Genomic DNA, 72,089 nt, shown 5'->3' with positions numbered 1-72,089 from the left:
TGCTAAGGTTTTTTTTAGATTGAAATTGAAGCTCGTAGGACCTTGGAACTGTAGAGGATTTACGAAAATAACCTTCTTTTAATATTTCCATAAAACATCGGTTTAATTATTAAAGCTAACTAAAAGTTCATAAAATTTCTAATCCAGATAATTCATGAGACAACGATGAGTGCTAGAAGAGGTGCAAGAGGCTGTGGCCGAGGCTGCGAAAGTGTTAGGGCTAAATCGTCAGCATCATGCCATATGCTCAATGTTGGAGTAGAAGAGGCTCTGGCCTCACCCATGAGTGGGAATGGACCGTATGATCGGGACGCGAGGGAAGATGCATTGGCGTAGGCAATGCTGAGGATTTTAGAAAGGGTCGAATGTCCCAATAATAGCACAGGAAATCGGGGGTCCATTCTGGAGCGACTTCGATCAAATGGGGCTGAGATCTTTAAAGGCGTGGCTGGTGTGGCTCCTAACGTGGTGGAATACTGGTTGGAGGCCACTGAAATAAAATAGAGGACTTGGACTGATCTCCTAAACAGAAGTTTAAAGGGGCAGTGTCACTGCTTAGGGAAGAAGTTTACTAGTTGTGGCTGACAGTGAAAGAGGGCACCCAACCTGAGCAGGTCACTTGAGAGTTTTTCAAAACTCCGTTCCAAGGGAAGTATGTGGGTGCGAGTTATGTGGATGCTAAAAGGAAGGAGTTCCTGAACTTGACCTAGGGAAACAAATCTGTGGTGGAGTATGAGGCGAAATTTTTACGCCTTAGTAGGTATGCAAGAGTTATGGTGGCAACGGACTATGAGCGTTGCATTAGGTTTGAGGATGGTCTTAGGGATAGCCTCAGAGTATTGATAGCTCCACAAAGGGAGCGAGTCTTCTCGGAGTTGGTAGAGAAAGCAAAGATAGCGGAGGAGGTGAAGCACATTGAGTGCTTAAATTGATAAAAAGAAAAGGGTGGGAATAAAAGGGAGGCTGAGACTCCTAGTGTTGGACAGAGGCCAAGGGCTAGGGCCAGAGATAATTGGCTAGTTAGAGCAGGGCCCCTACTATGAATCAAGGTGTGCCACCTTTTGCTGATTATAGGAAAGGTCATGTAGAGAGTGTTGGAAGAGGATGAGAGCTTTTCTAGCTTGTGGATCTATGGAGCATAGGATTAGGAATTGCCCTGGGATTCCAGTTCAGGTGCTAGGCATGGGTAGAGGTGATGTATAGCCACCGAGGGGTGGTCAACAGCCGCCTAGAGGCCATGGTCAGGCCAGGAGTGGAAACGACTTGGGCCGTGGAGCACCGGGTAGAGGTGCTGGTCATGCTGAGGCGAGACAGCCAGTGTTGGTCTATGCAGCACGTCATCGAGAGGATGGAGACGCTACAGAGGCGAATATTAGTACATATGTTAACCACAATATGCTATTTATTTAGTTTGGAATTAGAGTGCGCAGCGGGAGCGTGGTGTGGAAGTCTATGATATGCAGTTGTACTAATAGTTGGGAATTTCGAGGACGGAATTTCTTTTAGGGGGTAGAGTTGTAATGCTCCAAAAATCCTGAAATCCTGAACTTTCTTTTTTTTCAGTTTCGAAAGAAATTGTGCTTAATATTCCTAGTCAAGTGTTAATTATGTGATAGTAGGTCTTGGTTAGGGTTTGAGTTCGAACTTAGGGGTGAAGGAAATTATGGTTTAATTATTAAAAGAATCTTGTTGGCAAGTAGGTTGGCTTTTAAATAAATGAAGAATTACACAGAAAAAAGCCTTGTGGTGGAATGGCAAGTGGCGTCACATGCATGACAAGGAGGTCCGGGGTTCGAATCCCTCCTTGCTCAAAAGAAGGATTTATTTTTGCTTAAAGGATGGATAGTGGTGGCGTTGGATATGAACACTATGGGGAGTGATAAGAGGAGAAATTTGAGGAGGAGATTAGGGAGTTATCAGGGAGAAAAATTAGAAGATAAGGAGTGAAGAAGAGGTGGAGCCGAATTGGGAATTTGGGCATAGGAAATTCAACCATAGAGGCTATATATAGGTGCTGAATGTGAGGTTTCTAGGCTAATGCCGAATTCTCCCTCACTTTATTGCCAGAAAGCACCTTTTTTTTCTCCAAAGATCTAAAAGCTGAAAATCCATTATTCTTCCTTCTTTTTCTTTATGTCGATTCTCCATTCTTGCCTTACTCAAGTTCTCTTTTTGATTCACCTCTAGTTTTAAACGATTTCTACTTTTCTTTGTGCCGAATAACCTTTTTCACTATACCAGTTTCAAGAGTCGAATATCCTCTGTGCCGCCACTACCCTTTCCACTCGGTCAATTCTAGCGTAAGTGCTTTGTTCTCTCAATCAGTTTTGCTAGTATAGATCACTCTGTCCCTCACTTCTTTTAATCAGTTTTGGTAGGATTACTATCGAATCCCAGTCTTTTGGATCCCTGCCAATTTGCTCCTTAGGTGTGATATATTGGTGAGTGTTCTTTACTTCGGTAAAGGTTGGCCGAATAGGCTTTAGTAGTAAAGGGTGACATATGATGGATACAAGTCAACCAATATGTTTTTAACGATAAAGGTTAATACAGATCTGGGAAGTACTCGTGAGTGAGTGATCAAGGAAAAGCTATTAAGACTTGGCGTTTCAGGTAAGGTTAAGGTGAGACTTCGGCTTTTGGTAAAGTATTCGATAAGTATATGCTTTATTACCAGGTGTGTACATACACTGCACACACTCAAGTAGATCGGCAAATCCCGAAATGCTGAAAAGCTGAAAGTTTGGCTATGATAGTCTTACGAGTGCGCGAACACTCATAAGGGGGAACCAATAGGTTATCTGAAGCCCCATGGGCGATTCCATGGACTTGGGCCGTGTTTTTGCAACCAGGCCAGAATGGGCTAAGTGGGCCCGATGGGCTGTTAGGCCCATAATAGGCAAAATTGGCAACTTGATGTTAAGTGATGGAAATTATATGAAAGCATGAATATGAATGTGATTTGGGCCTAATGGGCCATATGAATGTGATTTGGGCCTAATGGGCCATACGAATATGATTTGGGCCTAATAGGCCATATGAATGAGATTGGGCCTAGTGGGCCATATGCATGTATGTAGACTTGTTTGGGCTTTGTAAGGGGTTTTGGGCCTAGTATCTGATAACTGTTTAATTGACATAAAAATTAAATAATTAATTGCGACCGTGGATGAATCATAAGGTTAAGGTGTGGTAATGGGTATATGCATGTCTAGGATTGGATCTAGGGATAGCTTGGTACTTAAGCGGTCTTAATGGCTCACCTCCTCTTCTCTGGAATCCTACCTGGTGTATAGTATCTATTCACTTTAACCAACGGGGACTTGTTAATGGGCCAAGGTAACCAACAAACTCATAACAAGAGAAATTACCGAAATACCCCTAAGGGTGGAAATGACTAAAATACCCCTATGTGTTGAAGGTAAGATTTACGAAGGTTACATGTATCTCTACTGCATTCATATGATATTCTATTTAGGTTGCATAAGGGTTGGAAATTATGGAATGGAGGAAGTACATGAGGATTGCATGGTTGCTTGACGACCATGGATCCACCGATGGCTATTAAGCCCAATTATTGATTAGCAACTTGCTACTACGAAGGTAGTACTGAAACCGGGCTACCATTGATGTGTATTAGATGGGTGGGTCGATATTTATATCCCCATATAATGTGTATCGGGGGACGAAGTTGATGTGTAACGGTTGGATTATATGGGTGGGTTGCACTGGATCACATTGCATGTATGATTTTATGGTGATTGATGAATGCTTATTACTCGTTGAGGGTTGTATAGACTAAGTTTTCATAGACTCAGCCCCTCTTTTATTTTTCTCAGGTGATGCTCAGTAGAAGGTTCAATGTTTGGAGGGACTCGGAGGTGGCCAGCTAGCAAGACGACTTGGGCTTATTTTTTTATAAAGAAAGCATATAGTTTCTAGCTTATTAAGTAATTTCAGACTGGAATGTAATAAGGCCTTCCCTTTTATTATTATTTGGATTGTTATCTTTATGCATTGTAATTATGAGAAGGTGAACATGGGTTTCCTAAATCATAGATTATTTTTCTACGTTTCCGCAACTATATTTTAAGATGACAGGCTTTCATAAACATATGTTTTAAACAAGCTTTCACGATTGAAAGGGAGTTTTTATAAGTTAATGAAGGTTTCTCATTTTAAGAATGGTTTTCAAGAAAAAAAGGTTTTCGCTAAAAAATTTTAATGTGATGCACTAGATTTGGCCATAACGTCCGGGCTGGGTTTGGGGTGTTAGATTTTTAGTGACTACTGTAACACCCCTTACCCGTGTTCGACACTGGAACAAGGTATGAGGCATTACCAAACATAAACACATGCAATCGTATAAAACCGGGTCATGAATTTGCGTTCAAATTTAAAACTTTTCACATGTCATCTTAAAGTCCCTAATATGGGCCTACAAAGCCCAAATCATGCTTTGGAAACCGTTCGAGACCAAACCAAGAACTTTAGAAAACTTTGAAAAATTTCATGAAAAACAAGGGCACACTCCCGTGTGATATCAAGACATGGCCGTGTGGCTCGCATGGCCATGTCCCTAGCCCATGCACTGATCTGACTTGCCATTGTGAACAAATTTATGTCACACATAGATATCACCACTCATTCATCCACGTATGTAAGCATACACATCCTTGAAATGCATCATCATGGACTTATAATATAGCCAATATACCAACATCAAATGGCCTTGCACAACAATGAACTTTCAAATAGCAGAGGCCAACATTTTTGGCTAAAAACATTATGAAACATACAAAATAACCAGGTCCCCTATACATGCCATGACCTTAAGTATAAGAATTATCAATACCCAATTTGTTAGTTTGATAGTGTGATAGGTTCTCCGGCGACTTCCAACCCGAGCTAACCTGAGGACATTATAAACATAGAAAATAAATGGAGTAAGCTATATAGCCTAGTAAGTTGGTAAGTAAATAATAAGAAATTTATTAACATGCTTTTACCAGTTCTTACAATATGTTCTCAAGGTAATACAATCATAATTGCACATAGTTCCACTATTTACTCTTGTCCATCACAAGCTGTCTACTCAAGTCATAGCCACTGAATTATTTATATCTTGAGCTAAAGAACTCCAAATTAAGATCTACTAATTTTCCATAAAACTATACTCACATATATTCTTACCATAAAATTTTCAGAATTTTTGGTCTAGCCAATAAGTACAGTTTATTCTTTAAATTCTCCCATGTTTCGTTATTTGACAATTTCGATGCCTCTTCACTAAAAATTAATTATCTCCTCATACAAAACTCAGATGATGTTCTTGTTTATTTATTTTGAAAATAAACTCATTAAGGATTTTAATAATATAAATTATAACCCATAATTATTTTTATACAATTTTTAATGATTTTCCCAAATCAGAATAGGGGATTTCGAAATCATTCTGACCTTGTCTCACAAAAATTCAAATATCTCATAATATGAAATTCTTTTTCTTACACCGTTTCTTTTATGTGAAGATAGACTTAATAAGATTTAATTTCATATCTTATTCAATCTCTAATTATATTTCGACCATTTTTGATGATTTTTGAAAGTCACACAACTGCTGCTGTCCAAAACTATTTTATTGCTAATTTTACTCTCTCACGTTTTCTTTGTATTAACTTTCATTCAACATTCACATAGATTTCGTACGTACTTGTATCATTTAAATCAGTTATAATTTCATTTTTTTATCTTGGCTATGTCATTTGATACACTTAAACCTCAACGAAAATACATTATTTCAATTCAACATCAAATAATATTATTGGTTCATAGTTCTTTCACATTTAATCATCACATAGTCATATTTGTTTACACTTAGTCATTTCCTGTTGAACACATTGAATAATAAAGGATACATGGTGGCCTTCACATAGTACCACCCTTGTAGCCAAAGCTATTTTATTCACAATGTGGCCTTCACATAGTACTACACTTGTGTCCAAAGCTATTATATTCACAAAGTGACCTTCACATAGTACCACACTTGTGTCCATAGCTATTTTATTCCTAAGGTTCAACTGGAAATTTCTCACTTAGCCTAATGCCATGGACTTATTTCACTTAGATGCCGTGGTCTTATTTCACTTAGCACAATGTCATATCCTAGATATGGTCTTACATGCGAATCACTTATTTCACTTAGCACATTGCCATGGTCTAACCATGGTCTTTTACCGTCAATTCATTTTTCACTACGCAACAATCGTGATCGATCCTGCATCTTTACTCAATTCGAAAATTTACTTTAATTTTCATAATTTAATCAAATATATAATAATATTTCATGATTAACACAAATCAATAACGTTTATTAACATATGAACTTACCTTGACCAAAAATAGTGAAAAGGACCAAATCATCCAATACTCGTTTTTCTCCTGTTCTAAGTCCAAACTTCGTTTTTCTTGATCTATAATATCACATTCGACTTGTTAAATTACTATACTATTCAAATCAGTCCAAAAATCATATCATGGAAAATTACATTTTTTCCCTAAAGTTTCACATATTTACAAACTTGCCCCTAGGCTCGTAAAATGAAATGTATCCATTTTTCTCAATACCCAAGCCTAGTCGATTCATATTCCCTCTTATAGTAGCCCACAGTTTTCACTAAATCACATTTCCTACACATATTTTAGAACTTTTACAAGTAGGTCATTTTATGAAATTTCATCAAAAATCACTTAGTAAAAGTTGTTTATCACACTCCAAACTTTTATATTCTTCCATAAAAAATCAAAACACATGTATGTGATCCATTAGTAAATTTTAAACACAAACTCTAGCTCAAAATAATGGTAGAAATAGCTAAACCGAGTTACGAGGATCTCAAAAATGTAAAAATCATTAAAAACGAGGCTAGAACGGACTTACAATCGAGCTTGGAAGCTTGGAAAACTCTAGCCATGGTTTCCCCTTGGAAAATTCGGCCATGGGGTTAAAGATGGACAAAAATTGGCTTTTAATTTTTTTTAATTCATTTTAATTACTAAATGACCAAAATGCCCCTAACTTAAAAATATTCTATTTCACCTATTTCATGTCCATTTTTGTCCAAAAAAATTAACCAATGGTCTAATTACCATTTAAGGACCTCCAATTTAAAATTTCATTACAATTGGACACCTTTAACATGTAGAACTCAACTTTTGCACTTTTTACAAGTTAGTCTTTTTAACTAAATTGAGTGCCCAAATGTCGAAATTTTCACAAAATCATTCTGTGAAACCTTAGACCATAAAAATATAATAAAAATTAGTTTTTTCCTCTTCAGATTTGTGTTCCCGAAACCACTGTTCCGGGCTATTACAACTACTCAATGTGTAACAGGTCGATTTTGGGCCTAGTCGAAACAGTGGTGGATAAATTATTTTTAATTTTATTTTATGTGTTATAGCATGATTATATGAGTGGATGAAAATTTTGGTGAAATAATTTTAGCGATTGCTTGCTTAATTTTGAAAAAGGACCAAATCACATAAAGTGTAAAAGTTTCGTTCTACTAGCTAAAAGTGTCAAATAGCTATAGAACATTAAATTAGGGATATTTATTAAGTAAATAGACCATAAATATGTTAGTGGTTGATGAAGGAGACAAAAATATTGTAGGGTCAAAATTAGGTGAAATGTTGGTAACTAATTTGACTAGTAATATAATAAAATAAAGAAAAAAAGTTATCATCTTTCATCTTCCTTCTTCCCCACTGAAAATGCTAGTAAATGGGGAGTTTTGAAAGCTAAAAAATATCTGCAACTTATATCCCTTACAAGTAAGTGATTTTGATGGCCTTTCTTTATAATTTTTGTAATTTTGGGAACCTTGTAGCATAATCTAGCTAATGAGGGGACTATTTTGCAAAATGGTTGAAATTATAGGGTTTTTCCATGAGAGTATTTATGTTTTTTTTCTGATTTTTTATGGAATAAAATGAATCTTGGTTGTTAAATAAATAACTTTTGTGAAAGGATTTTCTTGAAAACACCTAACATGGACCATTTTGTAAAGTTTGTTAAATGGATGGGAATTGTGTGAAATAATTGGAATTTTGAGTTGCTACAAGAGTAATAAAGGTTGGGATAGGCTTGGATAATGAGGAAATTTGATAAAAATCATTTTACACTCCTAGGGGTAAAATGGTAATTTTTGTGAAAGTTTAGGGGCAAAATGGTCATTTTTCCAAAGTATGAATTGTGGAATGCTTAATTTAATGTGATGATTAAATGAGTAAATTTTATTATTTTAGATCAAGGAAATCAAGATTCGGGCTTAAATCGAGAAAGTACGTGGTTTAGGATAAAAAAGGGAATAATTAGCCGTTTTTGCATTCGAGGTAAGTCTATGTGACTAAATAAGCATATTATCAATGTTATTGTTAATATACTTTAAATCTATCTTGCTATGATTGTATTGAATTATATGTTGATGATATTGAGTATGAGAAAGTGATGCGAAATGTTAATAACGTTTATGTGATAATTGGATACATTGGAAATTTGATGGAATATGATATTCCATTGAAGCAAGTAAGATGTGCGTAAATATTACAAATTTATCGTTATTATGCATTTAATGATTGATTTTGTATAAAATGTTTGAATGTAGCTATAAGTAATGTATGATGAGATTAATACGGGAAACTCTCGGTTGAACCATAGGAAAGATCGAATATTCATGCCATGATGCTAGGGAGATATGAGAGCTAGTGTAAGACCATGTCTGGAACATGGCATTAGCCTCGAGATATGAGAGCTAGTGTAAGACCATGTCTGGGACATGGCATCGACTTGATATGTATCAGTGTAAGACCATGTATGGGACATGGCACCGGCCTCGATATACGAGAGTCATTGCAAGACCATGTCTGAGACATGGCATTAACTTTGATGCGTGAACCAGTGTAAGACGATGTCTGGGACATGGTGTCAGCACCTTACCATATGCTTGAGGCTTATTTAATATCCTTTATTATTCCAAATAGTTAAATGGGAAATTTACGATTTATGTCGGAATAAGAGAGGTTATGACCATGATGTGAGTGATACAGGTACTTACATGAAATTCATGAAATGTGTGCTCAATGTATGTTGTATAATTAGTAAGGAATGAAAATTAGTAAGTTATGTTTATGATCATGTTGAAAGGGTACAAGTATGTACTAAAAATTCACGAGTGATGAGCTCGATGTATATTGGACTTTTGGTAAGAATGTAAATGAGTAAGTCATGCTTATGAGAATGACTTTGTGACGACCTTATAAATATTAGGTCGATACCTATGGTGTATAATTATGTGGTAAATTTGATGGATGATTATATGTGAGGCTTTTAGGTTGAATTAAATTGGGACATGATATGTTTATCCCTTCACCTTGTGGCCTAATAAATATGAAAAGAGAAATTGATTGGCATGAAAGCCTATTTAAAGATAATTATGAAAGGGTAAAATTAGAATTGAAACAATTTTGGATAGCAGTAGCAGTCCGACTTTGAAAATCCACCAAAAATTATGGAAATCAAATTAGAGGCTGAATAAAACATGAAATTAAATATTATTGAGTCTAGTTTAATATAGAATAAATGGTGTAAGAAAAAGAAGTTCATATTATGAGATATTTGAATTGTTGTGAGACAGAGTCAGAATGATTTCGAAATTCCCTGTTCCGATTTGGGAAAATCATTAAAAAGTGTAAAAAAATAATTATGGGTTATAATTTATATGCTTAGAATCCTTAAGGAGTCTATTTTTTAAAAAAAAATAGAAGAAGGGAACATCATCTGAATCCTGTACAAGGAGATAATTAATTTTTAGTGAACAAGGGTTGGAACTATCAGACAGCGAAAAAGGGGTGACATTAAAGAATAAATTGTACTTATTGGCTAGACCAAAAATTCTGAAAATTTTATAGTAAGAAGGTATGTTAGTCTAGTTTCAGAGAAAATTAGTAGATCTTAATTTGGAGTTCCATAGCTCTATATATAAATAATTTAGTGACTGCAACTCGAGAAAATAGCTTGACTTGAACATAAGCAAAAGTGCAAATATTGTGGTATTACCTTGAGAAGCAAGTTGATAAATTGCTTATTAATTTCATATGGTCTTACTAAGCTATAAAGCTTAATCCTTTAATTTCCTTTTCTTTAGTGTTGATAGGTTAGCTCGGGGTTGGAGGTCGTCGGAGGCAACACTACACTATCAAACCATCACCTGTGGAATATTGATATATATATGTTAAGCACCTTCAAGTGAGTGGCATGTATAGGGACATGTTTTTTTTTTATGATATGTGTTAACATGACTAGCCAAATGTATTGGCCTATATTGAGTTATTTGTATATGGCCATGAAGGGTGGCTCATATTGATTATGGTTTGTGAATTTATCTATCTATGCTATGTTCTAATGCTTGTGATGTGATTATGCTTGTTGGCCATATATGGTTGGTGTTATGAAATATGTGCATGATGAATGTTTTATGACCAATCTAAATAGTCATGACCATGAATTAAATGTGTAATATGGAAATAAATATGTGAAGGATTAAGGGTAACTTAAAGGCTTGGAAAATAGCCTAAGTGTTGGCCACACAGGCTGAGATATAACTGTGTGTCTCAACCGTGGGGGACATGGCCTTAGCACATGGGTGTGTGGCTTGGCCGTGTGGTCCAAATTATTTACTGACATCATAGTCAGAGAGTTACACGGCTTGAGGAAACATGCATGTCGAAGGCACACGGGCGTGTGACCTTGTGTCATGGAAAAATTTTCTAAGTTTTCCCAAAACTTTCTAAAGTTCTTGGTTTAGTCCCTAACTACTTTCAATGCATGTTTAGGGCTTCATAGGCCTGTGTATGGGACATTATGCATGCGTATAAAAAGTTTTGATACGAATGAAATTTTGTAGCCCGATTTTTGCATGTTTGTGAACAATTAAGTCCGGTAATGCCTCGTACCCTGTTCCAGTGTCAGACATGGGTAAGGGGTGTTACACTATGTCAAGTTAAATATTGTGACTCTAGACATTAAAGTTATTAAAGAGTAAGTTTGAATAAGTACATGAATAGTAAAATGAAGAAATAAAGCTTTAAATGAGGGCAATCTAGGTTTGAGATGCTGGTAAAGGTTACGAATGAGTTTTAATGGTGTTCTTTTGTTTTATAAGCAGTGGTTACTGTAGTTTCTTGCTGGATCTAAAGCTCAAGATGCTATCTCTAGTTGTCAGGTGAGTCTCTATACTAACTCTTGTATGTGTATTGTTCATACCAGAGAATCTATAGTAAACTAGTTAAAAAGGTGTTGTTGAGATCGTAAAAGTTATAGTTTTATATGTTTGCAGCTACATAAGAGATTAATTAAGAATATCTATGATTTTATGTTTATTGAGGATGGTATGTACATCTGGTATAGATCTGATGAGTTCAAGTAATATGATGGGAAGTATGATCGTTTATGTGTGTCTAAGATGTATGGTATGTAGTATGTTCTATTAAGAGTTTGTGTCTATCTCCACATTGTTGTCAAAAGGAGGTCCATCGAAACTTTAAACAAGATCTTTGAAAGGAAAGCCCATGGCCATGGCACCTTCTAAAAGTAACTACAGAACAGTGATTACCCAATGTAGTTCTTTGTGTGCCCCAGAACGATGATGGGCAAACCTTACATAATTTGATTTTAGGCAAATCCATATCGTAAACCCATCATGAAATAAAAGCCTTTATGGCGAACCATGAAAGAAAAACCTTTGTGGCGAATCATGAAAGAAAAACCCTTGTGCCAAATCATGAAAGTAAAGCCTTTATGGTAAATCATGAAAGAAAAGCCTCTGTGGCGAACCCTACGAGGATAGCCTTTGTGGCATACTACGGATGGACTGCCCTTATGGTGTGTCTTAATAAGGTTCTCCTAAAAGAACTTTAAAGGATGACTTTTGTGGCGAGTTTTGAAGGAAGCTAGTTGGTATATTCAATCTGGCCTTTTACTGTAATTAGAAGACAATCGGCAAGGCCTAAGTCATCTATTGATTATGCGGTAAAATATTACTTAAGACTATGGATCAATTGAGAATAATGAATTGAAGAGATACAAAGAAGTAATGAGTTAGTATTGGAAATGTATTCTGAATAAAGACATAAAATTGAATGTTCGAAGGAAGAATCTGTCATCTGTGTATGTGTTCCTTCTTGATTAATGATGAGGTGACAACTCAAGGTTTGAATGATGTAAGTGATGTATCGAAGAAATTGAAGTAAAGGAAATAGCTTTAGATGAAGGTATAGTAACGAATGAGTATAAAATAGTAGAACTTGAGGAAGTATTCGCCAGAGACAAAAGGTTGAGAATGATGGGATTGTCAATCTAAATTATCAGATGCTATATCCAAATATAACTCGAGTAAATGGTGTCTTCCTTATTAAGTTCTTATGGACTCATCCATGTGTGTTATGTTACAAGCGAGCTGATGTGGGTCTGTACCAAAAACGACGATGCTAAGACTGTGCCAAGAAGTGGCATATTGGGTTTTTATTGCATATAAAACGAGTTTGGCGGCATGTTCATCGTCTGATTTGTTGCTTAGAATTCCATACTTTGAGGTATTTCTAATGGATTAGGATTTCAATTTAGATATCATTGTGATTTAATTACCACATGCTGTAGTTGCATTTACTTATTGTAAGTATAATCATGTATTTTAGTACTAAATTTTGTAATTTAGTAAGTTGTAATTGATTGTAATTTCAATAAGTAGATTAAGTTTTTGTTTGTATTAGTATGGTAACACCCAAGATTCAGAGCCGGTCAATTGGATCAAGTCCAGGGTGTTACAAGTTGGTATTAGAGCCACGTAACCCAGGATTAAGAACTCAGTATGCATGATATGTTGAGCCTTGGTTAGTCTTTCAAGTATGTGAAACTAAGTTTTTTAAGAGATAGCAGTTGCGAAATATAGTCATAAGAAATGATAGTAAAGAAAGGTAAAAGATTGATTCATTAAAGAAATTAAAAATTACATTACATGATAGTGAGAGCAGTAAAATGAAATATAGAAGGAAAAGTAAAGTACGTAACTAAACTAAGAAAAAAATTAGTTTCCTCCCTCATTTGGATGATTGGTGGGCGTAAGTGGAACCTCTTCTATAAGAGAGGGATCTTCAGGATTCTCATCCCCTGCTATTGAACCATCTTCATTGTCTTCAGTGTTAGGTGTATCGGGAATGATTAAATCTCCTAACTATTTCCATTCCTTTTGGAGAGTGCTCTATTCTTCACCCTCTGGATGGTAAATGTTAAAACTAAGAGACTTCAAAGAAATGTTACCAAGATAGCTAAAATTTATACGACTAAGATCGAAAGGACCTACAACCACTTGGGCGTGTAGAAGTAGGTTTGATTTCCACTTTGGTAGAGCATAATTGATGTTCTTTATGGTATCCTTCTAATACTTCTTGAAGATATCCTAATGAGAACGGCATAGGTTTTCCAGTTCTGCTCTGTGACTCTCTTCTAGAGCTTTGAGCTTGTCTTCTAAAATGGTTTTCTCATCCTTCAACTGACTTACCACCTCTTTTAACTGTTCATTTTCATTTTGAGCATCTCTACACTTACCCTATAGTGTCATGACTTGTGCATACAATCTTTCAATCAGATTGCTTGAATCTAGATATTTTTGGTAAAGTTCAACCAAAGAATCTTCATTAGATTTTACAGTCTTCTCTAAAGCGGACATCTTATTTTTATAATGTTCACTGGCATCCTATATAACAGTCCGATTTAGACTCTAGTCGGAACAATGGTTTCGAGACAACATATCCGATTCTGAAAAAATATTTTAATATTATTTTTCTGTGTCTGTGATATGTGAATTTTTATCTGCGAAGTTTCTGTGATTTAATTTGTCTATTTCTGTGCTTAATTATGAAAAAGGATTTAATCGCATAAAAGGTGAAATTAGCATACTACATGTTTAATGTTTGTATTTGAAATGGCTTTGGACTAATAGGTCCTTATCTGGTTATTTGACCATGTAATGTATTAAATGACTTTGTTGGATATTAGTAAATGGTTTATTAATGTTTAAATATAAAGGTATTTTAGTAAAAGGTTTAATATATGTTGTTTAATAAAAATAAAACATAAATGGCCATGCAAAATTTACCTCTTGGCCGATTATGAAGGAGAAAAAGAAAGCCATTGAAGTATTTTTAGATTCGGCACTTGCATGCTTAAATTGTAAGTTTATTCGAGTTCAGATTTTGATAATTTCTAAGTTTCTGTGATCGTTGCTTCATGTACTTCAAAACCCATGTCTGAATTTTTGTTTCTGTTGAAGATTATGAAATGTGTCATTGATGATTATATGAGCTTTGTAATGTTTTTATATGGATTATGAAAGATATATGTGAGATTATCACGCTTTATTCTTAAATTTTTGATGAAATAGAGCTATTTGGGCTAATTTGTGAAAATGAGGTTTTGAAGGACTAAATTGTGAATTAAATATGCTATTTGGGCTTGTATGGAAGCTATGTATATTTGGCCAAGCTATAGTCTTGGTGAATTTTGCATATTTGTGATTTTGTGAAAAATGGACTAAATTGTCAAAGTGTGAAAATGTAAGGGCTAAAATGTAAAGTGCCCTAAATATGTGTTCATGGATTATTTTGAATGAAATGAATGATTGAATGGTTGAATTTGAATTGTATTAGATCAAGAACAAAGAAAATCAAACTTAGATCAAGAGAAGTCCAAAATAGTCGAATAGTCGACTCATTTCCATTCGAAATTCATATGAGGTAAGTCAAATTACAATTACGTGTTAAATTGACTAAATTTTGCGCATACAAACTGTAATTTGTATTGGACGGCCTTGAGATCCTGATGAATAAATTTCGAGTAAACTCTGATAATATGCTAGTATCTGAAAAGCTCTGTATGTTTCTAAAAGAATGTTGACATTGATCATGTAAGACCGTGTCTGGGACATAGGCCTCGATTTGAGATTTACATGTAAGACCATGTCTAGGACATAGGCATCGTATCTGATTTCGTGTAAGACCCTATCTGGGACAAAGGCATCGATACTGAATTACATGTAAGACCAAGTCCGGGATGTTGGCATTGTACCCGTTTATGAGTATCTGTATCATTTCTAAACCGTCTGATGATAGATTACGAGATATGGGAATGAATATATGAAATGTATAATCTATATAGGTACGTTTGTATCGTACTAAATTTCTGAATATGAAAGACTCTGTTTCTGTGAAATAATGAATGCGAAGTATGTATGAAATCATGGAAATGAAACATGACATGTATACAAGCAAATGAGTATGGTTAGGCTCATGAACTATTCTGTGAAATGGTTATGAATTCTTGCTATTGATTTGTACTTTATATGATTTAATAGTTAAACCAATTGTATTTGGCTTACTAAGCTCTTTGTAGCTTACTCGGTGTAATTTCTGTCTGTTTTACAGTTATCGTAGCTACTGAAGGTTCGAGGATAGTCGAGGAATTGTCACCATACTATCGAACTCATTTTGGTACTTTTGAAAGTGTAAATATTTTTAAGTATGGCATGTATACGCTAGAATGTCTATGTATTTAAGCTTTGATAAGTATATATGTTATTCCATGAAAGTTGGCTAGCAAATGGTATGTTTGTGCTTAGTTTTGGTAAATGGTTTGTGATGCCAAATTGTGTATGCTTGTAATGGTTATATGGCCTTGTATGTGGTGGTCATTTTGAAATATGCCAAATTGAGGAAAGGGTAAGTTTAAGCATGTTTTCAACATGGAATTGGCTGAAAAATTTAGTATAAATGTTGTTTAATATTGCTTGTAGGAATGACCCAAAAAGGGGTGGCAAGTTGGCTTAAACCAAGCCTGCATTGTGCCACATGGTCAGTGAACACGGGCGTGCCTTCTGGCCGTGTATAGAAAGCAGTAACCTTTTAAGACCACACGGTTAAGACACATGGGCGTGTCATATGGCCGTGGGCTTAAGTCAGTAGTTAGTGAAGTATCACACGGCCTTGGCACACGGCCGTGTCTATTGGCCGTGTGTAAAAGTCAGTATATATACTCTGTTATGGCACGACTGGATTACATGGGCGTGTCTAGTGCCCGTGTAAGGCACACGGCCTGGTCACACGGGCGTGTGACCTTAACAGAATTGAAAATTTTTTCTAAGTTCTAAAAATTCTGATTGTGTTCGATTTAGTCCCGACCTTATCTAAAAGTATGTCTTAGGTCTTGGAGACCTCCATAAGGGATGAATTGTTGATTTGATTATGCATTAATATTATGTGATATCTATGATCCTGTATTGATCTATAATGTTCTATCTGTCTGGTAATGCCCCTTACCTATTCTGGCGACGGTTATGGGATAGGGGTGTTACATCCTAGAAGGCATCACTCCAAAGACTTTGTTCAATAGACAAGACTTTTGAAACTTGAGCCATAAACGATAGAGGGCAACCAATAATATTGGATGAAAGGGAAGAGGAGAAAGCCTCTATTAATTGTCGAGGTAGTAAATTCTATTGTTGCTGATAGAAGGAACTGAGAGAGATAGAAGTTGGAATTGACTCTAAAAGGTCTCACCAAGGAAAGATTTTTTTGCTTTAGTGAAAGGAGCACTTTGTAGGGGAGGACAGGAAGGAGAAGCAGATTGAATCATAGGTATTGTCTCTGTCTGATTATCAGACAATGAAGGATCAGAAAATTGTATGGGAGAACCTGTTTGAGGGGAAAACTTATTAGGCAACAATGGAATCTCTAAAAGAATAGGAATCGAAGGTGAGTCAGTAATTGTAGTGGCAAGCCCCCTTGAGTGCTCTCTTCTAATCTGGTTCATTTCTTCATTTTCTATGTTGCTATCCTCTTGGGGGCAGCGGTAGTCCTTCCCTAGGTATGAGCTCCCTTAAGAATGCAAGAAATGCCCATGTCTTGAGGATGGGAATGTGATGAAGGTCCTGCACCATCAACAGGAGAATTAGCCTGATTTGAAGTAAAGGTAGAATCTTGTAACAGCTCGGTTTAGACCCTAGTCAGAATAGTGGCTTCGGGACCACAAACTTGAGGTCATAAATTTAATATAATTTTTGGTGTTTACAGCATGTGAATTTATATGTGTGAAAATTTCGTGAGTTAATTTTATAATTTAATAGCTCAATTTGAGAAAAAAGACTAAATCGCATAAAATGCAAAAGTTGCATTCTATATGATAAAGGTGTCTATTTGTCATGGCTTATTAAATGGAAGGTCCTTACGTTGAAAATAGACCATTGATAATGGAATTTGACAAAAATGACCTTGAATTATGTGATTTTTAATGTTTTAATTAATGGTTAATAAAGTAAATTATGTATTATGTGTAATAAAATAAAACAAAAAAAGTAAAATGGTTGTCATCTTCACTAGCTTCAACCAAATATTGAGAATAGAAACATCGGTTGAAGAATTTTAGGGTTTAGTTCTTTAAATCTTTGATTATGGTATGTATTTTGCTCGATTTTTGATGATTTCTACGTTTTTGTGATCATTGCTTTGAGTTCTAGTTAGTCCATGCTTTAATTTGAAAGTGTTGGTGATTTTCAAAGTTTTCATTGATGAATGTTTGAGCTTTATGATGTTTGATGATGAAAAATGAAAGCTTAGTGCTTGATATATATGTTTTGGAAAGTGATTTTTGACAAAAATGTCAATTAGGGATTAATTTGAGAAAAGTGTAAATTGAGGGGTTAAATTGTGAAATAAATGAAAGTTTTGGGCTGCTAGGGGTCCCTAGGAAATTCAACTAGGCTTGGGTGAAATTAAATTTCGTGCAAATTGTATTTTTCTAAAATAGGGACTAAATTGAATAAATGTGTAAATTTAGGGAATAAAATGCAAAAATGTCAAAATATGTGTTTGTGCATTAAATTGAATGAATTGGTGATTAAATAGGTTAATTTTGAATACATATAGATCAAGAAACAAAGAATTCGGATTTAGATCGAGGAAAATCGAACGTTATCGAGTAATCTATCTGATTCGTCCATTCAGAGTACGAGGTAAGTCGTACGTGATAAATATTGTTACAATTATGTTTTTAATGCTATGATAATGCATAAATTGTATATATGCAACTACGATTGCGTACGACGATAAATCAACTACGTTTGGCACTTAGTGTGCATTTCAAAATAGCTTCGGCTATGAATAGCACTTAGTGTGCGAATTGGAATAGCTTCGGCTATATGAAGCACTAAGTGTGTGATACCGAGATAGCTTCGGTTTAATGTGATGGCACTAAGTGTGCGAGATCATTATAGCTTCGACTAATCACTGATGCACTAAGTGTTCGAATTCTTGAGCATTGAAAGACTTCCGAATGAATTAATGTATTGAACAAAAATGTGAGAATGAAATAAATAAATACAGGAAAGTTCAAGTATGTACGATACCTATGTGGTAGTTGATACTATGTGTATTAAGCTTGATGAATTTGTATATACATGTTAAATGGTGGTGGATTAGAATTGAATGATGATATAAGAACTACTAAGTGTTTATTAATTGATGTTTTGTATTATATAAACTATTGAATATATTTGGTATGAACTTACTAAGCTATAAAGCTTACTGTGTGATTTTGTTTTTTGTTTTATAGAGTATTGAAGCTAGCTCGGACATCGGGGATCATCGAGAACCATCATCACACTATCGAATCAACTTGTTGGTACTTTTGAAGCTTGTATGTATGGTATATGGCATGTATAGGCTAGTGTCATTTTGAGTATGTTTTGAGTTGTGAATTTAGTCATGAGATATGGCTTGTAAATGGTGTTGTTTATGAAGTTGAATTTGGCTTGATTTATATGTTGTGAAGTGATAAGTATGTGAGGTATATAATGCCTTCTATGTTGGCTTATTTTGGTATTCTGGCATTAGTTGCTGATATAGTTTAATGATGTGTTTTATGATATGGAATAGATGTTAATGTGATGAATTTTGGTATAATAATTTGATAGGTTTTGAATGTGGAATTAAGTAGTTGAATTGGTTGATGATAGATAGCATGACATGAGTATGAATTGGCATGTTTTTGATTGCTTAAAGATGTATTGAAATGGTGTTATTTTGGTTGTTTTGTGTACTTGAGAGTAGGGTGGCAAATTGGCTTTATAAATGGCCTATTTTTGTCTACATGGGTAAAGACACGGGCATATGTCTCACCCGTGTGCGACACATGTCATGTTACACGGCCTTGTGTCCCCTGGGGTAGCCCTACAAATTTAACTCAGTCTCGAGCACGGCTTGACACACGGGCGTGTCTGATGATTGTGTGAGGCACATAGCCTTGGCATATGGGCGTGTGTGGCCATTTCAAGGGGTACACGGGCTAGACACACGAGTGCGTGGTTGGCCGTGTGACCCAAGCCAGTAACCCCTTCAGTTTACCCACGGCCAAGGCGTACGGGCATGTCTCCGGCCGTATGGTGCAAGTCAATATGTATGTTCTGTTTTCACACGGCCTAGGACATGGGCGTGTCTGGTAGCCGTGTGAGGCACACGGCCTGCTTACACGGGCGTGTGACCTATGAATGTAAAATTTTTCTAAGTGTCCAGAAATTTTTATATGTGATTGGTTTAGTCCTGAACCACTCTTAAGCATGTTTTAAGGTCTCGTAGAGCCTTATAAGGGACAATGTGAATGTTTATGAATGATTTTTGATAATGAATGTATAAATGTATGTGAATGAGATGTATTATTTGGTAATGCCTCGTAACCCTATTCCTGTAACACCCCTTACCCGAGTCTGAGGCTGGGATTTAGTATGAGGCATTACTAAACTTAAACACATCCATTTAAACATTTACTAATCATAAAAACTTGATCAAATTTAAAACTTTTCAAACCTTGTCTAGAATTCCTTATTATGGGTCTACGAGGCCCAAAACAAGCTTTAAGGACGATTCAGAACCAAACTAGGTCCTTTAAAGAACTCTGGAAAATGACTCTTGAAACAGGGGCACACGCTCATGTGGAAGGGGCGACACGCCCATCTGGCCTTCTTGACATGGCCATGTTGAAGGCCCATGCAGTTCACATGGCCTAAACACATCGGGACACGACCGTGTCCCTAACCCGTGTAGAATTAATTCCTAATTCGAACCTACAAGGTTTTTCACACGGCCTGGAACACGCTTGTGTCCATGGCCCGTGTCACTCACACGGCTATGACACGCCCATGTCTCAACTCGTGTCCAAAAACGTTGACATTCTGTTTCTGACGTCAGAAACCATTTAGGGGCATACGACCAAGGCACAAGTCGGTGTGCTAGGCCGTGTGGTGAATTTAATTCCACATTTAAGGAGCAGACTTCACAGGGCCTGGGCACACGCCCATGCCCAGAGGTCGTGTCCTCCACATGGCTGAGATACACGGTCGTATCTTTGCCCGTATGTTTACTACCATGCATACTGACTTGAAATTTTAAAGTGCATGGACACACAGTCAGACAACAAGCCCATGGGGCTGACCGTGTGCCGCACACGACTTAGACACACGCCCGTGTGTCTACTTGTGTGGAAAAAAACAAGGCTATCTACCAAGCCTTTTTGCCACCCTTACTTACACCAACCTACACAACAACAAATATCTCCAATCCACACAGCAATATAAGACTAAATCAACTGCAACATGACATTCAAATGCAAGCCTCATGACACTCTAACAAACCAAACATGCACTTGATCATTAGTACATTTTGTTCATCCATGGAAGCATCATCATTTGCAATTATTGATAATGAATATTAGCCATTAACCATGGCCTAAAAAAATGAAGAAGGTTTTCGTCCCAAGCCAACACAATTGGCTAACTTAACAATATGACACATAACAAAAAGACTCAATCCCTATACATGTCATACTCAAGATAATAAAACTAACTATCCCAAAAGCTTCGAGTGATAGTGTGAGTGATGTCTCTGATGTTCTTTGATCCATGGGCTAATTTGGCGGCACTACAAGAAAATGGAAAGGAAAAGGGTAAGCACAAAGCTTAGTAAGTTGCATTTAAATATCAAAATAACGACCATGTTACCACATGTGATCATATTCCGAATATATCATAACTTGCACAAAAGAGTAAATGTTCATAACACAACTTACTCATGTTTATTTCTCACTATTCATACAACAAGAATAGAGTTCACATATCATCAATTTCATATAAGTACCTGTACCACTCACAACATGGTCATAAGCTCTATCATTTTGACATAAATCGTAAATTTCCCGTTGAACCATTTGGAATACTACAGGATAATCACTAAGTCTCAACATAGTCTTACACTGGCTCTCACATCTAAGTCGATGCCGTGTCCCAAATAGGTCTTACACTGACTTCCATACGTCGAGGTCGATGCCATGTCCCAGACAGGTCTTACACTGACACACCTCAAGCCGATGCCATGTCCCAGAAAGGTCTTACACTAGCTTGCATATCTTGAGGCAGATGCCATGTCCCAGACAGGTTTTACACTAGCACACACATCACCCAAAAGTTATGGCATGAATATCCAAATTGTTCCTAAGGTTCAACCGGGAGTCTTTACTACATCAATTCTCATCATGCACATTTACAACAATCGTCTACAATTTATGTCATATTAATTATACAATACATAAAAACAAATAAGTTACATTATTTACGTACAACTTACCTCGGTACACAAAATGTAGGCAACAAATTGTATTTACTCCGCTTGCTTGGCTTTTCCCCGGTCTAGGTCCAGATTGCATATTTCTTGATCTATAATAATAAAATTTCACTCATTTAATCATCACATTAATAAAAACATTCTACAATTCACAATTCGACAAAATAACCGTTTTGCCCTTAGACTTTAAAAAAATTACAATTTTGCCCTTAGGCTCGTAAATCAATTTTTATCAAGTTTCCTCATTAACCAAGCCTAGATGAACTCTTTTTATACCTATAGGAACTCAAATTTTCAAACATTTCATACAATTACCACCTATTTTACAAACCTTACAAAATAGCCCATTTAGGTGTTTTCATGAAACCCCTTTCAAAAAAGTTGTTTATTTAACAACCAAGATTAATTTTCTTCCATAAAATTTCATCTAAAAATATAATTTTCTTCCATGGAAAAACCCTATACTTTCATCCATTTTGCAAAATAGTCCCGTTATTAGAAAGCTCATGCTACAAGGGGTCTAAAAATACAAAAATCATCAAAAATAACCTTCTAAATGACTTACTTGCAAGAGATACAAATGGATGATATTTTGAAATCTCTAAAACCCCTTAGTTGCTGAAAAAAATTGGTGGAGAAGATGACACTATAGCCTCTCTTTTCTTTATTTTTTTTTTAGTCAAATAAGTCACCAAATGTCCACCTAACCTAGTCAACATGACTCTCTTTGTCCCCTATGGCCGGCCACCTCTTTAAGAAGGGTCTAATTACACTTTAAAGTCCCCAAATTATGGTTCTCTATCTATTCAACATATCTAGCTAGTAAAACAAAACTTTTACCCTTTATGCGATTTAGTCATTTTTCGTAATTGAGCTCACGATCACAAAAATTAATTCACCAAAAATTTCATACACTCATATAATCTTGCTATAACACCAAAATAATAATAAAATAAATTTTATCCCTCTGAATTTGTGGTTCCAAACCACTATTCCGACTAGGCCCAAAATCGGGCTGTTACAATTCTGGCGTCAAATATGGGTTAGGGGTGTTACAAATCTGTAGCAGAATTAGTTAAAATTTTCAAATTCATTGGGCGAAGGCTACAAATACTATAAAATTACAATGATGGCTCTCAAATGCGCCCCAATAGAATATGTTCCAGTTTAGTATATGAGTTATATGGCCAAGCCTAGAAGGCAGACAACATGGAAGGATCAAGTGTAAGGGTGGTGGAAAAGTTTGGGCAGTAACCATTTAGGTATAGAATTTTCAAGCAATGTTGAAATATGTTTCTAACTAAAACTAATCCTGCCAAATCAAGTATGTAACCTCTTTTCAATCAATTGTATTTCCTTTCAGCAATCTGAGCATCTTCAAATTAGCTTTTGGTGTAGACATCCTCTTAAGGGAGTGATACGTGATATTCGTGACAGGTTTTAAATATTTATAATGAATTGTTCTTGAAACTAACTATGATCATGATGAAGGCAGGTGTACCTATCGAGCAGTAATATAGCTTTAGGAAGACTGGATTGTAGAACCCAAAGGAACTAAAAGTACTAGTAATGACTGTCTTTTTATTATCTAGCCTAAGAATAATGGGGTTTGTTTTAACTAACTAATTAACTAAACTAAGAATTCACAGAAAATAGAATTGGGGAAATTACTTTTGGAAAATTTGATTGATTGAGACAATACCTAAGGAAAACTCCACCTAGACTTCACTTGTTATTTGACTCTGAATCAGACGATTTATTCATTTGACTTGATTCGTAGAAATCCATAAGCTATATTATTATCTCTCTCGAGACTAACAACGTCTAACCCTAGGTTGAATAAATGAAATATCTTTCTAATTAACTCCCTAGGGTTGCATTAACTCGATCTATGGATCCCCTTATTAGGTTTCACCCTAATCCGGCAAAGTCTTATCACCCTATCTCTAGGCGCGCAACCAACTCCACTTAATTATGACAAATATACTCTTAGACAGGGTCTATTCCTCCTCTGAATAAGAGCATAACTTGAGTCAATATCCTGGAATATAAAAACAAGAATTAAGAACACATAATTAAGAACAAGTCAAACATTTATCATACAATTCAGATAATAATAACAAGATCTATCTTAGGTTTCATTCCCCTTAGGTATTTAGGGGTTTTAGCTCATAACTAAAAAGGTAAACATCTCAGAAGAATAAAGAATACAAAACATAAAGAAAAACCCAAAACTCCTGAAAGGAAATTGAGGAGAGATCTTCAGTCTTGATAATGAATCCAGCTTTTGAGATGGATCAATCAACTTTCCTTGAGCAGCTTCCTACTTCCTTTCCTCTGTGTCTCTTTTTCCTCATCCTCTAAGGTGTATTTATAGGCTTTGGAATGCCTAAGAACCCTTAAAATTGGCCTTTTCTGAATTGGACTAAACTTGGGTGATCGCGTGATTTCGTGATAAGTTTTAAATATTTATAATTAATCGTTCTTGAAACTAACTATTATCGCGATGTAGGCAAGTGTACCTATCGAACAGTAGTATAGTTTTAGCAAGACCGAATTGTCGAACCCAAAGGAACTAAAAGTACTAGTAATGACTGTATTTTTATTATCTAGCCTAAGAATAAAGAGGTTTTTGTTTTAACTAACTAAGAATTCACAGAGAATAGAATTGGGGAATTTTTTTTGGGAAAATTGATTGAATTAAGACAATACCTAAGGAAAAATCCACCTAGACTGTACTTGTTATTCTGGCTCCGAATCGGACGATTTATTCATTTAACTTGTTCCGTAGAGATCCCTAAGTTATGTTATTATCCCTATTCAAGACTAATAACATCTAATTCCTAGATTGAATGATTGAGACCTTTCTTTAATTAACACCCTAGGGTTGCATTCACTCGATCTATGGATCCCCTTATTAGGTTTCACCTAATCTGGAAAAATCTTGTCACCTTATGTCTAGGCGCGCAAACAACTCCGCTTAATTATGACAAATGTACTCTTAGACAGGGTCTATTCCTCCTTTGAATAAGAGCTTATCTTGAATCAGTATGTAACACCCCGTATCCGAGACCGTGGCCGGAGTCGAACACGAGGTGCTAACAGACATAATATATTTATTTTCACAGTCCATTTAAAAAAATTCCAGACAGTTGGCTAACTGTGTCACTGTCACCTTAAAAATCATATCTTGAGTTCCACAACTCGAAAATTAGTTTTGTGATTTTTCCCTGAAACTAGACTCATATATGCATCTAAAAATTTGTTTCTAGAATTTTTGATCGGGCCAATAAGTACAGTTTATTAGTTAAAGTCTCCCATGTTACAGGGATCGACTACACTGACCTTCACACATTACGACTTGGATATCTCCCTGTACAGGGCTTCAATACTGATGCCGTTTGTTTCTATAGAAACTATACTCAAAGAGGAATCTATACATATATGGCATGACTCCTAATTATCTTTGGTTAATTTTTAATGAATTTCCAAAGTTGGAACAGGGAATCCAGAAACCGTTCTGGCCCTGTTTCACGAAAACCTAAATATCTCTTAACATGCAACTCATATGACCGTTTCGTTTCCTCCATGTGAAAGTAGATTCATCAAGGTTCATTTACATAATTTATTAACTATTTAATTCCATTCCTACTATTTTTAGTGATTTTTCACATCCACATCGCTGCTGTTGTCAGCATCTGCCTTTAAGGTAGACTTTACCTATTTCATAGTTTCCATGATTCAATTAGCCCTTTTTGCATACATAGCACAAAGTATAATCATGATTAACCATTCCAATGGCTAATCGTTTCCAAACATTTCCATACCTCTTAGTGATCAACATACAAAACGATTATAATACTATGCTAAAAACGTATATAAGCCATTTTCGCATGGCTATCCAAATTTACACAAAATCCATGTGTACATGACCAACAACAAAAAAGGTAGTCCTATACATGCCATTTCAAAGTTCAACCAAAATTGTACCAAAAGGGGGCTTTGATAGTGTGGGAGACTTCGACTTCCAAAAATCCCGAGTCCGATGGTGACGAGCCAAAATCTATAAAATGACAAACAAAGAAACGGAGTAAGCAATTTATGCTTAGTAAGTTTTGAGCAAGGGATTCCAGACAACAAAAGCATAGCATTCATATAGCTAAACGGATAATTTCATATGCACAAATTCTCAATATCATACTTACTTCACATTACCAACGCTTATGTTCATACACAAAAGATCAACTTAGCTAAAGGCGGTAGCTCGCTTATCAACCGAGCGAATACTTATTTGTAAGGGCTCAACTAATTCAAAGCACATACGAAACATACCTCATTGTTGGGATTTCACAAGCGTATTAACTGAAATTTTTACAACAAGTTCATTCATTCCCGAATCACGTACCTTTGGAGTTTAACCGGATATAGCTACTCGTTCAAATACCTTCGGGACATAGCCCGGTTATAGTAGCTCGCACAAAGGCCTTCGGGACTTAACCCGGATTTAGTAACTCGCACAAATGCCTTCGGATCTTAGTCCGGATTTAGTAACTCGCACAAATGCCTTCGGATTTTAGTCCGGATTTAGTCACTTAGCACAAAGCCTTCGGGACTTAGCCCAGACATCATTCGAAGAACCATGCACACATATATCAATAAATCATGACACATCCATATTTCATTTTCATTACCAAAGCTCAACACAAGACACTTATCATATTTACAATTTCGGCTCAATAGCCACATACAAGAGCATGATTTTGATTTACTTAAGACATAATCTAACCGAATCATAATTTAAGTTCCATTACTCGAAAACTTACCTCGGATGTTGTCGAACGATTCCGATGGCTATTCGACCACTTTTTCCTTCCCTTTATCGGATTTAGTTCCCCTTTGCTCTTGAGCTTAATTCAACAAATAAATTGATTTAATCATTTGAGCATCGAAAAGAGGAACTCAAGGTACTTAGCCCACATATATTCATTAGACATTAAAGTCACATATGTACAGAATCATGATTCAAACTCAACACATTAGTTAGTACTCTCCTTAGCCGAATTTTCTAAGTCAAGATAAAGCCTTCAACATGCTTACCTATGGCGAACAACACATCAACCTATGTACTCATTCATGTGGCCGATTATGCATGTCTATGTTGAGGCCAATTATATACTCAATACCACACACAAATGGCATACCTTTTACTAACTAATGCATTACATATTATAACTCAATACGCATCCATCATGTACTCCATAACCGAAACACCATCATATGTAAGTATATACCTTGAGATATTGTCTATGTCATACCAATACGTCATGTGCAAACATATATATATATATACGTGCAAGAGCCGAATCTCAAAGTTGATTATAACTAAACATGAACATAAATCCAAAACACAAATCTTACCTACCATGCAATAAGCATAAATCATACTTATGGATATACCATGGCCGAATACATCACAACACCATACCATTTCAATTTTGGTCATGGTTAAACAAAGAACTTAATGTCTCACTCAAAAATGCTAAAAAGAAAATCCAAGATTCATCAATCCACCATCACATGTATCATTATCAAGCTTCATATTTAGCATGCAATGGCATTAACACAAAATCCATCTTGGCCGAATATCATCCCCATGACATAGCAAAGATTTGAACCATGGGCTAATTAGAACTCAAGCTAGCAACTAAAAACATGCATGAATCTCATGGCACAACCTCAAACATACCTTAATCTAGATACAAGTATGGCCAAACCTCTTCCTAATCCTCTTCCAAACCAAACATGAGCAAGAACTCCTTCCTTCTTCCTTAGAATTTTCGGCCAAAAGAAATGAAAAAGGATGAACAAATTTTTTTTTTCTCTTTTCTTCAACTCACGGCAATGGGGGGGGGGAACACTTACACCATTCTTTTTTTTTCCCATTTCTTTATTACCCATACTCCTTATTTTATTTTTTTCCTAACATACACCATTGTCACAACATGTTTTATGACATGTTTTGCCCATCACTCTTTGTCATGGCCGGCCACTAGCAATTAGGGGGGGAAAATTTGACATGCAAGTCCTCCCTTTTGATTACATGCACTATTAGGTCCTTATAGATTAGCCTATCACATTTCAAAAGTGTCACACAAGTCCTACTGTAACACCCGTGCACTGAGTCCGTTCATCGAATCGAACACAAGGTGCACACAGACTTAACTATTTTCACAGTCCATTTAGAATTTTCCAGACAAGCTGGTTACTGCATCACTGTCGCCTTAAAAATCATATCTTGAGTTTCAAAGCTCGAAAATTAGTTTCGTAATTTTTCCCTAAAACTAGACTCATATGTCCATCTACAGATTTTTTTCTAGAATTTTTGGTCGAGCCAATTAGTACAGTTCATTAGTTAAAGTCTCCCCTATCCCAGGGTTCGACTACACTGACCTTTGTGCGTTACAAATTGAATATCTCCTTGTACAGGGCTTTAATTCTAATTCCGTTTGTTTCTATAGAAACTAGACTCAGACAGAAATCTATACATATATGGCATGACTCCTAATTATCTCTGGTTAATTTACAATGAATTTCCAAAGTCGTAACAGGGGATCCAGAAACCGTTCTGGCCCTGTTTCACGAGAACTTTAATATCTCTTAACATGTAACTCCTATGACCGTTTCGTTTCTTCCATATAAAAGTAAACTCATCAAGGTTCATTTACATAATTTATTCACTATTTAATACCATTCCTACTATTTTTAGTGATTTTTCACATCCACATCACTGCTGCAGTCAGCATCTGTCTTTAAGGTAGGCTTTACCTATTTCATGATTTCCATGATTCAATTGCCCCTTTTTGCATACATAGCACAAAGTGTGATCATGATTAACCATTCCAATGGCTAATCGTTTCAAAACAATTCCATACCTCATAATGATCAACATACAAACGATTATAGTACTATACTAAAAAATATATATAAGCCATTTTCGCATGGCTATCCAAGTTTACACAAAACCGAAAGGTACATGACCTTCAACAAAAGGGTAGTCCTATACATGCCATTTCAAAGTTCAACCAAAATTATACCAAAATGGAGGCTTTGATAGTATGGATGACTTCGACTTCAATGATCCCGAATCCGATAGTTAACGAGCAAAATCTATAAAACAGAGAAACAGAGAAAACGGAGTAAGCAATTTATGCTTAGTAAGTTTGAGCAAGAAATTCCAGCACAACAAAAGCATAACATTCATAAAGCTAACGGTTAGTTTCATATGCACAAATTCTCAATATCATACTCATTTCACATTCCAACCCCTATGTTCATACATAAGGGATCACCTTAGTCAAATACCGGAAACTCATTACTCGACTGAGCGAATATTATTCGAAGGGAATCAACTAATTCAAGCTCATATGAACATACCTCATTGCTGGAATTTTTCAAGCGTATTAACTGAAATTTTACAGCAAGATCGCTTATTCTCTAATCACGTACCTTCGGAATTTAACCGGATATAATGACTCGCTCAAATGCCTTCGGACGAAGCCGGTTATAGTGACTCGCACAATTGCCTTCGGTCTTAACCCGGATTTGGTAACTTGCACAAATGCCTTCGGTCTTAGCCCGGATATAACAACTTCATACGAATGCCTTCGGTCTTAGCCGGATATAATTACTAGCACAATTGCCTTCGGGACTTAGCCGGATATCATTCCAATGTTCATTTACACATATATCAATATTCACGACACATCCATAATTCATTTTCATTACTAAGGCTCAAACACAAAATATTTATCAAACCTTTACAATTTCGGCTCAATAGCCACACACACAAGGAGCATGATTTCAATATAATTCAAGTAGGGTCATTACTCGAAGACTTACCTAGGATGTCGTCGAACGATTTCAATGGCTATTCGACCACTTTTTCCTTCCCTTTGTCGGATCTAGTTCCCCTTTGCTCTTGAGCTTAATTTAACAAATAAATCGATTTAATCATTTGAGCATCGAAAGAGGAATTCAAGGTACTTAGTCAATATATATACTCATTAGGCATTAAAGTCGCATATGTACGACATCATGAATCGAACTCAACACATTAGTTAATATTCCTCTTAGCCGAATTTTCTAAGCCAAGAATAGGCATCAATATGCTTGCCTCTAACCGAATGCATGCACACCAATTTCCCTTCATGTGGCCGAATATGCATGTCCATGTTGAGGCCAATTATACACTTAATACCACACAAAAACAGCATACATTTTACTAACTAACGCATTACATATCGTAGCTCAATACACATCTCTCATTTACTTCATAACCGAAACATCATCACAAGCAAATATACACTTGAAATAGTATATATGTCATACCAATACATCATGTGCAAACATATATTCATGTAGGTGCAAGGGCTGATTCTCAAGTGGCTTATATCCAAATATATACACATCCAAAGCTTAAATCTTACTTACCATGCAACATGCATGAATCATACTTATGGATATACCATGGCCGAATACACCACAACACCATACCGTTTCAATTTGGTCATGGTTAAACAAAGAACTTAGTATCTCATTCAAAGATGCTAAAAGAAAATCTAAGAGTCCTCAACCCCCCCATCACATGTATCATTATCAAGCTTGATATTTAGCATGCAATGGCATTAACACCACATCCACCTTGGCCGAATGTCATTCCCATGACATAGCAAGGATTTGAACCATGGGCTAACAAGAATATCAAGCTAGCAACTAAAAACATGCATGAATCTCATGGCACAACCTCAAACATACCTTAATCTTGATGCAAGTATAGCCCAACCTCTTCCTAATCCTCTTCCAAACCAAACATGAAGCAAAATTCCTTCCTTCCTCTAGTATTTTCGGTCAAGAGAGAAAAAATGGATGAGCAAATTTTTTTTTTCTTTTCTTTTCTTCCATGCACGGCAATGGGGGGGGTTCACTCACACACACATTTTTTTTTCTTTCTTTATTACCCATACTTATTTGTTTATTGTTTCTCCCTAATGCACCAACAAAACATGTTTCATGACATGTTTAGCCCATACTCCCTTGTCATGGCCGGCCATCACTTGTAAAAAGAGGGGTATTTGACATGCAAGGCCATTGTTTTGCATGCATGCTTTAATTAGTCATCACACATTCCTCCATCATACTTTCAAAGTTTTCTACTAGGTCCTTTCTAGTGAAATTCACATTTATAACTCTAAATTAAAGCATCAAAAATGTCACACATGAGTTAACACATATTATAGGCAATAAAATAAATATTAAATTATTTTTATGCCTCGGTTTTGTGGTCCCAAAACCACATTCCGACTAGGGTCATTTTAAGGCTGTCACAACTCTCCCCCACTTAAGAAATTTTCGTCCCCGAAAATCTTACCGGTAAATAGATTTGGGTATCGCTCTTTCATAGAGTTCTCGGGTTCCCAAGTAGCTTCTTCCATCCCGTGTTTGAGCCATAACACTTTTACTAACGGAACCCTTTTGTTTCGCAACTCTTTCACTTCACGAGCTAGGATGCGAATCGGTTCTTCTTTATAACTCATATCGGCTTGAATTTCAACCTCTGATAGACTAATTACGTGCGACGGATCAGATCTATAGCGTCGAAGCATTGAAACATGAAAGACGTCGTGAATATTTTCGAGTTCAGGGGGTAAAATCAAACGATATGCAACTGGACCGACTCGTTCGGATATCTCATATGGCCCGATGAACCTCGGACTCAATTTGCCCTTGCTCCCAAATCTGAGTATCTTTTTCCAAGGCGAAACTTTAAGAAACACTTTATCTCCCACCTGATACTCAATGTCTTTTCGTTTCAGATCCGCGTCGACTTTTGACGATCGGAGGCTATCTTCGATTTTCACGGATTACTTTTACTTTACTGCTCAGCATCTTTAATCAAATCCACTCCGAAAATTTTGCTTTATTGAGCTCGGTCCAAAACAATGGTGTACGGCATTTACGCCCATACAAGGCCTCGTAGGCGCCATCTTAATACTTGATTGAAAACTATTGTTGTAGCGAATTCAATCAAAGGTAAATACCGTTCCCATGAACCACCGAACTCGAGAATGCAACATCTCAACATATCCTCAAGTATCCGAATTATCCGCCGGATTGACCATCGGTTTAGGGGTGAAAGGCGGTCTTTGAAATGCAACTTGGTACCCAAAGCTTCTTGCAATTTCTTCCAAAATCGCAAGGTGAACCTCGGATCTCTATCCGACACAATGTAAATCGGTACCCGTGTAATCTCACAACTGAGAAACGTACAATTCAGCTAGTTTATCTAATGAAAATCCGTGCGCACAGGATAAAGTGAGCCGACTTAGTCGGTCTATCAACAACAACCCGGATCGCATCCTTCTTACTTGTCGACAATGGCGGTCCGACACAAAGTCCATTGTGACTCGATCCCATTTCCACTCGGGTATCGTGATCGGTGAAGTAACCTCAAGGCACTTGATGTTCCGCTTTCACTTGTTGACATATTAAACATCTCAAACAAAGTCGGAGAGATTTCGTTTCATACCATGCCACCAAACCGACGTTTCAAATCGTTGTACATCTTCGTACTCCCGGGTGGATTGCCATCCGCTACAATGGGCTTCATTCGAATTATCGAAATAAGTTCAATTCTTTGGAACACACAGACGACTTCGAACCTCAAACAATCGTCATCATCAATTTGAAACTCGATTCCTTGTTCGAACACACTCATTTCGCTTTGCAACCAACTCATCGTCAACCTTCCGAGCTTCACGAATTTGATGAGTCAACCATGGTTTGGCCTTTAATTCGGCTATTAACACATTGTCGGGTAGAATAGACAAGTGTACATTCATAGCTCGTAAAGCAAATAGTGATTTTCGGCTTAAGGCGTCCGCAACCACATTAGCCTTTCCCGGGTGATAATCAATGACAAGCTCATAATCTTTTAACAACTCGAGCCAACGTCTTTGTCGCAGATTTAAGTCTCTTTGAGTCATCAAATATTTGAGACTTTTGTGATCCGAATACACATGGCACTTCTCACCAAATAAGTAATGTCGCCATATCTTTAAGGCAAATATGATGGCAGCCAATTCGAGATCATGGGTCGGATAATTTTTCTCATGTGGCTTTAATTGTCTCGACGCGATAGGCCACAACTCGACCCTCTTGCATCAATACGCAACCTAACCCAAGTAGGGAAGCGTCACTATAGATGACAAACTCTTTGCCGATTCAGTCAGTACTAGTCTTCGAGCTTCCGTCAAATGAGTTTTCAATTGGTCCAAACTTTTCGACACTTTTCCGTCCATTCAAACTTGACATCTTTCAAGCGGTTTAGTCATGGGTGTGGCTATCATCGAGAATCCTTTTACAAACCGTCGGTAGTAACCAAGAAGTCCCAAAAGCTCCGAACCTCAGAATATTTCTGAGGCTTCCAGTTAAGTATGGCTGAAATTTTACTCGGGTCAACTCGAATACCCGATGCAGATACCACATGGCCCAAGAAGCTAACCTCGCTTAACCAGAACTCACACTTGCTGAACTTAGCATATAACTGCTTATCCCGTAAAATTTGCAACACTAATCTTAGGTGCTCCGCATGTTCGGTCTCATCTCTTGAATAGACCAAGATGTCGTCAATGAACACAACTACGAACCGATCCAAATACGATCCGAAGATCCGATTCATCAAATCCATAAATACCGCAGGGCATTAGTGAGCCCAAACGGCATCACTAAGAACTCGTAGTGACCATATCTCGCTCAAGGCGCTTTTGGGTATGTCCGAATCTCGGATTCAAGAATCGATAATAGCCCGATCTCAAATCTATTTTTGAGAACACCGAGGTTCTTTCAGCTTGATCGAACAAATCGTCGATACGCTGTAACGGATATTTGTTCTTTATTGTCACTTTATTAAGTCGACGATAGTCGATGCACAACCTCATGGTTCCGCTTTTCTTTTCACAAACAACACCGGTGCACCCTAAGGTGAAAAACTCAGGCGAGCAAAACCTCTATCCACCAACTCTTGCAACTGAGCTTTCAACTCCTTTAATTCCGTTGGTGCCATACGATATGGAGCTATTGAAATCGGTGTGGTCCCAGGTACAAGCTCAATGCCAAACTCTATCTCCCAAACAGGTGGCAAACCCGGTAATTCTTCGGGAAAAACATTCGGGTATTCACAAACCACCGGCACAGATTTGGGTTTTATTTCTAACTCCTTATCATCTAGTACATACGCAAGGTATGCTTCGCACCCCTTTCTTACATATTTTTGGGCCAACATTGATGATATTACAGCTGGCAACCCCTTTAAGTCCGTAGACTCAACTCGGATCATCTCGTTATTTGCGCACCTCAAATCAATAGTCTTGCTTTTGCAATTCACAACCGCATCATGCACGGTCAACCAATCCAACCCAAGAATAACATCAAATTCATCAAATGGCAAAAGCATCAAGTCCGCCGGAATACAGGAACCTCGAATTACTAGGGGACATTTCTTACACATTTTGTCGACCAACACGTAACGACCCAAGGGATTTGACACCCGAATTACGAACTCAGTAGACTCAATAGGTAAAGTCTTCTTTGGATGCTAAGGTTTCGCATATATAAGAATGAGTAGAACCAGGTCAATCAAAGCAATCACATTAGTATCAAAGAGAGTGAAAGTACCGGTAATAACATCCGGCAAGGAAGCATCCTCGCGTGCCAGATAGCATAAGCCCTAGCAGAGCACGAGCCTCGGATCTGGTCGTAACATCTCTAGATCCTCTCGACCACCACTAGCATTGCCGTGTTTCTAGATGGTCTACCTCGGCGGTGGTAGCACCGGTTTCCCACTCGATCTACATTCTGCTCGCACAACCTCGGGCAATCTTTAATGAAGTGGTCAACTGATCCGCACTTGTAACAGAGCGATCCACAGAATCTACAACTTCCGAATGCCATTTGCCACAATCACGGCACTCCGTTCTCTCTCGTCGAGCATTCCCACCATCGGCGATCAAGTGACTCGTGTGGTCACAGGGGTCGATCACGATCTCGCCTAGAAAAGCCTGAAGTGTCTCTAGACCGCCTAAGCCATCTCTAAATTTCTTTGATGATGTGGAAGGGCTTCCCAAAACCTCTTACGAAACTCCCTTGCTCCCACTTCACTTTTCTTTTCTCCATATCGAGCTCCTCGGCTTTGCACGCTCGCTCGACAAGAGCCACAAACTCTCGGATTTCCAAAATGCCAACATACAGCTTTATCTCATCATTTAGTCCATCTTCGAAGCGTTTACACATCACAGCTTCTGAAGAAATGCATTCTCGCACGTACCGGCTAAGCTTCACAAATTTTCGTTCATAGTCGGTAACCGACATGGAACCTTGTTTAAGTTCGAGAAATTCCTTCCATTTTTGATCCATAAATCTCTGACTGATATACTTTTTTCGAAACTCAGTTTGGAAAAACTCCCAAGTTACTTGCTCTCGGGGCACAACAGAAGTCAGAGTACTCCACCAATAGTAGGCAGAATCACGTAGCAAGGAGATAGTACACTTTAGGCATTCATCGGGTGTACAAGATAGCTCATCGAGTACCCAGATCGTGTTGTCCAACCAAAATTCAGCTTGCTCGGCATCGTCGCTATCCATAGCTTTAAATTCAGTAGCCCCATGTTTTCGGATTCTGTCCACTGGGGGCTTATTCGACCTTATTTGGTTAGTTACCGGAGGCATTGTAGGTGCGGGGGTTGTATTAGTCGGGAATGGAGGTTGTGGAACAGCCGTGTTAGTTCGAATGTATTGGTTGAACCAATCATTCATTACGCTATAAAAGGCTTGCCTAGCCTCATCATTCGGATTGCTAGCAATAGGTTGAGAGTCCGCCGGAGCTGTCCCTTGTGCGGGAGCAGGCGCTACACTCTCAAGATCATCAGCTACCGCTCGGTGGGGATCGGGATCCATTACTATAAATAAACACATATTCAAATGTCAGAAATCACCACACTATCAAATAATCACATAAAATGGCATGTATAGCTAGACCCAAACGCATTACGGTAGTCCTAGAATCGACTAAACCGTAGCTATGATACCAATAAAATTGTAACACCCCGTATCCGAGTCCGTTACCGGAATCGAACACAAGGTGCACACAGACTTAACTATTTTCACAGTCCAATTAGAATTTTCCAGACAAGCTGGTTACTGCATCACTGTCGCCTTAAAAATCATATCTTGAGTTTCAAAGCTCAAAAATTAGTTTCGTAATTTTTCCCTGAAACTAGACTCATATGTCCATCTACAGCTTTTTTTCTAGAATTTTTGGTCGATCCAATTAGTACAGTTTATTAGTTAAAGTCTCCCCTATCCCAGGGTTTGACTACACTGACCTTTGTGCGTTACAAATTGAATATCTCCTTGTACATGGCTTTAATACTGATTCCGTTTGTTTCTATAGAAACTAGGCTCAGACAGAAATCTATACATATATGGAATGACTCCTAATTATCTCTTGTTAATTTACAATGAATTTCCAAAGTCGGAACAGGGGATCCAGAAACTGTTCTGGCCCTGTTTCACGAGAACTTTAATATCTCTTAACATGTAACTCCTATGACCTTTTCGTTTCTTCCATATAAAAGTAGACTTATCAAGGTTCATTTACATAATTTATTCACTATTTAATACCATTCCTAATATTTTTAGTGATTTTTCACATCCACATCACTGCTGTAGTTAGCATCTGTCTTTAAGGTAGGCTTTACCTATTTCATGATTTCCATGATTCAATTGCCCCTTTTTGCATACATAGCACAAAGTGTGATCATGATTAACCATTCCAATGGCTAATCGTTTCAAAACAATTCCATACCTCATAATGATCAACATACAAACGATTATAGTACTATACTAAAAAACGTATATAAGCCATTTTCGCATGGCTATCCAAGTTTACACAAAACCGAAAGGTACATGACCTTCAACAAAAGGGTAGTCCTATACATGCCATTTCAAAGTTCAACCAAAATTATACCAAAATGGAGGCTTTGATAGTATGGATGACTTCGACTTCAATGATCCCGAATCTGATAGCTAACGAGCAAAATCTATAAAACAGAGAAACAGAGAAAACGGAGTAAGCAATTTATGCTTAGTAAGTTTGAGCAAGAAATTCCAGCACAACAAAAGCATAGCATTCATAAAGCTAACGGATAGTTTCATATGCACAAATTCTCAATATCATACTCATTTCACATTCCAACCCCTATGTTCATACATAAGGGATCACCTTAGTCAAATACCGAAACTCATTACTCGATCGAGCGAATATTATTCAAGGAATCAACTAATTCAAGCTCATATGAACATACCTCATTGCTGGAATTTTTCAAGCGTATTAACTGAAATTTTACAGCAAGATCGCTTATTCTCGAATCACGTACCTTCGGAATTTAACCGGATATAATGACTCGCTCAAATGCCTTCGGGACAAAGCCCGGTTATAGTGACTCGCACAATTGCCTTGGTCTTAACCCGGATTTGGTAACTTGCACAAATGCCTTGGTCTTAGCCCGGATATAACAACTCGCATACGAATGCCTTGGTCTTAGCACGGATATAATTACTAGCACAATTGCCTTGGGACTTAGCCCGGATATCATTCCAATGTTCATTTACACATATATCAATATTCACGACACATCCATAATTCATTTTCGTTACTAAGGCTCAAACACAAAATATTTATCAAACCTTTACAATTTCGGCTCAATAGCCACACACACAAGGAGCATGATTTCAATATAATTCAAGTAGGGTCATTACTCAAGACTTACCTAGGATGTCGTCGAACGATTTCAATGGCTATTCGACCACTTTTTCCTTCGCTTTGTCGGATCTAGTTCCCCTTTGCTCTTGAGCTTAATTTAACAAATAAATCGATTTAATCATTTGAGCATCGAAAGAGGAATTCAAGGTACTTAGCCAATATATATACTCATTAGGCATTAAAGTCGCATATGTACGAAATCATGAATCGAACTCAACACATTAGTTAATATTCCTCTTAGCCGAATTTTCTAAGCCAAGAATAGGCATCAATATGCTTGCCTCTAACCGAATGCATGCACACCAATTTCCCTTCATGTGGCGAATATGCATGTCCATGTTGAGGCCAATTATGCACTTAATACCACACAAAACAGCATACATTTTACTAACTAACGATTACATATCGTAGCTCAATACACATCTCTCATTTACTTCATAACCAAACATCATCACAAGTAAATATACACTTGAAATAGTATATATGTCATACCAATACATCATGTGCAAACATATATTCATGTAGGTGCAAGGGCCGATTCTCAAGTGGCTTATATCCAAATATATACACATATCCAAAGCTTAAATCTTACTTACCATGCAACATGCATGAATCATACTTATGGATATACCATGGCGAATACACCACAACACCATACCGTTTCAATTTGGTCATGGTTAAACAAAGAACTTAGTATCTCATTCAAAGATGCTAAAAGAAAATCTAAGAGTCCTCAACCCCCCCATCACATGTATCATTATCAAGCTTGATATTTAGCATGCAATGGCATTAACACCACATCCACCTTGGCCGAATGTCATTCCCATGACATAGCAAGGATTTGAACTATGGGCTAACAAGAACATCAAGCTAGCAACTAAAAACATGCATGAATCTCATGGCACAACCTCAAACATACCTTAATCTTGATGCAAGTATAGCCAAACCTCTTCCTAATCCTCTTCCAAACCAAACATGAAGCAAAATTCCTTCCTTCCTCTAGTATTTTCGGTCAAGAGAGAAAAAATGGATGAGCAAAATTTTTTTTCTTTTCTTTTCTTCCATGCACGGCAATGGGGGGGTTCACTCACACACACATTTTTTTTTCTTTCTTTATTACCCATACTTATTTGTTTATTGTTTCTCCCTAATGCACCAACAAAACATGTTTCATGACATGTTTAGCCCATACTCCCTTGTCATGGCCGGCCATCACTTGTAAAAAGAGGGGTATTTGACATGCAAGGCCATTGTTTTGTATGCATGCTTTAATTAGTCGTCACACATTCCCCCATCATACTTTCAAAGTTTTCTACTAGGTCCTTTCTAGTGAAATTCACATTTATAACTCTAAATTAAAGCATCAAAAATGTCACACATGAGTTAACACATATTATAGGCAATAAAATAAATATTAAATTATTTTTATGCCTCGATTTTGTGGTCCCGAAACCACATTCTGACTAGGGTCGTTTTAAGGTTGTCACACCTACTAACTGAATTCACATGCAATCGACTAAATCGAAGCTTGAAATTTTCACACATTCATAATTACATATTCTAGACAATAAATATTACGTTCAAACATTTCGGTGACTCGGTTTAGCGGTCTCGAAACCACTTCCCGACTAGGGTCAATTTTGGGCTATCACACAGTATCCTAGGATATCAAAACAAGAATTAAGAACACATAATTAAGAACAAGTTAAATATTTATCATACAATTCAGAAAATAATAACAAGATTCGTCTTAGGTTTCATTCCCCTTAGGTATTTAGGGGTTTTAGTTCATAACTAAATAAGAAAACATCTCAGAATAATAAAGAATACAAAACATAAAGAAAACACAAAACTCCTGAAGGAGAAATTGAGGAGAGATCTTCAGTCTTGATGGTGAATCCAACTTCTGAGATGGATCAATCAGCTTTCTTGGAGTAATTCCTTACTCCCTATTCTGTGTCTCCCTTTCTTCCTCCTCTAGGGTGTATTTATAGGCTTTGGAATGCCTAAGAGCCCTCAAAATTAGCCTTTTCCGAATTGGACTCAACTTGGGCTCGTCAGGGACACGCCCGTGTGTGATTACTTCAGGCCGTGCTCGAGCTTGCCAATTTGACACGGTCATGTGGTCTGCCCGTGTAAGGAGGTTCAGGCCGTGTTGATTTCGTACTTTGGCCCATTTTCTCCATTTTTGGTTTGTTTCTCGTTCCTTTTGCTCTCCTATACTCTCTTGAGTATAAAACATGAAATTAAAGCATTAGGAGCATAGAATTCACCAATTCTAATAGGAAAATCATCCATAAAATGTGTTAAACATGGGGTAAAAATATGTATAAATTATGGTTTATTATTGGGCTCGGCACGGACACGCCCGTGTGCGATTACTTCAGGCCGTGGTCAAGCCTATTAAATAGGCATGGGCGTGTGGTCCACCCGTTTGAGTTGTGCTTTGATTCTGCCAAATTGACACGGCCGTGTGGTCTGCCCGTGTTAGGAGGTCCAGGCCGTGTTGATTTCGTACGTTGGCCCATTTTCTCCATTTTTGGCTCGTTTCTTGTTCTTTTCACTCTCCTATGTTCACCTAGATATAAAACATGAAATTAAGGCATTAGGAGCATCAAATTCACCAATTTTAAGGAAAATCATCCATAAAATGTGCTAAGAATGGGATAAAAATATGTATGAATTACAGTTTATCAAGTACCCCCACATTTAAGCATTTGCTTGTCCTCAAGCAAAATCCTCAACTCATAATCAAAATAAATTCTTTTTAACTTATAATTTCTATCGATAATATCTCAAAATAATCCATAGGTAATCATACATTGAAAATTCAACTGAAAGAACATCAAAGTTTAAAACATTCCAAGTTGAGCATTTTATCATGAAAACATAGGTGTCTCCCCTCATTTAAGTAATTACCTTTGATTTAAAATATCATAGAGTTTCACATCCTCACTAAAGATTCACTCAAATCACTCGAGGTGTTTAAGGATAATAAATGAAGCACTCAATAGCCAATAATGAAGAGTCATTACCATAAGCTTGCATGAAAATCAAATCTCCACCACTATAAATTGAGATGAAACATCAATCAAAAGGTCTTTAGAGGGTTGTAACGTGGCTTTGGTTAGAGGGTATGGTCACAAACTGAAAGAAAGGGTTAGAATCGAGATTGAATTGAAAATTTGCCTAACTAGAAAAATGACTAATCATCAATTGCATACAACAGAGCTTTTTTTTTCTCAGAATATGGAATTTAACTTCTTTAGCTCAGAAGATCACTACTACTAATATGTATACATGTATATATATATTGTTTTTTTTAAAAAACAAGTAATTACAAAATAGAATAAAACATAACTAAGCAATTATTCCAACTCAAATCTCGACAAAAATAGGGATCAAATTAATTTAAGGGGTTTCAACAATAATGAGTTATGGGTTAATATCGAGGGTAAATCAATGAATGGGTTGTTAGGCTCAAGGGGGTTCACTAAGGGTTAATTGTGAAGGTAGGCTTTTATGGAGTGAGTGGGTTAAACCTAAGTGCCTTTATCATTTTGACATATCAAATCAAATGGTGTGGTCTTGACATGCATAATCAAGCAAGTTCTAGAATAATAATTCAATACTGACATACTCATAATGAAAGTGAGCACGAAATAAATAATAGATGCTCTAAAGGCTCAAGATCTTACAAAAATTATGGCTTTTTGATGTTTAAACTTGTGAATTCCAATTCAAGATAATACCTAAACTTAGGGAAACAACCTAAAAGTTTTTAATTCTTCAAAAATCAACTTATCATGCTTGATTCCCTAATGTCCTAAAGTTTAAACAATCAATGCATAAATGCCTATGTTTTAATTCAAGATATATCAATAAAAGTCATAAATCAATCAAAATTTATCCTAAACATGATATGAGAGCTTTTCAAGAGAACAAGGCAATCATTCAGGGATTTTTCTGATAGTGAAATGAATACCCCCCACTTAAGATGTACATTGCCTTCAATGTACAAAGATAGATATATAGAAAAGAATATAAATATAAGATAGGGAGAGAAGTGAAACTTCCTGAGTGATGAATGAATTTCCTTGAACTGGAGTTTTGGGGAATAATTAGTGTGAGGGTGGAGGAGGATACTCCGGCGGTGTTAGAGGTTCATTAGTCCATAAGTCCTTTCCCAGTGGAGTTTCAAGTTCCTGAGTAATAGTGAGCTTTAGAGCTCTTTCTGACTGTGAGCAAATCAGGAATTCTTTAAGAGGTATATTGAAGCATAATTACTCGTAATGAAATAGCCGAAGAATAGAAATTGTAAAAACTCAGGATGAAATAGCCCGTGCATTTCGTATTTTTTGAAATTAGGCGCATTGGTGTACACGGCCATGTTGCACGGCCGTGTCGATCTCCGTTCACTTCTCCCACGCCCGTGTAGGAAGGCGCACGCCCGTGTTAAATTGATGAGTTTAACCATGGTTTCAAAACACGGGCGTGTTGCACGCCCGTGTTATTTTGGCAGTTTCACCCACGACCATGTCGCTCAGCCGTGGCTACTTATCGCATCCCGTGTTGGGGAAGAAATTTTTGCCCTGTTTTCACACGGTCGTATCACATAGCCGTGTTACATCCTGTGGTATGTGCATGGCCTACGGCATGCCATGTGCCTGGCCATGTGGTTCTGAAAAGCCTGTGCTCAATGATTTGGTTAGTATGTTAGATTTTAAAAACTAAAATTTAAAGAAAGTAATATTGTTAGTGCTCAGGTTGCCTCCCCGAGAAGCGCTTATTTATAGTCTAATCTCGACTTACCTTTCAATTGAATAGTCATGGTGGTTCGAGGAGTTTATACTCCTCATTCTTGCTGTGAATCTCATCAAAATAAGGTTTTAGGCGGGTATTGTTTACCTGAAAAGTGCTGAACTTGGGATGATTTACCTCGACTGTACCGAATGAGAAAATGCTAAGTACCGTAGGAGGGAGTTCTTTATTCGGTTTGGCAGTGATAATGTAAGGATCTGCGGCATCTAATAAAACTTTATCTCCAACCTTAAGTTGATTTGGAAAGGTATTGAGCTTGTTCTGGCGTAGTTTTAGTTTATCGTGTGTTCTCGATTTATGTGTCCGCCATTCATCTAGCTCCTCGATTTGTAGCCTTCATTCTTCACGAATAGGTCCTCTACTATTACTTGAAAATGGCTCATATACTTCCTTCAAACTCATTTCCTACATTGCACCATAATGGTTTAGACAATCACCTTCAATTTCCAATATGTTGCTGGAATTGCGAACTTGAAGGGTGATTGTTTTGTCTCCCACACGAAGTGTGAGCTCACTTGTGCCAACATCAATAATCGTTCTAGCAGTTGCTAAAAAGGGCCTTCCTGAAATCAAAGGGGTGTTGCTATCCTCCTCTATGTCTAGAACAATGAAGTCAACGGGAAATATAAATTTATCGATTTTAACTAGAACATTTTCAATAATACCCCTAGGAAATCTTATAGTTTTATCTGTTAATTGAATGCTCATCCTAGTCTGTTTGGGTTTCCCAATACCTAGTTGTTTAAACATTTTGTAAGGCATGACGTTAATGCTGGCCCCTAAATCAGCTAATGCATTATTGACATCTAAACTACCAATTAAGCAAGGAATTGTAAAACTCCCTGGATCTTTCAATTTTTTGGGTAGCTTATTCTATGAAATAGCTGAGCAAACTGCGTTTAGCTTCACATGTGAAGCCTCGTCCAACTTCCGCTTATTTGTTAAAAGCTCTTTTAAAAATTTTATTGCGTTTGGCATCTGCGATAGAACTTCAATAAACGGTAAGTTAATATGTAATTTTTTTAAGAGTTTAAGGAATTTACCAAATTATTCATCTGAGCAGTCTTTCCTTGTCGCATTAGGGTATGGCATACAAGGTTTGTATTCTGTACTTACCGGTTTCTGCTCATTGTGGTCTACCTCACCTTTACCTTTTCTTATCTTAGTTTTTTGCCTTGGTTCTGGTTCAAGTGTGACTAACCCTTCTTCATCTTAACTAGTAATCGCGTTGAGTTACTCCCTTGGGTTAGATTCTGTATTGCTTGGTAAGTTACCTTATGGTCATTCAGAAATCAACTTGGCAAGTTGTCAAATCTGAGTTTCAAGCCCTTGGATCGATACTTGTTGATTTTTGAGTCTGTCTCAGTATTCTGAAAATGAGTTTCTGACACCGAGATGAATTTAGTTAGCATCTCCTCAAGGTTCGGCTTCTTTTCTTGCTGGTAAGGTGATTGTTGAAAGCCCGAAAGATGTTGTGGCCTTTGATTTCCTTCACCGCCCACGAGATATTGGTATGGTTCCTCCAACCTGTATTATAAGTGTTACTATATGGGTTATTTTGGGATCAAGAGTTATTGTTACCCATATATTGGACTTGTTCCTCCTCGATGCTAGGGTTGAAAGGTTGATACTCTGTGCATGCTCCTCCTCTATTCGAATCGCACCTCATCACTGGATGTACCTGAGTAGAACCACATAAACTGTCAATCTTTTTAATTAAGAGTTCTACTTGGTTAGATAGCATAGTAACCGCGTCGAGGTTGAAAACACCGGCTGCTTTTGTCGGCTTTGTTCTCATAACTTGCCACTGATAGTTATTCAGTGACATCTCCTCAATAAATTCGTAAGCCGCCTCATGTGTTTTATTATTGATAGTTCCTCCAGTGGCTACATCAATCATCTGTTGGGTCGAAGGATTCAGGCCATTATGAAACATTTGAACCTGTAGCCAAAGCGGTAACCCATGGTAAGGGCACCTTCTCAAAAGGTCCTTGTATCTCTCCCATGCATCGTAGAGCGTTTCTAAATCCATCTGCACAAAAGAAGAGATATCATTACGTAATTTGGTTGTTTTAGTCGGTGGAAAATATTTTAATAAAAAAATTTCAGTCATTTGTTCCCAAGTAGTGATTGACCCTCGTGGTAACGAGTTCAACCATTGTTTAGCCTTATTCCTTAACGAAAAGGGAAACAACCGAAAATGTTGGCATCATCAGAAACGCCATTTATTTTAAATGTATCGTAAAATTCTAGGAAATTTTCCATGTAAGCATTAGGATCCTCGTCCTGCAAACCATCAAGTTGAACAAACTGTTGTATCATTTGAATTGTGTTAGGTTTCAGTTCAAAATTATTTGCAGCAATAGCAGGTCTAACTATACTTGACTCAGTTCCTATTAAATTAGGTTTAGCATAATCATACATAGTGCGCGGAGCAGGATTTTGATTAACAGCAATTGCAGAGGTAGCAGATTTTCTAGGTTTTTAGCCATCTCCTTGGTTAGGGTTTGAATATCGTCCTCTTGCTCGTTCTCTGTGTATCTTAAGCTTCGCTTTATTTTGCTTTGGTTTCTGTGAACTGTGCGATTGATTTCACTTTCAAAAAGTAATGGTCTTGACGGTTTCTTCTAGTCATAAACTATAAAAAAACCTGCCAGAAGAAAATAAATGAAGAATTAGAAAAGAAAAGAAAATTTTAAATTGCAATAAAAGTAAAATGGCTAAAGTAATAAAAATCGAGTGTTCCTAATATCTTAGTTCCTCGGCAACGACGCCAAAAACTTGATACGTGAGATTTGTGATAGGTTTTAAATATTTATAATAAATCGTTCTTGAAACTAACTATTATCACAATGAAGACAAGTGTACCTATCGAACAGTAATATAGCTTTAGTAAGACCGGATTGTCGAACCCAAAGAAACTAAAAGTACTAGTAATGACTGTCTTTTTATTATCTAGCCTAAGAATAATGGGGTTTGTTTTAACTAACTAATTAACTAAACTAAGAATTCACAGAAAATAGAATTGTGGAAATTACTTTTGGAAAACTCGATTGATTGAGACAATACCTAAGGAAAAATTCACCTAGACTTCACTTGTTTTTTGACTCTGAATCGGACGATTTATTCATTTGACTTGATCTGTAGAAATCCATAAGTTATATTATTATCTCTCTCGAGACTAACAACGTCTAACTCTAGGTTGAATAATTGAAATCTCTTTCTAATTAACTCCCTAAGGTTGCATTAACTCGATCTATGGATCCCCTTATTAGGTTTCACCCTAATCCAGCAAAATCTTGTCACCCTATCTCTAGACGGGTAACCAACTCCGCTTAATTATGACAAATGTACTCTTAGACAGGGTCTATTCCTCCTCTGAATAAGAGCTTAACTTGAGTCAATATCCTGGAATATCAAAACAAGAATTAAGATCACATAATTAAGAACAAGTCAAATATTTATTGTCGAAACCACCCCTTTATATTTAAAATTTTATTATTTAAATGAAAAAAGTGAGGGAATCGACTTTTAAAAAAATGGAAATATGGAGTCGCCACCGATCTTTTTGTTTTGGTGTGATCGGATCACCTAAGAATTTGGTTATTTTAATAAAACATTTGTGATTTATTAATAAAATGATTCTGGTCTACGAAAATTTTAGAAAACGGGCTCGGGAGTCGGTTATGCATGAGGAAGGATTAGCACCCTTACTACGCCCAAAATTGGTACCAAATCGATTAAATATTGCCCTTATGTCTAAAATTGAAATGTTTTTGAAATGTGGTTCTTGTTTGAGTAAACCAAGTTGATTGCCAAAAATCTTCTTGTTTCGACGTCCGAAAGTTTATAATTTGAAATTAACAAAAGGATGCCCAACCATTTGGTCCAACAAAAAAAAATCGAAACCCAGCACAGTAGGGCACGATTCATTGCCTCACCTTAGAAAATACGAATGAAATTCCAAAGGGATCTTCAATTGTTTTGAGCAAATGAAAAAGCGCAACCCAGCACAATAGGGCTCGATTCTTAAATCGCCAAACATCGAACATCGCCTTCGTTTTGAAAGGTTTTTAATAAACATGAATGTAAACCTAAAGGAATATTCGATTGTTTTAGACAAACAAGAAATCACAACCCAGCACGATAAGGCATGATTCCCAAATTGTCAAACACAGAGTATTACCTTCGTTTTAAAGGATTTTTAGAAGACCTGAGTGAAATTTTGAAGGGATATTTGATTATTTTAAACAATCGAAATTGCAACCCAACACGTTAGGGCACGATTCCACGAATTTCCAAATATCGCGTATCGCCTTCTTTTAGGGGATTTTAAAAGACATGAGTGAAATTTTGAAGTGATATTCGATTATTTTGAGCAAACGCGAAATTGCAACCCAACACGTTAGGGCGCGATTCCGCGAATTGTCAAATATCAAATCTCGTCTTCGTTTTAGAGAATTTTTGAATGAATGATTATATAGCTAGCTTAAGACGTATTAATTTGACTCGAAATAAGACGAAATTAATTGTAAAAATTTGGATTTTATAGAACCGCATCTCAAAAGCCAAGTGGAAAACGATGATATGAGGTAATAGGTGTACGCATAAAATATGACAATAGAAGAGTGGAAGCAATACGATTTATTTGACCAACTAACAAACACTTACAACTAAGCACAATTAGCTTGGAAATATAGCTTAATCTCAATCATGCATGGAGAACAATTAACATGGCTCGTTTGAAGGTATGCTTCCTTTTTTATTATATTATACAGAAAACATATGAAACACGAAAGAAAGATGAACCAGATGCGAAAAAAAGAAGAAGCACAAGGCGTTCGAAAAAAAAATCACCTTCTAGTTCTATTCTGATTTCTTTCTATTGCGGACTGCGTAAATGTCTATTTTTTGCGTAATCGATTACAAGGATTAAAATTTCGGCCTTATAGCCGAAGAAAAAAAATCAAAATAAAAAAATATAATATTTCTCTTTTGTTTGCATTCGCTATTGTTCTGCCTCGTTTGTTTGCAGGTACGGAGGTATGGAGCCAGCTGTAGGGATATGTGGCACTCGACGTGGGGCGTACGGAGGTGTTGAAGGCGGTCGTAATGTGCGAGGGCTGGGGCTCGTCTGCGGTTGCAGCGCAAATATGAGGAGGAAACCCTAGGGTTTCTTTGTTTAGGCATTTTGGCTTATTGGGCCTATTTTTAGGTCAGGTCTAGGTTTAGTCATTAGGCTTGTGACTTGGGTCTTGGGTTTTGATTTGGGTTTAGGGTCATGTATTAATTTTAGGTTTTAGACTGTAAAAAGGACTTTTAATTAATGGACTGTTTCATTTATTGTATTTTTTTGTGTTTTGGTTTCTTCTTCGGGCCCGGGCAAATTGGCCTATTTACAGCTGCCCCTCTTTGCTCATTGTCGTGTAACGAGAATAGAGCAAAGACTTCAAAGAGGACCAATTTTGCTTGGTTTTGAGGAACCATGATTTCTTTGGTGCTTCTTTTCTTCAGGTAACTTCGATATGCTCCACTGCAGCTTCAGGGAGACCCGGTTCATGTGTTTTTATCCTGTTCTACTGTAACTTTAGAGAGATAAGGATTGTGACTTCGATCTACTCCACTGCAACTTCAGGGAGACAAGATCTTGCAATCTCCGGCCTGTTGCCCTACTACTTAGGGGGTTAAGGCTCGTTCTCTTTGATCTGCTCTACTGGAGATGAGATCTGCAATCTTCAGCCTACTTCACTACAATTTTTAGGGAGCCAGGTCGGTAATGTAAACCTACTTCACTACAACATTAGGAAGCCTAGATTTGTCGTCTTTGATCTGTTCCACTACAATCTCAGGGAAACAAGATCTACAATCTTCAGCCTACTCCACTACAACTTTAGAGAGCTAGGTTGGTGGCTTAAATCATCCTCACTGCAATCTCAGGAAGCCTAGATTCACCGTCTTCGATCTGCTCCACTGCAACTTCAGGGAAACGGGATCTAAAATTTCAACCTACTCCACTACCACTTTAGGGAGCTAAGGTGATGGCTCAAATCTACTTCACTGCAATCTCAGGAAGCCTAGATTCACCATCTTCGATCTGCTCCACTGCAACTTTAGGGAAACCAGATCTAAAATTTCAACCTACTCCACTACAATTTTAGGGAGCTAGGGTGATGGCTCAAATCTGCTTCACTGCAAACTCAAAAAGCCTAGATTCATCGTCTTCGATCTGCTCTACTGCAACTTCAGGGAAACGAGATCTAAATTTCAACCTACTCTACTACAACTTTAGGGAGCTAGGGTGATGGCTCAAATCTGCTTCACTGCAATCACAGGAAGCCTAGATTCACCGTCTTCGATCTGCTCCACTGCAACTTCAGGGAAACGAGATCTAAAATTTCAACCTACTCCATTACAACTTTAGGGAGCTAGGGTGATGGCTCAAATCTGCTTCACTGCAATCTTAGGAAGCCTAGATTCACCGTCTTCGATCTGCTCCACTGCAACTTCAGGGAAACGAGATCTAAAATTTCAACCTACTCCACTACAACTTTAGGGAGCTAGGTCGGTGGCTCAAATCTGCTTCACTGCAATCTCAGGAAGCCTAGATTCACCGTCTTCGATCTGTTCCACTGCAACTTCAGGGAAACGAGATCTAAAATTTCAACCTACTCCACTACAACTTTAGGGAGCTAGGTTGGTGGCTTACATCTGCTTCACTGCAACTTCAGGAAACCAAGATTCGCCATCTTCGATCTGCTTCACTGCAACTTCAAGGAAACAAGATCTGTAGGATTCGCCAATATTGTTACACCGTCTTCTAAAGACATGATTTGTAGAATTGGTTTCCTATATCTGTGTATGCCAAATAATTAGGGTTCCATGATCAAAATGAATCCAATGCCCCTGACTATACGTGGTGTTTATGTCAAGTAATTAGAATGCTATGATCGAAATGAATCAAGTGCTCCTAACTAAATGAATGATTATGAATGTAGAAAAGTTATGAGAGTGATTCCTTTTTAAACGCTTAGGGTATCATTGCTCATAATTCGTCCGGGTTCCATCATTGATGTTCTATCGCGTCTTCTTGCTTAACCATTATCTCTGACAGAAAATTTGAAGAAATAGTCATAATTTGGACTACTCTTTTCTCAATGTTTTCCAACTTTGAACCTGGTTAGTCTTGACTAGTGGCCCTGTTTTAGGTCTTTTTACTATTTAGAGACTTTCCAGAGTAATATGCATAACTTCTTTTATGTGAATATTATAAGTCCAAAAATCATGATTTCAACAAAGATGCTCGAAAGAGATTATCATAATGGAAAAATAGAATTTTATTAAGCAAAATTTGATGTGAATAGATAGGATAACGAATCTTGATAAGGTGCAAAATAGAATGAGAAAAAGGTGCCCCCCAGATATCGCAGCACGAGCTTCACTATTCTAATTTCTCAAAGGCTCCTTCGAACCAAATGTGTGTTCAGGAGATCCCGCGTATTTTGTTAATGTTCCAAGGTGTAATGTTCTCCTGCCTTGCTGATTTCGAGAGGACAAGACTACCACATGCCCCATATTTAAAATTTGAGCCGCCCATTTTCGGGTTTTCAACTCAAAAACCCCTTTGGTCTCAAAGTGCCCTTTGCAGGTTTTCACCTTGGCCTCTCCTTTTTTTTTAGTGCCCTTTGTGGGTTTTAACTCTGGCCCCCTCTTCTTTAGGTAAAATACTTCTTGACTGAATCTGAATTTACAAGATTGGGCAAGTTTCTACTACCACATAAGGCCCCTCTCAATTAGGCATCTATTTTCCTCGAAAATCCTTCTGTATGGGAAGGATCTTTTTCAAAACCAGGTCTCCATCATGGAATTCTCTAGGGCGAACCTTTTTGTCATAAGCTCACATCATTCGTTTTTAGTACATCTGACCATGACGGATAGCTCTTAGTCTCTTTTCCTCAATCAAGTTCAATTGATCGTATCGAGACTGGATCCATTCTGCTTCATCCAACTTTAACTCTGACAACACTCGAAGAGACGGGATCTCGACTTCAATTGGGGCGTTGCTCTAGTTGAGGTTCTGACTGATGCTCGATAAGCAAAGAGGGCAAATGGTAACTTCTCATGCCAATCTCTGTAAGTCTCGGTCATCTTCCCCACAATCTTCTTAATGTTTTTATTGGTTGCTTCTACTGCACGATTCATCTTCGAGCGATATGGCAACGAGTTGTGGTGTCTGATCCTGAATTGACTGCAGACTTCCGCTATCGTACTATTGTTCAGGTTTAATGCATTGTCAGATATGATCCTCTCTGGCATTCCATACCGACATATGATCTCTTTCTTCAGAAATTTACTCACTGCCGACTTTGTAACATTAGCATACGAAGCAGCCTCTACCCATTTGGTGAAGTAGTCGATAACCACAAAGATGAACCGATGCCCATTGGAAGCTTTGGCGATATTGGTCCAATCACATCCATGCCCCACATAGAGAATGGTCATGAGAAAACCATGACATGCAGCGGTGAATGAGGCACATGAATTTTGTCTCCGTAGATTTGGCACTTATGGCATCTCTTGGCGTAATTGACACAGTCTCCTTCCATAGTGGACCAATAATACCCGAATCTCATAATTTTCCTGGTCATTGTAAAACCATTAGCGTGTGTCCTACAGATGCCTTCATGGACTTCTTCCAAGATTCTTAGCTTCTACAGCGTCTACGCATCTTAATAGCACCTGATCCTTTCTCCTTTTGTATAGGATCTCCCCATCTAAGACGTAGTTGATGGCCAATCTTCTCAGTATTCTTTTGTCATTCTCGCTTGCTTGGTCCGGGTATTCACGATTCATCACGTATTGCAATATATCGTGATACTAAGGGTGATCATCTTTTTCTTTGCCTTCTCCAATATTATAACAGTGGGCCGGAGTTTCATAAATGCTCATTTGGATGGGTTTGACATCTTCTTGTTTGTTCACCTTGATCATGGAAGCTAAGGTAGCCAAAGCATCAGCCATCTGATTTTCGTCTCATGGAAGGTAGTGGAAGGTAATGTCCTCAAACTCTTTAACCAATTCTAGGACCATTTTTCGATAATCGATCAACTTAGGGTCTCTGGTCTCCCATTCTCCCTTGAGTTGATAAATCACTAGCGCAGAATCCCCATACACCTCTAACATTTTAATCTTACGTTCTATGGCTGCACGGATTCCCATGATGCACGCTTCGTATTCTGCCATGTTATTCGAACAATTGAAATCCAATTTACTAGTGAATGGATAATGATCTCCGTCTGGGGACACCAAGACTGCCCCAATTCCATTACCCACAGCATTTGACGCCCCATCGAAGTTCAGTTTCCAAGGAAGTTCTTCTGGATCACCTTCTCTAGCGGTCACAACACACATTAGGTCTTCATTCGGAAAGTCGAAGTTTAGAGGCTCGTAGTCTTCCAAAGCTCTACTGGCCAAAAAGTCTACTATTGCACTCCCTTTTACTGCTTTCTGGTTCACATAGACTATGTCGAATTCAAAAAGCAGAATCTGCCATCGGGCCATCCTTCCATTCAAAGCGGTTGACTCCATCATGTACTTTAAAGGATCCAATTTTGAGATGAGCCAAGTAGTGTGATACAGCATATACTGCCTCAACCTTCGGGTTGTCCAAATTAGGGCACAACACAACTTCTCTATCGGTAGGTACCTTATTTCACAGTCAGTGAACTTCTTACTAAGGTAGTAAATAGCTTTTTCTTTCCTTCTGACTCATCGTGCTGACCTAATACGCACCCCATGGAATTCTCAAATACTACCAAATACAGTATCAATGGCTTATCGGGGTTAGGTGGTGTTAGCACCGGAGCGTTGGATAAGTACTGTTTGACCATGTTGAAAGCTCTTTGGCATTCTTCATCCCATTCACCTGGGTTGTGTTTCTTGAGAAGGCGAAAGGCAGGGTCACATTTCTCAGTCAGTTGTGAAATGAACTGAGCGATGTAATTTAATCTTCCTAGAAAGCCTCGAACCTCTTTCTGGGTACGCGGCGGAGATAACTCTTGTATGGCTTTGACTTTGTCTGGATCGATCTCAATCCCTTTCTCACTGACCATGAATCCGAGCAACTTTCCAGACTTGGCTCCGAAGGTACATTTGGCTGGGTTGAGTTTAGCTGAAACTTCATCAACCTCAAGAACAATTTCCTCAAGACTTGTATGTGCTACTTCTCCGTCCGAGAATTTGCGATCATATCATCCACATAAACCTCGATTTCTTTATGCATCATGTCATGAAATAGGGTTACCATGGCTCTTTGGTAAGTTGCCCCCGTATTTTTCAGTCCAAATGGCATCACTTTGTAACAGAACATCCCTCATATAGTTACAAATGTGGTCTTCTCCATATCTTCAGGATGCATCTTGATCTGGTTATATCCGAAAAAACCATCCATGAATGAAAGCAGTGAGTGTCCTACCGTGTTGTCCACTAGGGTGTCGATATGAGGCAGTGGGAAATTTTCTTTCGGGATGGCTTTATTCAGATCTCTGTAGTCCACACACATTCACACTTTTCCGTCTTTCTTATGGACGGGGACGATGTTGGCTACCCAATCTGAGTATTTTACCGCCTTTAGGAATCCGGCGTCGAGCTGCTTTCGAACCTCTTCTTTTATTTTTAGCAAGACATCGGGCCTCATTCTTCGGAGTTTTTGCTGAACTGGCTTACATTCTTTCTTTATAGAGAGTCGATGCACCACGATGTCAATGTCCAACCCGGGCATATCTTGGTATGACCATGCGAAGACATCTTTGAATTCTTGAAGTAATTCAATGAGGTCTCGCTTCATCTCTATAGTGATACAAGTTCCGATCTTCACCTCTTGTGCTTCTCTTAAGCTCACAATTTCAACTAATTCTCTGTGAGGTAGGATTTTTTTCTCGTCTTGTTCTACCATTCTCAACAAATCAGGAGATAGGTTACAGCCTTGGTCATCTTCAAAATCCTGAGAATCCTTCATACACATATCTTGGTCAAAAGGAAATTCTGAGTCGCTAGCAGTGTCACTCGTATCATTAATATCTGGGGACCTGTTATGAGGATGAAGGCAGATACAAAGAATCAAAAGAATTCAAAACATTTATTTGTGTGGTATGATTATGACTGACGAATGAAAGAATGTTTCAAGAATAAAAGAATCAGAAAGTAATTATTTGTATGGTTATGAATGAAATTGAAAGGATGGGAGAACATTTGCTCAAAAACGATAATAACCGTGCATTTTATTGAAATAACGTTTTTAAACATCAGCCTATTTCACAAAAGATTCTTATTACTCCTAGGCCTAGAGTAATAAGTATGTTTTGGACATTACTCTGAATCCGTTCTAAAAACTACAGGAATCTCTTCCGCAGTCTAGTTGTCCAGAACACTTCCAGGTGTGTAGGGGCAAATGCCCGACAAATTTTCTCTTCTAATCTCCTCTTCGTACATGACGATGATGTCCAAGCTTTCCAGCCTTTCTTCTATAGCTCCCGTCATTGGCGTGTCTCTCTCGGGATGAATGATTCCCTCGAACACAAATGTTTTTGATATATGGGGGAATATCATTGGTTCCCACTTGATTTCCTCCCCCGTTAACCGTGCTCTCCTTCTCTCTTCCTTCTTTTCCAACGCATCCTGCTTAAATCCTAAGCTGAAGCGGTCTCTCTTGTCCTTCAGCATTGGCATTTCAATCCTTCCTTGTAGATGTCTCCCAAGTCCTCTTCCGGGTAGGGCCCCTTTTCCAATCGTCAACTGTAGGCTCATCCTCGTGGTTTTGGACAAATTTGGCACCAGGATCTTGCTTCCTTCGGCGATGAAAGTCGCATTAACAAATTCTAAAGATCGAAATGAACATTCAATGCTTCATCATCTGTCTCCAAATAAGGTGCATTATTGCTCACAGTTGCAATGATATCCTCTTCAGCATTGATTGTTATCAACCTCCCTTCTGATACCAGTTTCAACTTTTGATGCAACGAGGAAGGCACCGCCCCAGCTGAATTTATCCATGGCTTCCCCAGTAAGGAATTATATGATGGCTTGATATCCATTACTAGGAAATCCACCTCATACGTTTTTGGCCCGATCTGAAGAGGTACCTCGATTCTGCCTATCACCTTCCTCTCCGTGCCATCAAATGCTTTCATGATGTTCTGACACTCCTTCATGTGAGAGCTGTCTATAGGTAACCTATTTAACGTGTCAATGGCAGGACGTTCAAAGCCGACCCATTGTCAATTAGTATGCCTGGCAGCGTATACCCTTTACAGTGCGTGGTGATATGCAAAGCTTTAGTCGACCCCATGCCCCCGGGTGGAATCTCATCGTCATTGAAAAAGATATAGTTGTTGGCACTGATGTTGCTAACCAAGCGGTCCAACTTGTTAATGGAGATATCATTGGCAACGTATGTTTCATTCAAGACCTTCATCAGCGCGCTACGATGAACTTCCGAGCTTAGAAGTAAGGCCAGCACCGAGATACGGGTTGGTTGTTTACGTAGCTGTTCTACCACACTACATTCTCTATGTTTTAGGAATTTTAAAAACTCCTCGGCCTCCTCTTCGTTAACTGGCTCGTTAACAGGCTTGGTTGCTTTTTCCTTCATTTCCTCGACCACTGGGGCTTTTCCTTTTGTGGGTTGTGCCTCCTCATTTGCTGTATCGTAACGTCTCCCGCTACGTGTATAGGAGCCCCTATCTTGGTCCCTTCTTGAAGTGTCAAACGGGCTCTCCTTTCCCGGTATCGTCACACTGCACTCATAATTCCATGGGACCTTTTTGCTGTCTTTGTAGTGGAAGACTTCAGGCCTTTGGATTATGACCCTCGGTGGCATTTGTACTCCAGCTTCATTATTTTTGGGTCTCGAAATGATCACCACGGGATAGTTAGATGTTCAATTCTGTGTCGTCGATTCTCCCTCCGATGCACATATATCTCCCTCTACGGGGTTTTTGGCTTCTTCATAAAACTCAATTTCCTTATTGTTCATCATATTTTGCATTAAGGCTTTGAACCCCACGCAATCTTAGATTTCATGCCCCACCTCATCGTGAAACTCACAGTAGTTTCTCTCTTCTTCGGATTCTTCCCTCGAATCCAACGCGATCAATCCTCTCTTGGCCATCTCCTTCCATACCTGCCTCAACGGGGTCCTGACTTCTGCCACCTCATACTTGGTCTTCTTGTTCCTACCTTCACTTATCCCATTCACTCCTTGGTTGGTATGATTGGGGAGTGGGTTTCCTGCTACATTGGGAATTCCTGGATCATCAAATCTCACGATCCCCACCTTAATGAGTCTTTCGACTACTTTCTTAAACACAGTGCAATTTTCGATTGAGTGCCCGGTAATTCCCGCATGGTATTCACATTGGGCGTTTGTGTCATACCATTTGGGATACGGGGGCTGCAGTGGCTCCAGGTAGAAAGGGGACACCATATGAGCGTTGAACAGGTTCTGGTACAACTCCCTATACGTCATGGGTATAGGGGTGAATTGTGGCTTTTCTGTGTTTTTCCTTGCATTGGATTCTTATCTTACAGAGCTTTGTTGATTGGTGGTCGCCGTTTTGGGTTGATTTACGGTAAATGACTTGGACCGCCCCTTGTTGAATGTACTCGTGTTGTTCACTTCATTGTCTCTTTTCCTCAGGGATAACTTCTTAGCACTCTCTCCCGATTCTATCTTGCCACTCCTTACAGCATTTTCGATCATTTCCACCGTCATCATTATGTCGGAGAAGCTCTTGGTGGCGTTTCCCAACATATGAGTGATAAAAGGGACCTTCAATGTGTTTATAAAGAGCATCGTCATCTCCTTTTCTAGAAGTGGCGGCTGAACTTGTATGGCCACCTCTCTCCATCTTTGTGCGTACTGTCTAAAGCTTTCATTCGATTTCTTCTCCATGTTATGGAGAGTGATTCTGTTGGGGGTCATGTCCGTCATATGATTATATTGCTTCATAAAGGCCTGAGCCAGGTCCTTCCACGAGTTAATTTTAGAGCGGCTTAATTGGTTGTACCACTTAGACGCTGCCCCGACCAGACAATCTTGAAAGCAGTTGATTAATAGCTGGTCATTGTTAACATACCCCGTCATTCGCCTGCAGAACATAGTGATTTGGGCCTCAGGGCAAGTTGTTCTATTGTATTTCTCGAATTCGGGCATTTTGAATTTAGGGGGAAGGACTAAATCTGGGACCAGACTCAGGTCCTTGGCATCAATCCCTTGATGATGATCTGCGCTTTCCATGGCTTTGAATTTCTCTTCGATCCATCTACACCGTTCTTCCAATTGTTTTTGTGAATCTATCCTCGCCTTTTCTTTATTGGTAACTTCATCCAAATCGGGAACAGGCGGATAGTTCGGGTTGTTGATAAAGTTAGAGCCTGAGACTGTTTGGAAATTCATCGGTATTGAAGCTCCGGCCTGAACCTGCTGGGGCATGATCGTGACAGATGGTTTTGGTAGATTAATCTCGGGCTTCATCGGTACATGTGTCAGAGTGAAGCCAGGGGGTGTTGAGGATCTTCATTAGTTTCCTCAACTTTTTCCATGGGGCCCTTTCCCTTATCTGTTCCTCCCAACAGCAATTGGGATAACTAACTCATCATTTCCCTCTGGGACTCCATCATTTGCTCTTTCATCTCTCGCTAAACTTTGCTAACTGCTCTTGCATCTGAGACTGCATTTGTTCTTTCATGTCCTTTTGCATTTGCTCCAATTTCTCGAGTCTCTTATCCATTGCTTTTTTTCTTGTATCGTAGGGGTGCGTGGTTGGTTGGTTTTCATTGGTTTCTAGGTTACTGAAATAATTTTTAATTAATTAATTAGAAAACTCTTATGGCCTTTAATGCATAATGATATGATGTAATGCAAATGCATGAATGCAAAGGAGGCATCAATTTTGATTCAATTGCCCTTAGAAAATTTCACTTGAAAATAAAATCTTTTACATAAAGTCGAGTTACAAATAAAATTACGCTCTAACACTCAAAGTCCTAATTTTTCTAAGCAACGAGGCCAGCTCTTGTCCGCGATCCAACTCCAACTCATACTTCACGCTCAGTGTGTCTGCCTGAACCGCTAAAGTTTGCAAGTAGACCGCTACCTCCCAAATCTGGGTTATGGCTTCCCCCATAATGTAATCTATGTTTCTGACTTGGTCTTGCACATGGTGAAGCTACTCTTTCTAGCGATCCTCGTTTGCCTCGAATTCGCATCTCACAGTTTTGCAGTGACGCCTCTAGCTCTTCTATTTTTCCTTTCATTTCTTCTATCTTGCTCAAGCTCGCCCTCAATTCCATTGCGGTGTTACGGTTTAGGTGCTGATACAGATATTTCTCGAGTTCTGCCACTCTAGCCCTTAATTCACGTCACTCATTTCTGCTTTCTGACAAGCTCTTCTCTAAATCTTCGTTTCGTGCCTGAGCTTCTCGGAATTTCCTTTCCCACCGGTCGGCATTGGTCTTTTCTTCTCGAATTTCATGGCGCCATTGTTCGAAATTCTTACCTAACCCTGCAGTCCTCATAGATAGGCACAGCTTCTTATAGTCAGTCTTCAAGCTGTCTAGATCTTCTTCAGCCTTAGTTTTCCCTTTTCTCCACTTTTCAGCCTCTGACCTCTGGACATCAGCGTTTAATCTTAGGTGCATCTTTTCTTCCTCCAATTGTTTGATCTTCTTCCCGAGCTCCAAACTCTTCTTTTCGAAATCTTTCCTTATAATTTCCAATTCTGACGGGGCGACTTGTAATTGTTCCCCCATAGGACGAGCACTTTCCAAGCTTGGCCAAGGAATGTTATCATTAACCCTCTTCTTAAACCATCCGTCATACTCGGGCATTACGATGGAGCCGACGGCCAACCTCTTCATCCAACAAGTTTGCTTCCAAGCATCCGATAACTCCTGAACTTTCTTCTTATAGTGAGCACCTTTAAACTAGAATTCACTCTGAGCAAGTCCATAGGTCGTGGGTACAAACTGCCTCAACTTATATTGCCTCAACGCAAGTAATGGAGTATACCCGGTAGCTCCCCAAACTCCTAACAATGGCACCCAATCGAAGTTACCATATTGGTACATTATCTCATCAGGAACCATCCAATAAGCTCTCCACTCGATATCCACCTCCTTTAGGTTCTGAAGAATGTCCATCCACTTCTCCTCCGAGATATCCTCTCTCCTTTGTATAGCTACCTCTTCTTTTAATGGGGAATAACCTTCGGAAAAGACCCGATAGGAAACCTTGTCTACCTTCCAAAAGTACCCGTGAAACTATGCCATCAACAATTGTGCACATCCAATAAACCGCCCCTCGCCTGTCTTCCGACATGAGCTCAAAGATCTGAACGTTTTTGCCAATATCGCTGGTACTGGAGTGATTCCTTTCTCAAGTCGATCGAATAAGTCAATGACTGGCTCATCCACATGCCTCAAAGCCTTAGGAAAAATTACCAATCTATAGATGCTTAAAGCAAAGATGTCGACCCTCTTTCTTTCGTCTGGATGCGTCAAGATCAAATCTCGCAAATTCTCCCAAGGGATAAATTTACTGTCTCTTTTTTGCTGAATCCGAGCAGTAACCTAAGGCTCGCTCATCCCAGAAATGCTCATCAATTTTTTCACGAAGGTCTGACTACTAAAAACCCAAGTATAAGTCTTCCGGACCTGAATTTTTGGACACCTAAGCAGCGTAGTGTATTCCTCCACGGTAGGTACCAAATCCACTTCTCCAAAAGTGAAACACTTGTACGCAGAATTCCAAAACTGCACCAAGACTCGGAACAAATGCTTATCCACTCTAATGTCTAGCAAGTAGGATATGTCACCATAGCTTTGGTAAAATAACTACTTGATCCCTTCATCCCAACTAGCCCAAATGTCTCTCAACTCTTGCAGCTCATTCTGTACTACATTGACGCGAGTGAAATCCTGCAGCTCCGATACATACCCTTCTGCCAAGCTATCCCCTCTCTCTGATTGTAGCCTCTTCGAGCATGAACGAACGGTCGCATTATCCTCGACTTTACTAAGAAATTCATTCTCCATGTCAAACTTTCTAACTCAGTAATTGAATACGAATTAACACCTCCTTTAATATGCAATGTCATGCAAAAAAAGGACAATCAAAACAGAACACAGGTTAGTATCAAATAATATTGATAAAATACAAGCACATAAATGATAATCACAACGCATATACGGGTAAGTACTAAGGCTCGACGTGGCTCCACCCAAGGATAGCTTCTAAGGTTCACTATATGTGGTTTAGTTCTAGGGATAAGGGTACCCGAACCAGCAGATTCCTCAATCTTCACCCATTATAGGCTTATATAGATCGAGTTCAGTTCAGGGGGATACATTTCCCTATGACCATGCGGAGATGAAAATCTCACGAAATCATAGGTACGAATGTACCCCGGAAGCAATCCACTAGCCCATGCGGAGGTGAAAACCTCACGAAGGTGTAGCTTCTTACTCCCACTTAGAAGGTGTGACCATAGCGGTCATGCAATGAAATGCAGTACTATTCTATGAGACCCATACCAAAACGATCATACAATCAAATGCAATCGAAAGATACATGATTTTTTTCAAAATAAATTTTTGGTCTTTGACAAAAGGACAGTAAATAATCGATTTTTATGGCTCGACTCTCAACTAGTCCCAAGTGGAGTCGCCAAGCTGTCGAAACCACCCCTTTATATTTAAAATTTTATTATTTAAATGAAAAAAGTGGGGGAATCGACTTTTTGAGAATGGAAATATGGAGTCGCCACCGATCTTTTTGTTTTGGTGTGATCAGATCACCTAAGAATTTGTTTATTTTAATAAAACATTTGTGATTTATTAAAACAACGATTCTGGTCTACGAAAATTTTAGAAAACGGGCTGAGAGTCGGGTACATATGAGGAAGGATTAGCACCCTTACTACGCCCAAAATTGGTACCAAATCGATTAAATATTGTCCTTATGTCTAAAATTGAAATGTTTTTGAAATGTGGTTCTTTTTTGAGTAACCCGAGTTGATTGCCAAAAATCTTCTTGTTTCGACGTCCGAAAGTTTATAATTTGAAATTAACAAAAGGATGCCCAACCATTTGGTCCAACAAAAAAAATCGAAACCCAGCACAGTAGGGCACGATTCATTGCCTCACCTTAGAAAATACGAGTGAAATTCCAAAGGGATCTTCAATTGTTTTGAGCAAATGAAAAAGCTCAACCCAGCACAATAGGGCTCGATTCTTAAATCGCCAAACATCAAACATCGCCTTCGTTTTGAAAGGTTTTTAATAAACATGAATGTAAACCTAAAGGAATATTCGATTGTTTTAGACAAACGAGAAATTACAACCCAGCACGATAAGGCATGATTCCCGAATTGTCAAACACCGAGTATTACCTTCATTTTAAAGGATTTTTAGAAGACCTGAGTGAAATTTTGAAAGGATATTTGATTATTTTAAACAATCGAAATTGCAACCCAACACATTAGGGCACGATTCCACGAATTTCCAAATATCACGTATCGCCTTCGTTTAAGGGATTTTAAAAGACATGAGTGAAATTTTGAAGTGATATTCGATTATTTTGAGCAAACGCGAAATTGCAACCCAACACGTTAGGGCACGATTCCGCGAATTGTCAAATATCAAATCTCGTCTTCATTTTAAAGAATTTTTGAATGAATGATTATAAAGCTAGCTTAAGACGTATTAATTCAACTCGAAATAAGACGAAATTAATCGTAAAAAATTGGATTTTATAGAACCGTATCTCAAAAACCAAGTGGAAAACGATGATATTAGCTAATAGGTGTACGCATAAAATACAAAAATAGGAGAGTGGAAGCAATACGATTTATTTGACCAACTAACAAACACTTACAACTAAGCACAATTAGCTTGAAAATATAGCTCAATCTCAATCATGCATGGAGAATAATTAACATGGCAATATAAAATAATGAACAAATAAATAATGCAACGATAACATGCATGGGAAATAATTTATATACAATACAATAAAGAAAATAATACTACAACAATACAACACCATAAAACAATACATAAAAATATGCCAAAATGACGTACATAGCATGATATAAAATAATTAACGCAAGATGTAAAAAGAGGAACAACATAGCAATTAGAAGCCAATGTGGTATAAAATGATTTTAAAATAGTGACGAATAAATGAACACACAATATATTGGTTGAACAATTTGCATAAAAAGTAAGGATATATAATTATTGAAATAGATATTATAGAGTGGAAATTTGAATCAAATTGCATGTAAAATGTTTTAGACACAAATGCATTTAAAATTGACAATGTACATGATAATAATGTATATAATATGAAAGAATAATAAAGATATGTGACAAGTTATAATGTACTAAATAGATTTATAAAACATATATACATAAATGACTTTTAAAAATAATTATTTGTAAAAACATAGAAATACCTACAAGCTTAAATTAATTTTATAACAAATCGTATAATGGACTTAAGAACATGCTTATATATATACATATAAAGAAGACTATATGTATGAAACACATGGATTTAATAATATATAGATCAAATGTAGGTATCAATAAATATACATATATAAATAATGATTACTTAGAAGATATATTACGTAGGACTATATAATGAAATACAAGAAAAATTTGAGAAATCATATGTATAAAATAATATAGGGTTAATAATATATATACAAAATAAGTTAACTTTAATATATATAAAAAATATGCTCATATGTACAAAGTATGTTTTTCTTATTTTAATAATAAAATAATTTAAAAGTGAAGAATACGACAAATTTTAAATTAATATGGAAAAATGGCTAGAACTTAAACATGTATATATGGTGAAAGACAATTTAAATATTATGTAAAACTTGAAAGGTTCTAAATATATATATAATAAGATGTGTTCTTGAGAAATAAATTATATACATGATAGGCTAAAAAATACGAACACAAATATACAAGTAGGTTTAAAAGGAATTATGTATGTAAAAGTAACGAGAATTAATAATATATAGAATAAAAAATAAAAAATAAAACTAGTCTTGCCATGAACTATATATGCACAATATTATATGAATAAAACGAAGTAATATATAAAAAATTTTAAAACAATATGATAAAAGAAAACTTTAAAATAAAGACTTTATAAAAACAGGGGGTAATATTATCATGTTAATCAAAAGAGGGCCAACGTGTGATGCGCGTCAATATAAAAGGACTAGAACTGGAAATAACCCAAGTTCTAAAACGCAAAGCAGAGACGCGGACCAAAACGCAAACACGCGCAAATTACAGGGCTAATTTTAAAACACAAGGTAGGCAAATTGGACGCAAATTGAGGGCTATGCGCAAGGGGAAGGACTTGTTGCATAAATAGACCATTTTAGGCGCAAAAGGCTCCCCCCACTCTTCTTACACGGTATCGTTTTGCTTAATATTTGAAACTAAAAGCCATTGAATGGCAGCTTACTATTCCCCTTTTTTTTTTTGCCATAAGCAGCAGACCTAATTCTTAGGGTTTCAACATAACAAATTTTGGGGTTTTCCCATCCCCCTATTTGACCATTCGAATACCCTATTCCACCATTGAAATTGATGGACAGTGGCTCCCCATGGAGTCATTTCATTCTCCTACTCTAAGCCTAACCTCGAAAGGTAAGATTTTTAGCCCGAAAACCCATCTCAAGCTTCGATTTCGACAAAGAAGAGATGGTCCCCGATGGCTCGTTTGAAGTTATGCTTCCTTTTTTATTATATTATGAAGAAAACATATGAAACACGAAAGGAAGATGAAACAGATGCGAAAAAAAGAAGAAGAAGCACAAGGCGTTCGAAAAAAAATCACCTTCTAGTTCTATTCTGATTTCTTTCTATTGCGGATTGCGTAAATGTTTGTTTTTTGTGTAACCGATTACAAGGATTAAAATTTCGGCTTTATAGCCGAAGAAAAAAGAAAATAAAAATAAAAAATACAATATTTCTCTTTTGTTTGCATTCTCTGTTGTTCTGCCTCGTTTGTTTACAGGTACGGAGGTATGGAGTCAGCTATAGGGATATATGGCACTCGACGTGGGGCGTACGGAGGCGTTGAAGGCGGTCGTACGGTGCGAGGGCTGGGGCTCGTCTGTGATTCTTGGTGCAAATGTGAGGAGGAAACCCTAGGGTTTCTTTGTTTAGGCATTTGGGCTTATTGGGCCTATTTTTGGGTCAGGTTTGGGTTTAGTCATTGGGCTTGTGACTTGGGTCTTGGGTTCTAATTTTGGGTTTAGGGTCATGTATTAATTTTAGGTTTTGGACTGTAAAAAGGACTTTTAATTAATGGACTGTTTCATTTATTGTATTTTTTTGTGTTTTGGTTTCTTCTTCGGGCCTAGGCAAATTGGCCTATTTACATTTATCATACAATTCAGATAATAATAACAAGATTTGTCTTAGGTTTCATTCCCCTTAGGTATTTAGGGGTTTTAGTTCATAACTAAAAAGGTAAACATCTCAGAAGAATAATGAATACAAAACATAAAGAAAAACCCAAAACTCCTGAAGGGAAATTGAGGGGAGATCTTCAGTCTTGATGATGAATCCAAATTCTGAGATGGATCAATCGGCTTTCCTTGAGCAGTTCCCTGCTTCCTTCCCTCTGTGTCTCTTTTTCCTCCTCCTCTAAGGTGTATTTATAAGCTTTGTAATGCCTAAGAACCCTCAAAATTGTCCTTTTCGAATTGGACTAAACTTGGGTTCGGCAAGGACATGCCCGTGTGCGATTACTTCAGGTCGTGGTCAAGCCTATTAAATAGGCATGGGCGTGTGGTCAACCCATGTGAGTCGTGCTTCGATTCTTCCAAATTGACACGGCCGTGTGGTCTGCCTATTTGAAGAGGTCCAGGCAGTGTTGATTTCGTACGTTGGCCCATTTTCTCCGTTTTTGGCCCATTTCTCGTTCCTTTCACTCTCCTATGCTAACCTAAGTATAAAACATGAAATTAAGGCATTAGGAGGATCGAAGTCACCAATTTTAAGGAAAAATCATCCATAAAATGTGCTAAGCATAGGATAAAAATATGTATGAATTACGGTTTATCAGGGAGGAACTACGAAGGAGGAAAATCGAAACCAGAATCAAGTTTACTTACTACCCATATGTATTTATCCTTTATTAGATGGAGATTTGAGATCATATTTTTGATGAGGGGTTCGCATCCTTGTCTTACACCAAAATGATCATTACCATCAGAAGTTCCAATTCGCTTTATCTTGAGTTGATAAAATTTCTAAAAAACACCCAATAGTGGGATAATATCTTGAGCTGATATAAAACACCACCAAAGTCAACCAGGATAAGGTGTAACACCCCATACCCATATCCCATATTGTGACAGAATACGAGGCATTACCCAACTTTAAACTCAAGCTTTCATTCATTTCGAGTTACCGAAAATCTGTTCAACTTTTAAAACTTATCAACATATCCTGAATATGGGGTTATAAGGCCCAAAACACACATCGTAAATCATTCAGGACCATTTCGGATCCTTTTTCCAACTATAGAAAAATGTCACTTAACATAGGGACACACGCTCGTGTGGAAGGGTAACACGCCCGTATGACCATTTTGACATGGTCGTGTTGATGGCCCATGTGACTCACACGGCCTAAGCACTCTGGGACACTCTCGTGCCCCACACCCATGTAGAATTAATTTCTAATTCACACCTACAAGGTTTTTCACATGGTCAGACACACGCCCGTGTCCCTCACAAGGCCACGACACGCCCGTGTCCTAGCCCTGTGCAAAAACATGGACATTTTATTTTTGATGTCAGCATGCTCATGATGTCACAGGGCCAAGGCACACCCCCGTGTGCTAGGCCGTGCCCTCCACACGGCTGAGACACACGACCGTGTCTCTGCCCGTGTGTTTATTACCATGTATACTAACTTGAAATTTTTACGTGCAGAGGACACACAACTGGACCACACGCCAATGGGGCAGGCTGTGTGTCACACACGGCTTAGACACACACCCGTGCACCTACCTGTGTGGACAATATAAGGCTATTTACCAAGCCTCATTGCCTCCCCATACATACTTAGTTTCATACACATAGCAACCAATACCAACACAAGCACAGTTCATATAACCAATTCAACCATAATAGGTATTCATATAACCATGGTAACGCATCTTTTATAAATTCAAAATGAATATTAACTATCATTCAAAGCTTAATACAAATTAAAGGGTTTCCAACCCAAGCCACAAATTCGGCCAATTCTTAAAGACACAAAATAATAAAGGCTAAGTCCTATACATGCCATATTCAAAAATATAAATCCAACTCTACTGAATGCTTCAGTTGATAGTGTGATTGATATCTCTGACTTCTGGAATCCTTGAGCTAGTTAGGCGGTACTGTAAGGAAATGGAAAGGAAAGGGAGTAAGCATAAAGCTTAGTAAGTTGTATATAAATAAGTATACAACAAAAATTTATCCATAATCAACATGCTCATAACACCAAAGTAGGCATAAGTGTAACTTACTCAATACCATCGATACAAGTTACCTATTATATGTACTGATCTCATTTCTCATATGTACCAGTTAGGTACCTATACCATTCGCCACACGGTTATACTTTCCTCATTAGCTTAAGAACATAACGTTCACCATTAAACCATTTAGAACACTACTGGATATTCATTAAGCCTCAAATATGGATAAGGTGCCAATGCCATGTCCCAGACATGTTCTTACACTGACTATCATCTCGTAGCCTATGCATGTCCCAAACATGTCTTACACTGGCTTACGTCTCAAGGATGATGCATGTCCCAGACATGTCTTACACTAGCTCTCGTCTTAATGCCAATGCCATGTCCTAGGCATGGTCTTACACTAGCTCTCATAATATGGCCGATGCATGTCCCAGACATTCTTACACTAGCCCACAAACAAATGACCCAAACATCATGGCATGAATATCCGATTTACTTCTTAAGGTTACAACGGAATTTCCATTATCTCAATTATCATTATACATTCTCAATTTCACAACCAAGAATTCATGCTATATTAACTCAATACAATTCAATACGTACATTAACAAGGTAGTTGTATTATCTACATACAACTTACCTCGAATTACAAAATGTGACGACTAGTCAATTTAGTCGATTTGCTTGGCTTTCTCTCGGTCTAGGCTCGAATTCGGTATTTCTTGATCTACAATAGCAAAACACACTCATTTAATCATGAAATAAATTCAAGCAATTAAAAATTCACATCTTCAGTAAAATGACCATTTTGCCCCTAGACTTTAGCATAATGACCATTTTACCCCTATGCTCGAAAATTAATTTTTATCGAATTTCTTCGCATCTTAAGCCTAGATGAACTCTTTTTACTCTTATATCAACCCCAAATTCTCTCTATTTTACACATTTATCATTCATTTTACAACTTGTGCAAAATAATCCCTTTAGGTGTTTTCATGGTAACAACTTTCACAAAAGTTGTCTATTACGCAACTAAGACTCATATTCTTCCATAAAATTACAGAAAAAAACCCTAAATTCTCTTATGTAAAAACCCTAGAACTTCAACCATTTTGCAAGATATACTCCTTATTTGAAAGCTCATGCTACAAAGGGTCTCAAAAATACAAAAATCATCACCAAAGGGTATGGAAATCACTTACTTGTGAGTGCTTCAAGTTGCTGAAAATTTTAAGCTCTCAAACCCCTAATTTTTTTTGAAAATTCAGTGGAGAAGAAGATGGGAAAAAATATGATATCTTTTCCCTTTATTTTATTTTTAAACTAGTCAAAATTAGTCACCAACTCATCCAATTTTGACAATTTTGTCTCTTCATTGACTCTATGGCTGGCTATGCCTTCATCCAAGGGTCTATTTTCCTTTTAGAGACCCTAAATTTTGTTCTCTAACTATGTAACACAATTAGGTATCAATTTAAGACTTTTGCACTTTATGCGATTTAGTCTTTTTTCACAATTGGGCTCATAAACGCTAAAATTAATCTACCAAATTTTTCATGCACTATAATAACCATGCTATGACTCTATTTTGATAATAAAATAATTTCTCTAACTTCAAATTTGTGGTCTCGAGACCACTATTCTATCTAGCTCCAAAATCAGGCTACTACATATGGCTAACAACTACCTTCGTACAATGCCATAACTATTTAGTGGGGTACAGAAGAATGGATTAAATGGCAGATGGAAGCCAACCTCTAGTAAAATGAGTGGTAAGATGAAACCTATAGAACTATCACTGAGACAACAACATTGGGGAAGCTGAAAGTCATAGGAAAAATTTGGGTTTTGGAGACCTTGGGTTCCTAAGTATCAATTCTTTTTTTTCTCGGACGGTATTACAATTGCACATCTCAGTCTCCACACACAGTGGAGTTACATGAGCGAAGATTCAGATATTTTGGACACGACCCCTCCCTCTGATAGTAACTTTTCTCATATTGGGAACAAAAGTTAAAAGTCAAAAGAAAAAGAAAGCAAAATGTTACCTTTGAGGAAAAGCGATCATTGAAATTCGAATTTGCTAACTCTTGAATTGAGCTTGGCGTAATCGGTCAGTTGTTATTATATATATTATAATTCTATGAGATTAGAAATTTTCAAGGATGAAATTTTGTTAAGGAGACGAGAGTTATAGCACTCATTTTTGGCAAGTCTTAAGTTCCGGAGAGTAGTCTGGGAGTAATCTGTGACTGTCCAATTGTTGTTTTGATGTATAGGTCAGGTACATAACAGATGTTAGAATATATTGTAAAGATTGATCTCATAATGTGTTAAGTTGTATCGAAGAAGAGATTGGTGAGAGTATTAAAGATATTTGTCAAATTGGGGTTATCGTTGAAGGTATTCTACGTTAAGTTAGTTTGATTACTGAACCAATTACGTTCTAATAAGAAAGTTAGGAATGAAATGAATGGACAAACTAAACACATATAAATCTTGGATTTTCATAGCTATAAACCATTTATTAAGCCATTCTAGGAAGTTGTGCCACGTGTCAAGTTCCAACAAGGACTTAGTTTTAAAATGTGGATATTAAGGATAAAGAAAGGGAGAGTTTTCCTTCTTTCTTCTAAAGTTTTATTATCTGAACCTGAAGGAACTAAAAGTATTTCTTTCTCCTCTAAGATGGAGTTGTAAATCTATCTTTTTTTAGTGACTATTCCATGTCAAGGTAAGTATTGTGACTCTGTATATTAAAGTTATGAAAGATTAAGTCTAGATAAGTACATGAATAGTAAAATGAAGAAGTAAAGTTTTATATGAGGGCTATCTGGGTTTGAAATGCCGATAAAGGTTACGAATGAGTTTTAATGGTGTTCTTTTATTTTATAAGTAGTGGTTGCTACAGTTTCTTACTAGATTTGGAGTTTAAGTTGATATTTTGTGTTGTCAGGTGAGTCTCTATATTAACTTTTGTATGCGTACTATTCATACTAAAAGATCTACAGAAAACTAGTTAAAAAGGTGATGTTAAGATCGTAAAAGTTATAGTTTGATATTTTTGTGACTATATAAGGGATGATTTAAGAATATCTAGGATTGTATGTTTGTTGAGGATGGTATGAACATCTGGTAAAAATCTGATGAGTTCAAGTAATGTGATGGGAAGTATGATCATTTATGTGTGTTTGAGATGTATGCTATGGAGTATGTTCTATTAAGAGTCTGTGTTTGTCTTTGTGGTGTTGTTAAAAGGTGGTCCATTGGGATTTTAAACATGAAATTTGAAGGGAAAGCCCATGGCTATGGCACCTTTCGAAAGGAACTAAAGGATAGTAATTACCTAATAGGGTTCTTGGTGTACACCAGAAGGATGATGGGCAAACCTTACAAATTGTGAGTCTTTATAGTGAACCATGAAAGAAAAATCTTTATGGCGAATCATGAAAGAAAAACCCTTGTGGTGAATCATGAAATAAAAGCCTTTGTGATGAATCATGAAAGAAAAGCCTCTATAGTGAACCTTGCAAGGATAGCTTTTGTGGTGTACTAGGATGGACTACCCTTATGGTGTGTCTTAATAAATTTGTAAGAGAAGAATGTTAAAGGATGACCTTTGTAACAAGTTTTGAAGGAAGCTAGTTGGATATTCAGTCTAGCCTTTTAATGTAATTAGAAGACAATTAGCAAAGCACAAGTCATCTATTGATTATATGGTAAAGTATTACCTAATACTACAAATCAATTGAAAATAACTAATTGAAGAGATACAGAGAGGTAATGAGTTAGTATTGGAAATGTATTCTGAATAAAGATGTAAAATTGAATGTAACAACCCATTTTTCAGTGAAATCAAAACAATGGTTTCGGGACCACAAATCCGACCTAAAAATAAGGTTTATTTTTATTTCATTATATGGTCTGTACTATAATAGACATGTCATGTAAAATTTTTGAAACGAAAATTTTATCAATTAAGTGTTTCATTACGAGAAGGACTAAATTGCATAAAATGCGAAAGCTGAATTCTAGTAGCTATAAGGATCAAATAGCTATGGAATTCAAAACTTTAGGTCATTACATGGTAATTAGACCATTAAGAAAAGTATGTAGATTTTTCTTGGTGACTCATCCATGGAATTATAAAAAAAGGGCAAGGACTAAATTAGAAATACTAAAATACTTAATTAATTAAAACATGAAAAGAAATATATCATCTTATTCTCATCATCTTCAACCTAAAAATTTTATGGAAACCCTAAGAGAGAGAGGGGAAACTTTCAAGGCTTAATTGGGTAAGTTCTCTTGTCCAGTTTTTAGTAATTTTGGTATTTTTGAAACCGGGATAGCTTAATCTCTCTATTTGAGGGATTAATTTGAAAAGTTATCAAGGTATGAAAATGGGTCATGGATGTATTATGCTAGAAATTAGAAATTTATGGTAGAATATGAAAGATTATTGATAGATAAGCAACTTTTGCAAAGTGATTTTTGATGAAAACTTGAATTAGGGACTAAAATGTAAACTTGTGAAATTGAAGGAAAAATTTTGAAATTTTATATATACATGTGCTGGAAAATTTGTAATGGGGCTTTGGTTAGGCTTGGAATAGAGAGTAATTTGCACAAGTTTCATTTTCCGGGCCTAGGGACAAAATCAGAATTTATGGAAAAGTTAGGGGCAAAATGGTAATTTTGCGTAGGACATAAATTGGTCTATTTAAATATGAAATGTATGAAAATCATGGTTAAATTCATTTATATAGATCCACACAACACTAATTCGAGGTTAGATCAAGGAAAAGAAAAGATTTCGGATTAGTAGACCTTTATGCGAATAAGTGTCTAGGTAAGTTCGTGTAACTTAATCGGGCATGTGAATATGTTTAATTGAATGTTGTATTGTATGGAATGTGACTCATATTAATATACATTATTTGTATGCTATAATGAAAATTTTAATACATGCTTGAAATGGTGAAAAAGGGTTAAGTCCTGAATGAATATTGATTCCGATGATTCTATGCGTTTTCCCAAAATGAATAATGTCCTGCATTTGTTGCGGACGGGATTTAGCTTAGACGAGTAATCTTGATCTTGTTATTAAAAGGATTTCGCCTATATGGGTAATCCTGATATAACACCTCTCGAGCATACGTTATGATTAGGGTTTAGCCTGGACTGGTAATACTAATCGAGCTCCTCTAAGCATACGTTATATAAAGGATTTAGCCTATACTGGTAGTCCTATTATACGATATGTGGCTCGAGAGAATGTTTCCTGGTTAAGTGTCGTAATGGGTACCCTTGGATAAGAAAATGGTGGATTATCGAATCGTACACTTTGAGTGTACTACTTGCGCATCTATCGAGATTCAATGATTCAATGGACATATAACTCTTGACATGGCATGAAAATCTTGAGATGATATGAAAATGACTAGAGAGAATATTGCTTGATGAGCTAATCTATGCTACTTGATTGATATGGATATTTTGGTGACTAACATGTTTGATTGAATGTATGTGATTAGGCAATTTAGCCAAATGGATGGAAACATAACTTTGTATGTCTAAATTTTAATAAACAAGATTGGTAAGTTTAGTTTCCGTTATATGAACTTACTAAGCATGTAATGCTTACTCTATTTTATTTTTCCCCTTTTTTATAGTGCTCAGAAGCTCGTGAAGGTTGGAAGATCATTAGAGTATCATCACACTATCAACTAGCATTTTGGGTATACTTAGTAAAATAATTTTGGTATAATGGCATGTATAGGAAAACTTGGCCAATAGTGGCTTTAAAATGTCATTTTGTAACTTAGCCAGTGGAATGGTTAGTAATGGTTCATTTTGGTATTATTATGTAGGTTATTATGATATATGTCCACATGTGGTAAGTTGAGTATATGTGACAAATTTTGTTAATGACTAAGTTATACCAAGATAAGTTTATAAACACTTGTGCTTGGAATGAAATGCCTTGTTAAATGATGGAATTTTTTAATTTGCATGCTGGAATTGGTTGGT

At 37.3% G+C, this 72,089-nt stretch overlaps 1 non-coding gene across 1 annotated transcript; it reads left to right on the top strand.

Annotated features, from left to right (window-relative positions):
• Positions 1 to 44,436: 44,436 nt before the first annotated feature.
• LOC128294315 (small nucleolar RNA R71) lies at positions 44,437 to 44,543 on the top strand. The gene has a single exon (XR_008284628.1). It is a non-coding gene; the product is annotated as a small nucleolar RNA R71 (small nucleolar RNA).
• The last annotated feature ends 27,546 nt before the right edge of the window (positions 44,544 to 72,089 follow it).

Source organism: Gossypium arboreum, chromosome 6 (assembly GCF_025698485.1).
Source record: "Gossypium arboreum isolate Shixiya-1 chromosome 6, ASM2569848v2, whole genome shotgun sequence".
In the NCBI taxonomy this organism is placed as follows: domain Eukaryota; kingdom Viridiplantae; phylum Streptophyta; class Magnoliopsida; order Malvales; family Malvaceae; genus Gossypium; species Gossypium arboreum.
The sequence above is the reverse complement of the archived record's forward strand: the minus strand, read 5'-3'. Positions and strand labels throughout refer to the sequence as shown.